The sequence below is a fragment of the Nipponia nippon genome, unplaced genomic scaffold (genome assembly GCF_047370975.1).
Source record: "Nipponia nippon isolate SJK-2023a ecotype South Korea unplaced genomic scaffold, ASM4737097v1 scaffold_8, whole genome shotgun sequence".
Taxonomy (NCBI): Eukaryota; Metazoa; Chordata; class Aves; order Pelecaniformes; family Threskiornithidae; genus Nipponia; species Nipponia nippon.
The window spans coordinates 1656696-1728043 of NW_028262402.1; the positions used below are offsets into that span (position 1 = coordinate 1656696).

At 38.3% G+C, this 71348-nt stretch overlaps 1 protein-coding gene and 1 long non-coding RNA gene across 12 annotated transcripts; one reads left to right on the forward strand and one right to left on the reverse strand.

The window, feature by feature from the left end:
• Window positions 1–1263: 1263 nt before the first annotated feature.
• LOC148050427 (uncharacterized) lies at window positions 1264–6230 on the reverse strand. 3 transcript variants are annotated; one of them, XR_015701136.1, is made up of 5 exons: window positions 6128–6230; window positions 4071–4232; window positions 3194–3270; window positions 2501–2608; window positions 1264–1575 (listed from the first exon to the last, which is right to left on the reverse strand). It is a non-coding gene; the product is annotated as an uncharacterized LOC148050427 (long non-coding RNA). The 3 variants fall into 3 exon arrangements; XR_015701134.1 differs by lacking the exon at window positions 6128–6230 and adding an exon at window positions 5796–5901; XR_015701135.1 differs by lacking the exon at window positions 6128–6230 and adding an exon at window positions 4453–5156.
• On the forward strand, window positions 6181–59849 carry PTBP3 (polypyrimidine tract binding protein 3). Of its 9 annotated transcripts, none has more exons than XR_015701129.1 (17): window positions 6284–6423; window positions 15020–15053; window positions 27456–27532; window positions 31520–31689; window positions 32557–32703; window positions 37500–37658; window positions 40472–40582; window positions 43601–43775; window positions 46995–47072; window positions 47733–47872; window positions 50510–50543; window positions 51180–51272; window positions 51808–52024; window positions 53069–53146; window positions 58184–58300; window positions 58519–58626; window positions 58890–59849. XR_015701129.1 is itself a non-coding variant. In XM_087742729.1 (16 exons), the coding sequence occupies exons 3-16, from the start codon at window positions 27508–27510 to the stop codon at window positions 58930–58932; spliced, it is 1587 nt and encodes a 528-aa protein (XP_087598855.1). In that variant the 5' UTR covers window positions 6181–6304; window positions 15020–15053; window positions 27456–27507; the 3' UTR covers window positions 58933–59849. The 9 variants fall into 9 exon arrangements, 7 of the variants coding, with proteins under 7 accessions (XP_087598855.1, XP_087598858.1, XP_087598859.1 ...); XR_015701130.1 differs by having other exon boundaries at window positions 59193–59849; XM_087742729.1 differs by lacking the exon at window positions 58519–58626 and having other exon boundaries at window positions 6181–6304.
• The last annotated feature ends 11499 nt before the right edge of the window (window positions 59850–71348 follow it).

A 71348-nucleotide genomic window follows, 5' to 3' on the forward strand; every position in this document is an offset into this window, starting at 1 on the left:
CATATATTTTAACTCATTCTCACATTTACCAGCTGAACAGAAATTTGTCAAGTTTATCTCTCAGGAAAAAAAGAAAATAAATAGCTGCTCTTGAACTGTGGCCACACAGTGATTTCAGTCTGGCATTAGTGTTTTGATAAACACAGCTTTTAGTAGCCTAGCAAAACAATTTCTCCCTTTTCTTCGCTGTCAGTAAAATTCTGCTAAGATTCTGCACCCACTTTCTGCAATGCATCAGACTCCTTTGTGAAGGACACAGAATGGTAAATCGCAATATCTAACAGTCACTTTGAGTGGTTCACTCAAAGGAATTGGTTTGCTCAGAGGAAGCATCTTGTTCAGTTTCTCTCCAGAAGCAACCAGTAGAGTCAAAGATGCAACTTGTATTGCTGAGCCATGGTGCAGTGGGCAGTCTCGTGGAGAGGCTACACCCTACCAGGAGCTGCCAGCTGTATCAGTGCATGGTAAGTCAGATAAGGCTTGGCCCATGGAAGTCCATGGCTGCTCTCTCCAGAAGTCTGCTATGCCCCACTACTGGAAATGGCTATCCCCACTTTGGCCAACTGGTCTGACCGCGACAAAAAGGTGGAGGAGGAAGTTACTTTTTTTAACCCAGCTTGTGGAATGACCTTACAAGTAGTTGGGTCGGAACAGCTGAGGAGCTGGCAAGTTGCAGTGAATTGTCAGGTTTAGTTAGGACTGTTATTTCTTGAGATACAGTTGGTAGTGAAGGCCTTGTGTTGTCAAGTAAGAGCAAAGCTGAATCTCCTGGTCAACGATTCTGCTGATAAGAAATCTCTTTTGATTTTTTCCAGGGAAGTAAACAAAGAAGTTCCTACTACAAGTTGTATTGTATGGTATTCCCAGAAACACAGCATATCCCACTACGTACACGTAACATTTTACAAAGAACTGATAGGCTTTAATGGAAGAATTACATGAAAGACAACAATGTATCAAATTATTCTGAGTAAACAGGAGCTAAAAGAAATGGAGAACAGGATATTTTCCCATTAAATAAATAGCAGTTTAGAAGACCTTTTAATTGCCAGCTAGTAATTAATGTAAAAAAAAAATCTTAAAATCATATGGTAATGAGTTTGTTCCAATGAGTTAGCACTCATACAGCAATTACTTGATATATCTGAATATCAAAAACAAGAAGCAAATGTAACAAAGATGTCTACACTATTGATTTACTATGATGACCATATAGTTTGGAAGACAATAATGAAAGCTGACAATTTGCAGTGATCATATGTATTGTTTAAAATGACTTAACAGTAATGTTGGGAAAAATATGGAAAGTCATATTTTTTCACTGGTTAACCTGGTAAGAAAAGTGCAAAGTTGGTGCTAAATTGCTCACTGAAAAGACTGAACGTATTCTTTCTCAAATTCATTTCCCAGAGTTTCATAATAAGTACAATTCCTGTCTTATGGATGTGTAAACTAAAACTCAGAATGGTAGGTAGTCATGCCAGATCAGATCCAGTGAAGAAACGGAGAGGTCTGTAACTGCGGGTTCCACGTCTCCCTTTGGTATTGAATCAGCACATGCAGAAAGTTGTGCTCCTGGTGACAGCACATGGGAACAGTATGACTTGGAGATTACATACTGATTTTGTGGCAAGCATTAAAAACTGACTGAATCACAAAAGAGAAAGTGTGTTCAATGTTGGGAATCTATAAAAAGTTTTCTTCTGTGATAAACAGATCAGATGATAAATTCCAAAATGGATTTGTGCAGTAAGTTTGACAGAACAAAATTACAAAACAGAAAAACAGGCCAGTTTTGTTTTTTTTTTTTCACAGTGTAAGAAAGTATTAGTAATATGGACAATAGGAATATCAATAAGATATGAATGAGAAAAATACGGTCGGTGTTAGTTTCTTTAAACCTCATATGAATAACCTCAAAGATAAGTCATTTTCAATAAAACGCTGTGCTGCTGAAAACAGATAAAAATAGTTTGTTTAGAATAGATCACATTGACTGATTGTGTCTGTCTAATCATATTTGTATGCTGAGTAGGCTAATTATTGTGCACCCAGGCCCTGATGCTATAATTGGATCTGTGCATACAGACCTCTGTTCTTGCTTGAGGTTCCATTTAATTAAATTACACCATATACCTCTTTAAAGCAAACAAGACCATCGTTCAGTTTATGTGTCCGTATAAAAGAGGCAGCTGAAACACAACACATCCATTCAACACAATCACTCACACCTAGTTTATAGACAGCACAACTCCACTGACTTCCCTAAAGTTGCAAGAAACATGAATTTGACATGGATCAGGAAGAATGCAATTGAAAGAAACTGGAAAAGGAGAAAAGAGAACAGACGCAACCAACCAGGGAAGCAAGCAGAAAAGAATGAGTAAAATAAGCGGACCAATTAAGAAAAACACAAAACACTAAAAGTGTCACAGGGAAAGTATAAATATAACTCCCAAAGCCCAAGTTTGCTTCCTATAAGTGTTTTCCCTCACATTACCTTTCTCTCTCTCCCCCCATCCCCTTTGCTCCTTCACTCCCAGGGAATTTTCAAACTTTTCTTCCTTCTTGTTCTTCCCTGGATGTGTTAACAACCAGCTTGCATGACCTATCACAAAAGATTTTTTTTTTCTATCATAACAATCTTTCAAAATTTCTATTGGTTTTGTGAATTTGTTAACTTAAAAGCATTCTTCAACAGCAGCACAGTCTAGATCATTGGCAAAACACACTTATTTCTGTTTTTATAGTATACAGACCAATTACAGGAGAACCCTCATAGTATTTTTAAATTACATTGTATATTTAACTGGTAACAAGAAACAGGTGTGCCAAGGGATGAAACTGTAAGGCATTTTTCACAATCTGACCTCTAAAGAAAAGATATTTCAAAGGATTCAAAATTTCATAATTTTATATTTATATAAAAATATATATAATTACTAACATATATATTTAATATATTGAAAATATTGAATATATTACTATATTCTCATGTGTGTATGTATATTCTAATATTAGAATATATGTATTAGCATATATATTAGAATATATATTATATATTCATTATACATGTATTCATTCATACATATTTTTTTCCCCTCCTTTTCTCATCATAACTGATATCATAACATATCATCGATTTTGAGTCTGGCGTTATGACTAAAATTCATTTTTTCAAATGAATACTCACCAAAGTACTTCTAATCTTACCCTCAGCTGTCAATATGCTGGGTGGGGTTTTTTTGATCATCGTGATTCGTCTTGCTCCTGTATTTCATGGGGGAACAGAAAAGCAAACCTTTAAACACTCCTATATTCTTAACAAAATCTACTGTTTTCAAGAACTTACTCTTGGAGATCGACCAATGAAATCAAACAACACACTCATATCCTCACTTCTTTCGCAAGTGATGATAACCTTTAAACCAAAACCTGGTCTAAGGTGGAAACCATATGAAACCACAACTTTCTCACAATTTCCACTTGAGACTGCAACTTTTCCCTGATCAGAGAATTCAGGTTGAGTTTAAAGGACATATGAGGTTGTGCTATCAAACCACAAAAACTTGGAGGTACAGAGGGGAAATGAAATTTCCCTCTCTCTACAAGATGCTTTTCTTGCCTCCTGCCCTAACAGTCCCAAACTAGAAACACAGCATACAAACGCTCTTTTTGCCTTGCATTAGGGGACCAAACTGGTTGACAAATTACCTAGTTTAAAAAAAAGTATTTTTTTAAGGTCAGGTTAATTCCCCAATATAGTGTATGGGCTGGCCACACTAGCAGCTGTGATAGCAAAGACAGACTGGTATGCTACCATGTTTGGCGGGAAAACTGAGAAAAAGGATGAGACACACCAGCCTCTTGCCACTATGGACTTCATAACCTTCAGCTGAAAAAGTTTCATTCTATTTTTAGATAAGAGGACTCTCAACCTACAGCATTTGATCAAAACTGGTCCCCCATTTCGGTGTGTATGTTCCACAAACTCCAAAGTACTCATTTTCATAGGCACTCCTTGATGCAGGCAGGGATTGGGCTAAGTACTTGGTGAACTTGCTACCTACCATCTTCTTCTTGTCATTCCACTTGCTCTCCCTATAGCAGGACTCAAAAGATGTCCCATTACATTCAATGCAAATACCCTCCAGCAGGCGACAGGACACAGATGATCAGTAACATCTGCCAGGAAGTGCTTGCAGTTCACTCTCCAAATAAATTCTCATTACCTGAAGGGAGAGAGGATTGGGAATTGTAATCATCAAAAGCCTGTGTGCCAGACTAAGTCTTGCACTGACTGAACTCCAGAAGATGCAAATATATAAGAAACCCCATTGTTCCCTGTAAAGGATGCTGTCATGCACTGTGATTGTGTTCAGCACTGAATAAATACAAATGCAAGTGTCTTCCCACTTTGTGTCAAAGGATTCACACTGGAAGGACACCAACCTGCAAATGGCTTGTGAAAGCATATGGATCTCCCTCTCTTCAAATATTATCTTGTCTTCACTACCTTTTAGCTTTTACTTTCAGGTGATTTTGTGCATCAAATAATCAACTGTCAATCAATCAAATAAGCAACTGTCACAATCTGCCACGCTTAAAATGAAGACACCTCTTCCTGTCCCAGGCAGCGGTTTAGTGGAGAGACTAATGGGGCCTCTCTCTATCCACTGTCCCCCTCCAACCCTCATATGTACACACTTCCCATCATTACCACACTTGCAACTTCCACATCATGGGAAGTACCGACATCTCACGCAGAATTTTCAACCCATTTGCACTGAAGCTGCCTGTTCTTCCTGTTCTCAGGTGACTTGTGTCAAGAGTGATACAAGAAACCTCCATACCTCGTATTTTTACAGAGACACAATACAAAAAGAGCTTTATCCCAAAGACTGTGACAGGTCTCTTACTCTAGTACACTCTAGACACTCTAGTCTATCAGAGTCACAGGACATTGATAATGCCAAGAATTGCCTTGTGCCTCTCACCCATTTGATTGAGGCTACACATTTCTTCAATGCCATAGCCCAGAAAAGGAATTAGTTCATGCAAGTCCTTAAAGTCTGAACTACACATGTCACGAACCACAGGAACGCGTTTCCCTCCAGTCTCGTGACATGCAGATGCCTCATCTGGCTGCTGCCTGGTGCCTGCACAGTACATCCCACCCCTCGGGCGCCTACCTCTCAGAAAGGGGATGCAGAAGCAACTCATTTGACCCTGCACAGCCACCTCAGATCCATCTAAGTTACCAGACAGGGCTGTGCGTTACTCAACAGCTCCCCACCCTGCTCCCCAGGCCTCACGCACGTGTCTAGGCCTCTGCCCGCTGTCCCACCTGTGGCCCAGTGAATTTACAACCCACGTAACCAGCTCCAACAGGAACGAGAGCTGACCGCCTTTAAAAGACGCGGCGGCCAGCTCTGAAGCTGGAGAAGGCCTGCCACGCCACGGGGCACGACCCACCAGCCCCAGCTCGGGGCTGGCCCACCCGAAATCCCGCGTCCCCGCCAGCGGCCTCTGGCGGCCCCTCGGCCTCCAGCGAACGCCTCTGCGATCCCCGAGCTCCCCCAGACCCCCGGCGGGGCCGCGACCCGCAGGGCAAGAGGCCACCGGGGTACCCGAGGGCCGGCGGGGGGCCGGGGCCGGCGGAGGGGGCCGCACCGCGCCTGCGCCGCGGGGGTGGGAGGAGGCGGGGACACACACCCACACCCACGCACACACACACCACACACCCACCCCCACACCCCCACAGCCCCACCCCCCCCACTCACACACACACTCACACACACACGCGCGCGCGCGCGCTCCCGACCGCGAGCGCGCGCCAGCCGACCAGGGGCCGAGGGCGGCCGAGGTGGCCGCGTGCCCGCCGCCGCGCAGGCGCACTCGCCCTCCCGCCGCCGGGCGCCGCCCGTCGGGGCGGAGGGGCGGGGCGGGGGCGGCGGCCCCGCCCGCGGCCTCTCCCTGTCACCCGCACTCCACGCCGGCCTCCCCGCCCCCGCCCCCGGCCCCGGCCCCGGCCCCGGCCCCGGCCCCGGCCGCGGATGGGTTAGTACCGGCCGCCGCTGCCCTGCCCCCGGGCCCGGGGCCGCACTGAGGACCCTGAGGGCTTCACCTGGCGCCGCCTGAGGCGGGGCGGGGCGCGGCCTCCGCAGGCTGGGGGTCGGCCCGGCCCGGCGCGGCTCCTTCCCTTCCTCCTCGGAGCGGCGGGCCGCCGCGCCGGGGGTGGGGAGAGGGGGGGCCGGGGGAGGTACCCCCCGCCCCCGGCGGAGGGAGCGGAGCGAGGGGAAAGGTGGGTGTCGAGAGGGGCCGGGTTTCGGAGGGGCCGGGCCCGGGGTGGGGATATTACCGCCGGCCGCTCCGCCAGGTGCCTGCGGCAGGAGGAAGCCCGCAGCCGTCGCTGGCCTGGAGGTGAGGGGCCGGGCGCTTTCGCGGGAACTTTGTGGTATCGGGGCCTGAGGGTCTCTGCTCTTCGCTCTCTTTTCCTTTCTTTTTTCTTCCTTTTTCTTTCTTTTTTCCCCAGCGGGGTTGGGGGCGCGTTTTTTTCCACGCCCGTGGCGGCGGCTGGCTTTTCCCGGCGGCGAGGGCAGCCGTCCGGCGCGGCGGTGGAAGCGGAGCGCGGCTGCGGGCTCCGGGCTGCGGGCGGGGATGCGGCGGGCGCTGCCCGCGGGGCCGGGGCCGCCCTCCCGCGGCGCCCCGGGCCGGAGGGGCCCTCGCCTCTCGGATGCCGCTCGTCGGCCGGTTTTTAATCTTGTTACAGAGTTTTACCCCTTTTAACGTGTTAAAAAGCTCTCTGGCGCGCTGCTTTCTTAAGGGTGAGTGAGGGTCGCGACGAGCTTTTGGGGACGGCAGTTTCATGTGGCAACTTCAGTTTTGTACCTCGAGTCTGGCGGGTCGGTGTGGCAGAAAAAGCGGGGGGTGCTGCTCTCTGCCGTGTCGCTGGTACCCGATAGAAGTGCATGTGTGGAAGTGAACTGATTGACATCTATTCTGCAAGGTTAATCAATAATCGGAATGATTATTCGTGTAGTCTTAAATGCATTTTTATAGACCGCACTGAAGGCCTTAAGTGCACGGTAAGTTGTTACAGTGGTAAAACTTATACAGTATGTGGTCCTCAGAAGATAAAATTATTTCTAGCAAGTTTGAAGTATTGCGCTCCCGTTGCTGGGGTAGCGTGGTGTACACTGACTTCTGTCATATGTCTTGATAAAGTTTCTTAACTTGAAACTAAGTAATAAAACCAAGTTGATTAAGTGCACTGCCAACTTCCCTCTCGACTTTTTAAGTGCAAATGTGATTACCGATGTTTTCTCCTTTGCCTATTGGTATTTCAAAATCCGAAGCCTGGGAAGTTTGGCCATGGCGGGAAATTCAACTGTCCCAGGAAACTAACTATGCCTAATGTCAGTAAAGTACTTTGCTGTTTCTTTAATTTTTTTCATCATAACAGTACACATACATGAAAATGGAAATGGTCACTAAAGACAGTGCTTCTAATTTCATGCAAAAACATAGATATTATTAACTTAAAGTGCATCCTGTACTCAGTGACCTGTAAAATCTGAGTTGTTCTTGAAATCTTGCAACTGTGATACAGAAGTTAGGAAGCCCTTTTTTTTTTTTTCTTTCTGATGACTCAGAGCAGTGCAGCCCAAACTTTTCTGACATCTTTTAACACCGTTGCAGAGGAAGCCTTGATAGGGAGGCAGGTTGACAAGAACACTCTTGTATAAAAGCTGATTAATCAAAAAGCAAATAGTGTTAGGAAGTATCTTTTTGGAGAACTTAATTCAAAAATGTAATGATAATTTTGCTATGATCAGCATTTTTCACATTCGCTTTGAAACTAATTTTTGGAAAATTTCAAAAGAAAATTAAGGAAGTTCTCACTGGAGTGAGAATCTCCTCTTTTTTAATCTAATCAACTAGTATGATGACTTCCTTTTGCAAACTGTTTTTTAATTTTCATAAAGGTTTTGTTATTTCAGTTGAGAGAGGAGGGAAAAGGGGCATGCGTCGGTTGGTGTACTGCCCTGAAATGCTAATATTAAAGACAACTTAAGGTTGACATTCATTCTGTTTTGTGTAGAAATAGTATAAGCAAAATGTATGCAGTTCTTAAACTGTACAAGTCTAACATCACAAGGTAGAACCTTCCTAATAAAATTGCTTGTCAGAGAGTAAGGCAAAGACTGAGGACATCAAAGGTGAATCAATTGAGTGTTTTTTAAGAAATTTTCTTAAGTAGAGCTTTTTAGGTGTTTCAGTAATGATACAGGTGGTTGATGATAACTGCAAGTTTGAGTATGCTCTGAGTTGTTAGATGCTGCCTGTGACACTTCAGGAAGGCCTGTTTTTTGGGGGTGTGGTTTTTGGTTTTTTGTTTTTTTTTTTTTGTTAGAAGATGCTAAGTACTTTCTGAGAATTGGACTTGATTGGAGGATTTCCAAACTGTTAGTTGAAGATGCAAGCTATTAGGACCATGGTTGGTTAAAACTACCCTAGCATTAAGAATTTAAAAGTAAAACAAGTTAAAACTTTTCATAAACCAGCTTGTGAATTTTTTTTTTTGTTAAATGCTCTTCAAAATAGAAAGAGTAAAAGAAGTAAAATTGTACTTCATTGGCACTAACATGGAAATCAAATACAAGGATTAATTTATTTCTATGGGATACTGAGGCTAATTGAGATCCAAAACTTACATTTAGTGAGGGTAAGAATACATAAAGGTAAACACAGAGAAACCATTTTTATTTGGATCAGGAGGATTCTCTAGAAAGCAGTAAAAATTTCACTGTTTTGTGGCAAAGAAGTTGGCTCTTTAATTAAGGTTATTGCATTTGGAGGAAAATGTGACTCAAGCTAAACTGATCAAACTCAAAGAAATTAGTAATGGTATGAACTATAATTTTTTGTTGACTATTGAAGGCAACCCAGATATGTATATATATGTATATTTTTCTTTAACTGAGGTTAGTGACTTCCTTGTGGGTTAGTAAGAGGAAAAAATTGGGAACAACAGTAAACACAGCAGCTGAATTTATATTTGCAAATTAAGTTCAGCCACTCCAGTACCAGATTAAATCTTCAGGTTTAACGAGGCTTCTGAATTCTGCAAGATGATGTTCAATCTCTTAAAGAGACATCAACCACTTGCACATTATTATCTTTAGGTTTCTGGCTCACAAGCCTTTTTTGGATTTATATTCTACATAGAGTAGAACTACATAGCTTATGTTTTCCTGCATGTAAGTTCCTTCATCAGTATCTGTTTCTAACCCACTTTGAGTCATGTGCTTGTGAAAAAAATATCTAATGCAGGCCTAGTATGAATGAAATTATCTCTCCTTATGAGCTTGCTGTTCACTGAACAAACTTTACTATGTATGTCTGATATAATCAGAAATGAGAATCATATGACACAATCAGAAAAAAAATCAATCTCATAGTTTTCTTACCAGTTGTGAAATGACTACTTATTTGATTTGGTCTATAGTCAATAAAATTAATCTGCTTAGGTACCCCGTGGGGCAGCGGGGGGACATCAGCAGTTAAGTATGCTGCATCCCACCAGGGAGTATTTATCAAGTTCTCTGCTGAACTAATCCTGTGCTAGCTGAAGCATTTCTGGAGGTATTAAGTGATAAGCACAAGTATGTTTAGGTCGACTTTCTTTTAGAGGATATCCTGATTAAACATAGTATTGTGTCAAAACATGAGGATGAGAGTTAGTTATGTACTAAAAGTATGCCTAGAGCTGCTGTTTCAAGGTACAGTTCTTAATTCTTTTGCACTCATTAACTGTTGCATGGAATTACACTCTTGCTTTTAATTTTTCTGCTTTTGACCATTGTATATCATTTACACTTTTAATTTCATTTTGTGCTGCATAATCTTTATGGAAGACTAACTTGGAGAGACTTCCCTCCCCCCCCCATTTCAACACGTGAAAATAGACCCTGTCTTTTCAGGTCTGTGGATGTGACTTTTACATTGGAGTAAGAGGCAGCATTTTTGACACTGTCTTGCAGAGTGGGTAGGTGAAAAGGGGAAAAGTATTTTGACTGTTACTGTTGATAGCACTCTTCCCTGCCTTGCTGTTTCCTTATTAGCTAAAGTTGTTCAAACTCAGGACTGTGCCAGAAGTGCAGCACCATCCTTGGCAGCACGTTTCTGCACCTCCCTCGTGGTGTAGCAATTGTTGTGTGTGAACCACATATTAAATTATTCTGGTACCATGCTGCCTTGCAGTTGTTAGTCACTGGCGGGGCGGGGGGCATGAAAACACAAGGGTGGGGAATGGCATGACTGCCTCTGCTCACGGCAGCCTTAGATCAGCTTAAACTGATGAGGAAGCCGCACCCTGAATTTCCTGTGAAAGCCAATGGAATGAATGCTCACATGATTCAATAATCTAGCCATTATCTTTGCAATTAACTTTCTTAATCACACTGTACTACAAGTAATTTAACTTACTGCCATTCTTATTCATTAAAAGACATGGTATATTATAGTGGTGTTTAAAGTCAAGGAGAAGACAGATTGTTCTTGCTCAATACCAGAAGCAAAGGAATCAAAATAATGTTTGCATACTTACACTCTGCACAAGTGTATGGTGGGGTCAGTACTCCCTACTAGGATCTTACCATTTAAACAAAACATTACTGTCTCTTGGGAGGTGGGTTGCATTAATCACGGGAATAAGGATGATCCAAAACCAGTTTGAGTATAGGCAGAAATCAAATCTTACCATGTCTTCTGGTCTGGGATCAGACCTTGTGGAGAAATCAGAGACTGGTAACCCTTTTTCTTGTCTTTAGGTGGCATGGTAGCTACATGTGCAGTGGCACGTGAGAAGGACGTGAAATAACTTCCATTTGTAATGAAGAGCAGGCCACTGCAGATCTGTTCTACTGCACCTTGCAGTGATTTGGTTAAGAGTATTGCTCCAACTTTTGATTCTTGCTTACTAGGTAATTCCTAGACTGCAATATTCTGGAAAAGGCCGTAGACATTTTTAAAGGGAGGATTTGAAACGCATTTATGCGCTTGTCCAGAGTGACAGCATTTGAGCGTGTAAACTACGCTTCAACCTTTTATGAGATAGAGTCCCATATCTTAAAGATCTTTTCCAACCTAAATTATTCTATGATTCTGTATGCCTTCAGCCTTTTAACCGTAACATTTTCTAGACTAGAAACACAATATTGTTTGGCAGTCAGCATGAAATGCATGTTGCCACAGTGATCCCAGAGACCACTGCAAATTAAATGAATATAGCATCTGATTATTTTACTGACTTGTAATATTGCCAGGTGACTTAGTTTAATTGACAAATTACACATAATCCCCCGTGGTTTTGTTAGGATTTCTTTTCCTACCTAGCTCTACTCAGCTTGATTAGGATTTTCTTTGCGGTTCCATTTCTGTGGGTTTTTTGGTTGTTCATGTTCTCATTTTACTATCGACTATAGTGTATTCATTTTCTTATTCTTTTTTTTCCTTGTCAGTTCACCTGTTTCTATTTTCTAGTCTCTGATTTCTCTTTCTTGCTCCATGTATACAGACAAGCTATTTGTTCTGATCTTGTGTTACCAGAAAAATTACTCTAGCTTCACATCTGTTCATTCCTTCCCCCTTGTTTCAGTTACCTGTCCTTTCCCAAAACACAGTCAGTTTGAAATCCGTAATGATTTTTTGTAAAGTTATGCAGTGCACAGTATAGGACCTTGGATGTGGTGGAAGCTGTAGTGCAAAACTTAGTTTCTGTGGAGGAAACTTGTTGAACTCAAAAGTAGGTGATCCTTTGGTTTCTGTCAGTGCTAGCAAAGTTGTTTCTGTGTAATAAAACTTGGCAGAGGTATAGAGAAGCTTGCTTTTCTTATAAACCTGGTCAGTTTCAGAAGGTGAGTACAAACTGCAGACATCCACAGTCTCTTCAGCTGTTTGGGTTTTTTAATTTATATATTGGCTTCCCCCCCCCCCCGCCCCTTGGTCTTTCTCCTCCAGACAACCAAGTATTTATAGGGATGGAGTACAACAGTATGAGTGAAGGTATGGGTGGTATGGATGGTATGGCAAAACTACATATATTGTCCAGTCTTATAGGTCAACTTAATGCATGAGCTAAAGTAAGTATTCAAGTGAAAGGTCAATGAGTATAGGCATCACTTCCTGATAAACAAAAATTAGTGTCTATAATTCTATGCAGTTCTAGATCCCCCCCCCCCCCCCCCCCCCCCCAATTAAAAGCAGCTATCTGATGCTTCAGAAAGCGAGTTGTCTTAGTTGTCATGAGTTTGGAAGTGTTATGTAAGTCTGTCACTGAAGAAGACTGTGTTTATATAGTATTTCCTTTTATTCTGTACACCCCTGCTTTATCCACTAATACATGATTTTCAGTTTATTGAACTAGAGCTTATGTATGTGCAGTGGCTTTGTTTTAACATAGAAAAAATGTACAGAAGTAAATTTAAGTGCTTTACAAATGTAAAAGTAACTTAAAAATATCTCTTCATTGCTAAGTCTTATCTGCAGGATCCCATAACATACTTTCTATAGGGAAATTGGTTTGCTAATGGCACTGCTAATGGCAATTTTTGTCTTACCATCGTGTAAAATAAGTCTCAAGTGTATGTGTTTATATTTATATGTATATACACTAGCAGGACTTCTATGTAAATGCAAAGATCACTCAGTGTATGCTGTGTTCCCTATTGCCTCTGCTCTCTGTTGCTTGTTTTTGCTGTGTAATAGTTGCTTTCTGTAGGCCTGAGGACTGGAGAGTCATAACATAAATACTGTCCTTGATGTAGAATCATCAAGGAACAAGATTATGATTCACTGGGAATCTTTTATTTTTGTGAACTTTATTTTGGAGCCATAGGGTTAATCTCTTTTGTGTACAAAATCAACATTTTTAGTGCACGCTTGCAACAAGCGTAGCCTAGCGTGTTGTGAACAATGTTCTCTTGGAGGAGAGAGACCCCTTTATCATGGTACTAGTTGCTGTTTCAGTGTGTACCTTAAAAGATAGGGAGAGGGACTCGTAAAACATGACAAGAAAAAAGCCAGGTCTCGTCAGGATCCAGAGTTCTCAGAACATGCAATCCAAAGCCTAGATTAAAACTGTGTTCTAAGCTAATGAGCGTGAATAACTTGATGTTTAACCAAAGCAGTCTAATTTAAAACTGTCAACTGCCCAAAGGTGGTGACTTGTTTAGTTATCAGTATTTTATAAAACACAGAGAGTATTAACAGGATGCATGGATTTAAATACTAATAACATTCAGGAATTGTATTTGCTTCATAGGTTTTCTTCTCAGAATCATGTTTCTCCCATAGTTTGTTGTATGTTTGTAAGAAGAAGGGTAGGGTTAAAACTAAAGAAGTCATACTTAACAGTAAAATTATTTTAGTGTTACTATTAAATTGCTTCACAGTATACTTTGATCAGGGAAAATGATCATTTCGTCAACCAACTTGTACGTTCTATTGAGAAATGAAGAAATGAAGACTGTTAGAGAATGTATTATTGTGAAGTAAAACTGAAGGGAAACGTTCATTTTGTGTGACTGGTGATATGTAGGAGAGGGAAAAAGAGACAAGAGCTCTTGTCCATATATACTGAAAAGATGGAGCATTCATTTAAAGAAAAGACCTAGGCTTTCTGGATACAGAGGAGAATGTAAACAAAAATAGAGGTATATTAATTCTGTGCTGTCTCCTGAGTCTCCAGACAGCCTGAGATTATGACTTTTCCCTGGTTTATATGATCAGTGTATTAATACCAAAGCTTTAATCTAAAGGATGATTCTTACAGTGGCTAGTTTATTACTAATTGTTCCAACAGATGAAGCAGAGTTGGGCTGTGAAACAGAGACCATTGCATGAGAAAGTGTCATGCAGTGAGAAACCCACAAGAAGCATTGCTAAGGAAGTGGGGAGGAAACAAAACACAGATGAGACAAAAAGGACAAGAACTGTGGATATCATAAGTGTGACCATGTTTTTCCTGCATACAACACTACTCTCCTAGAAAATATTAAGTAGTAATTGAAAATTCAGCTTGTGAATAGAAGTATTATACTCTCTTGTTGATCTTGATGCAAATCTTTCATCTATTAGGACAAGAGCTTTTTCAAGTAATACTTAATTTATGTGATGCACATCATCATGCAGACTTTTATTACTTTCCAACCACTTGACTTCAAGTGTGCAATTCTTGGATCTTTTAGTCCTAGACTTATGTGGTTGGTTGAGAACATGAATCTTCCTTTTAAACAAAAAAAATATTCTGGCTTTTGTTGTTGTGGAGAAAAGCTTTAAATGTGAAGCCGAAAATTAAGTACTCAAAAGGCAAACGATCCAAAACATGTGTCTTTGGAGTGTCATGGTTAAGTTGAGAAGGGGAATTTTTTTTTTAGGCAATTTGTAAGGCTCAAAATTTGTAAGTTAGAAAAAGTAGTTTCATGCTCTTAAATTGAAATTAATTTGACAAATCTTTTGGGTAGCTTCCTATGAATCCATGGTGGGTTTTGGATGCATGGGGAGCAAGAATTTTTTTTCCTCAAATACAGCTTTCTTAAACTAAGTTATGTATATTTAGTTCTGCAGAACAATAGAAATCAAAGTAACAAAAGTAGATGTCTTTCATGCTACAAGGTAGAGCTGCTGATAACCACTGTATCCTGGAATCCTGTTTATGCATTCTTCTGTTTTCAGAAGGAACTGGGGTTAAAAATGAAGGGTAAAAAGGGTGTGTTTCATATAGAAATTTTGCACAAATTTTGTTCATTGCTCTTGTGATCCTGCCATTTTCTTTTTTTTTCTTCATGCTGTGCATTGTTAAACTGTTTCCTTTGCAAGAGGAAAAAAAATCCACGACTCATCACATTTTTACTTTTATAACAATGTTTTTCTTTCTTTATTTAACCTGTTTACCATTACCTTTGCAATAATTTACTAACATCTTCCATTTTCTCTCTTAATTTTTTTCATACAGTGTTGTTACGGATCTTTTAGCAGCCAGTTTAAAGGTAGGAATCTGTTTATAGCCTTATATACACTTGTTACTTCCTTTATTATGCTGATACCATATTGACAGTCATAAGCCTCATGTTTTTGTTTTGTTTCTATTAGCTGTATTTCTTTCTCAGTTTTAACTTTTAATAATAATAAATTATAAACCAGATTGTCCAGTAATGGCACTTTTGTACTTTATAAGGCTATGTAAATTTTCTTCTGTCCAAATTCAAAAGAGACAGCTTACTGGTGGTTTATTTAGGTTACTGGATGTTTACATCATCTAAACATCTTCTGACTTGTGGTGGTGGTTTGAATCCAGCTGGCAACTAAGCAGCACACAGCCACTTGCTAACCCCCCACCCCCCAGCGGGATGGAGGAGAGGATTGGAAGAGTAAAAGTCAGAACACTTATGGGTTGAGATAAGAACAGTTTAATAATTGAAATATATTAATAATAATTAATTGTAATGAAAAGGAGAATAACAAAAAGAGAGAGAAATAAAACCCAAGAAAGACAAGTGATGCAAAAGAAAAACAATTGCTCGCCGCCAACAACTGATGCCCAGCCTGTCCTTGAGCCCTGCCCCGGCCAGCTTTCCCCCACTTCATATACTGAGCATGGCATCATATGGTATTAGCAACAACTAAAACATCAGTGTGTTATCAACATTATTCTCATCCTAAATCCAAAACACAGCACTATACCAGCTACTGGGAAGGAAATTAACTCTATCCCAGCTGAAACCAGGACAGTTGTGCATAGTAAAGTGTAAAATGGTGCAAAACTATAAACAATATGACATCGTACAGATACATTTGTGACTTCAAATGAAAAATCTTAAGCTTAAGGCAAAGTATGTTCTCTCTGTACAGGGCTTCATTCTGTATAGTGTTTATTTACAGACATGCTCACACATTCAATTGCTTATTAAGAATTAGGATGAAGATTTTAGTAAGGATTGTGTTGAATGTCCTATTGATTGTTTGAAAGGGGAATCTATTTGAAAGGAATATATTGAAGTAACTCTCTCTTGAAACAAAAAGCCTGTGTTAACTTGTAAGGAAAACTTAATTTTGGCCTTCACTTATTTAAGGGTTAAACTAACCAGGAGGCATAGATATTAATCTTTATTCCTACTAAAGTTTGTATTTAAACTGTCAGAAAACAGTATTATTGGAAATCTTAAATCAGTGATGACACTACAAAGAAAAGCTGTAATGTTGTTTTTGATTCACACTTTCAAAGGAACCTCTGCTTCTGTGTCATGATGCCTGCTTGGTCTCTGGAGCTTTCAAAGTTATATATAGATTCTTGTCCTTTAGGATGAGTTTAAAGCCTTCATACTAAGTGGAAGTATTTCATTCTTTAAGAATGAAAATGCATGTTTTATGCTCATTTAACAATTTAACTTGTCATGCTAATTTTACAGCTCTTGATAATCACATGCTCAGGGTTGCTTTTGTTGTTTGTAGTTTATTTTACTACTCTGCTGTCTTTGCTCCACTCCAGCCTCTCCCAGTGACCCAATTTAGTTGAGCAGTCTGGACATCATATGTTAGAGGGAAGAACCTAGAAGAGGAGAAAAGCCTCTGTGATAGTGAATCTTCAGAAAGGCATGATTGGTATAGGAAGTCTGTAATTTCTCTCATAAGCTTACTTCCTGGCATCTTCAAATTGCATATTGATGGGACATACACAATTTCAAGAGGAAAATATTATTTTCTTAGGTTCTTGCCCAGTGTCTAGCATAAATGCAAAGTATATAACATTACAGGGTTCTGACCTATGGAGTCCGGTAGTGTCTGTTTTGGACTTACTTCATCAAACTGCAATTTTGATACACTGGATAATGGTGTATCTCATTTTAAATTCTGAAGTAGTCATTCTTAAATGTGACAGCTGGAAGTGTAATGATGACTGTACATCTGGATGCAGACTTAGCATTACTGATTTTTTTTTTTCTCTCTAGTAATAAAAGAAATATAGTCATAAAAGTCTGAAGTGTCATGTTCGGTTTAAGTGAAGAGCAAACTGTTGGACTGATACCTACATTTGGCTCATGCCAGGTTCAGCTGTGAACTCCTGTGATACACTAGGTGGTAATGCAGTTCTACATAATGTCCTCATTTGAGTGTAAACTTCTTTGCAGAAATGGTGTAATTTGTAATTTTTACTTCTGCTCACTCATATTTGTGCAAAGTTAATGAAGCAATAGTTGGATCTTATATTTTACTATGCTTATTCACAGACCCTAATATGTTTAGGGAGAGGCAAATTACTTTGATATTGGTTACGCTTGTTTAGCAATTTTCCTAGTGTACAAACCAGAAATCTTTTTGTTTTGCTGCAATGACAAAGATGTTCTTCTCTGTAAATGGGAATGCACCTCAATAAATTTGAGAAATTAGCTTTTAAATGAGTGTTGTTTTAGTTGCTTTAAGTATGAATAGGCTATATTAGTACACTGGAAGAGGAAACAACAGAGACATACAAGACGTAAGTTGTTATTCTGACCTTCAGATTAATTATTTTCAACTGAAAAAAAATATATCTAAAACTGAATCTATTCAGTTTTATTGAAATGCCCTCAACTCATCATGTTGCAAGTTTTACCTGCCCTGATGGACAGTCGTGCTTACCCAGTGGGATCAGATGGGGAAACAGGGACATCCAGGCCTCATAGAAGAGCTGATAAAATGGCCCCATAATCATGATTTCGGGGCCTAATCCGAGGTGTTACCCCATGCTCAAGAAACTGGAATATGACAAGGTTTATGTCCTCTGCACAGATGGTTCTCGTCACATTATTGACAGTTGAGGAAGATGGAAAGGTGCTCTTTGGAGTCCCATTCAGCAGGGGATAGAAATGCATGAAGGTGAAGGGCAATCACATCAGTTCTTGGAAGTCCAAGCCACCAGACTGGCCACTGATGTAATGTTACAGAGGAAGTGGCTGAGGTTATGACTGCATACTGATGCTTGGATGATTGCCGTTGCCCTTTGGCTCTGGCTCACACATTGGAAGCAAGAATTGGCAAAGATGAGGAAAGCTAATTTGAATGGCTAACTCGTGGGGAAAAAGCACATGGGATTTGGAAAAACTCAGTGCACAGGTACAGCATGACAATGCCTATATTTCAAAGGTAAGAGCCTGCTGGAAAGCAAATTGACAACCGTCAAGAGGACCAAGCAGCACAGGTCGCCATAATCAACAAAGACCTGGGCTGGGAGTATAAATGGAAACTGTTTGTGTCTTGATGGTCTCACAGAACAGCATCTCCAAAACTAAGTGGGGTTAAAGACACAAACCACAAAACTGTTAGGGCGCCTAGACATTCACCAGGAGGTAGAAGTCAAAGTGCTGCATCAGCATGGGAATCTACTTGAGACTGTTCACAGCGTAGCCACTGCAGCTGAAACGTATGGTTAAGATATGTTCTCCGGTTGGAGTCCAAATGCTAATGCTTTGTTCTACCTCCTTGCTCTCCCCATTGTCATACTGTTGGGAGCACTTGTAATCTTACCCATGGCTGTTAGTCTTGTGTATAAAGATCTGGAAATGGTTGCAGAAGGCATTAATTTAAGATGTGAGTAACTTCCTACTGCTTATTGTGAGGCGAATGAGTGCTACTGAGGTGTCGAGCAGTGGTGGAATGTGCCTTGGCTCATTGAGCTCCCATCACCCAGGCGTTAGGGTGATGTTGCGGGCCCGTAGGTCTAACCTGCTGGTACACACTGCTCCTTTCAGCAAGGAAGGGGGAAGTAGCAAAAAGCACTTTTCTGTAGTGTTGTGTAGATCATCATGCTTCATAGTGTTCTTTGCATTAATAATCACTCTTTCACAGAGGGAATAAAAAAACAGTCATTGCTTACTAATTAATGCATTTAATCTGTCCTGACCTAAACCATGACACCATAGAACTTTGAAATCTGTGTTTTATGAAACTGAAACTGTTACCAGTTTGCTCTGAGCCCATGTGATACCCTCTGCCTTTTTAAGGGTTCTTTCGTGGTAAATATTTTGAAGATTGTGTTAGTATTCTGGGGAGGGGAGAAGTGTGGTTTTCCCACATATCATACCATGAAAACAACTCAGCATTTGCTAAAATGGTCACTTCCGATACTTGCAGGCTTCAAATTGCATTTTATGAAAGTAATGAGATAAATATACATTTATTGTGTAAGTAAACAAAACCTTGTCTGTAAATGTTTTCTGACCTTGTGTGTATCAGTGTGTTTGTGTGGTTCTGGGAGAATATTTTGAGAAAGTATTGTTGTATACTTGTTTGCTTCTTAAAGTCTTTCCTGGGCATCACCTGTTGGAAGCGTTAGATTTTTTTTTTTTTTGGACTGACCTAATTATGCATTCTCATATTTTCAATTTACATAGGAACTGGAATGCTAATAAAGTGACGAAATACTTTAATTTTTTAACACTTAGTTAAACAGAGCAACTTTCAAAGCTATTGAATATACATGAACCAAACTGAGTTAGCATTAGAAGATCTTTTTTCAAGGACAATTTGATCTTGTTTGTTTGATTGATTCTTTTGATAGAGACAGTCCACTTCTGGCATTACTCACTAGCTTTGCCTAAAGTGACATATGAATGCATAAAAGTAGATGAAGCAAGCAAAGAGTATAGGCATATTGGAAGTTGAGCCTGGCACAAATAAGTTATGCTAAGGTTGTAAATGTTGGGAAGTGTTAATATGAAAGGCTGAGCTGTCAAGTAAACTTGTGTATGCAAGCAAAGTCTTATGAATTCAGAATGCAGTCTAGATACACTGCTTCAAGAGACAGGCTTGATACGAAAGTAAAGCTATAGTAATTAGATTTTGTGTGCGAGTTATTAAAATCTCCCAAACATGACACGGTATTCGTGAGGCTCACTACCAAGTTTCTATCTGTGACAGTATTTCCTTCTGATTATCTTTCTGTAAAAGTCGTAGTAAAAAAAGGACACAGAAGTTTTTATGCTACTGAGAGAAGGCAGACTATGAGAGGCTGAAGCTTGGTATTAACTTTTCTGGTTACATCCCCATAAAACTACAATGTCTCGTCTCCAACTAAATTTTATAGTTGGATGGTGCTAGTTTTCCTGTGAATAAAAATGCAGAGTCTATCTCTTTAAAGAATGGTTAGAAGTAGGCAAATAAATGATGCAAGTATTTCAGCTGTTAAACTCTTTGGAAGAAAGCTCTTTTTGGAAGAAATCAATTACAGATTGACTGTAAATATCTCTTGCTTGGAGAAAAATAGACATTAGTAATTCATTTTTAACAAGTAACTCTACTTGCTGTCTCCGCTATGGAATGTATTATGTATATTGTGACCTCTTTGTTGTTAAATCTAAAAATGCAGACAAAACTTCCTCCCCTTTGCATTGCTGCTTACTCTTGCCTTCGCATCATGTCACTAATGAGGCTATGTTTTCATGAAGGACATTTAGAACTTTTAATGATGCTTAAAAAAGTGAAGTCTTGTTTGAGTCTCTTCTCTGTTACTCTGACCTCCAGATCCAGCTCATCTGAGGAGACTAGGCTGTTTGGTTTGTGGTTTTTGTTTGTTTTTAAAGTATCTTTTGGAGGGGAATTTGTCTTTTGTTTGGATAGCAAATTAAATTTGCTTCCCTTTTAGCAAGATGAAGTGGAACAGAGGGATAGGAAATGATGTAGTGAGCCACTTTGTGGCAATAAACCATTAATTCAGCTGGGATGTACTGTGAAACTATGCTATCAGATATGCAGACAAGATCATGGATTATTTTTTCATCAAATTAGTTTGTCCATTTGGTTCACAGTGGGAAAGTAGGATGGAAGTGTGTGGGAAGAGGACCCTAAGCTGGTATTTCTGTTCAAGATTTGCATCAGAAAATTCAGCTCCAGTGTTAGTATGAATAAATTTCTGTTATTTCTGAATTATAATCTGAATTAATTCTTAGGTTTCTGTTTGATTATCTGTCTCTGTTACATCCATCAGATCAAGTGTTTTATGAGTCTTACTTATAGGGGATAGTAACATTGTTAGATATAGATTTCTTCTTGGTACATTTAAGTAGTATTTTCAATATCTTTTAAAGACTAGATTCTGCAATTAGATGAGTCAGACTACTAGTATGCTTTCTCTCACTCTCCATCTGAAAAATTGAAAGCAACAGTTCACCTTCTTAGGAAAATATTTTACCAAGTAGCCAAATTGTATGTCTCAATATTGGTGAGGACATACACAAACTGTCTCTAGAAAAGAGAAAAAACACACAGTATTATAGTTACATTATATTAAAAAAATCCTAAAATTTAAGAAGTGCTTTTTGTTGCATAGTCCTAGACAAAGGCTTGTGGTAAGTCAAGCAGAGAAAGCTACTCTTGCCTTCCTCCTGACCTTGTTGCTTGATGAAAACTCAGGGTATTTATACCTGGCATATATTTAATTGACATTTTATTTTAGGCAGAAGGGAAGAATAAAATTCTTAGAATGTGTGAAAAAATGGAGAAAAAATGCTCAGGTCATATTTAGGGCACGGGGCTGAGGTCCTTTCCAAATTTCCATTTTCACTTTTTCTGTTACTGTTGTTGGCAAGTACCGTTAATAACAGAAAAAAATATTGAGTTAAATATAACCTGAATCAAAACACGTAGTGGCAACCACCACTGTAAGTTTACTTTATTTTCACCCCACAATTGTATCCAAACAGAAATTCATCCTCTGTTTTTAAGGTGCTGCTTTTAAACACCAAGTAGACAATTACACGGCCACTATCCTCACCTAAATATCCTGTGTAGAGTACCAGTGTAGTCTACTAATTAATAAAGGATGAGGTCGCCTTGTGCCAATGGACAAAACCTAGCTTTAAGCATGACTTGTCTTTCTAGCTGTGCTTCTAATCTTACTTGTCTCAACACATGATATCAAATGCAAGTAGCAGTACTAATTTGGAGATGTTTATTGTATAGCACTGTCCCTTACCTAAGCTGGTGAAGGGTCTAGAGAACAAGTCTTATGAGGAGCGGCTGAGGGAGCTGGGGTTGTTTAGTCTGGAGAAGAGGAGGCTGAGGGGAGACCTTATTGCTCTCTACAACTACCTGAAAGGAGGCTGTAGCCAGGTGGGGGTCGGTCTCTTCTCCCAAGTAACAAGACAAGAGGAAAGAGGAAATGGCCTCAAGTTGCACTAGGGGAGGTTTAAGTTGGATATTAGGAAAGATTTCTTCACCAAAAGGGTAGTGAGGCACTGGAACAGGCTGTCCAAGAGAGTGGTTGAGTCCCCATCCCTGGAGGTATTTAAAAGACACGTAGATGTGGCGCTTAGGGACATGGTTTAGTGGTGGACTTGGCAGTGCTATGTTAACGGTTGGACTTGATGGTCTTAAAGGTCTCTTCCAACCTAAGCGATTCTATGATTCTATGAATAATCCCAAACAAATGCAAAAATGTTGTCGTAAAATAAGAGAGGTGGAAAGTCTTATGGTTTAAGAAAAAGCAGTCTTAACATGTTAGCAGATCATTAGTATGTTTGAAATGTTGGGATGAGTAAGGGAACAGAGGGCTGTTATCTGTCCTTGTGTTGACCATTTCTACTTACCTAAATCTCCCACAGGTCTGAAAGAAGGAATATTCACCTGCTAATTGGTACAGTCCTTCTGACACTCAAACAGAACTATGGTGCTGCTTTCTGTGAGTGTAGCTTTGTGCTGGAAGAAGTGCTTATCAGTGAAAAGTTAGGCAACCATGCTTGCTTGTGCTGCCTGCCTCTTCACCTTTGCCTGTGAGGCCTCACAGTGAACTGGCGGAGTCAGCTCACTTGGTGAAGTAACTGTCTCTCAGACAGTTGTGCTCTGAAAATGGAAGCAGTAGTGATGGCATAGGGGCAGTGTAAGCTGCTGAAAGAATTGCTTGTCAAGTGTGTACAAACTGCAGGCACAGAAGGATGTCAAGGTAGCTTTGTGGGCAGGATTTAGCTGCTCTGACTGCTTCTGCGCTGGACTTAAACAGTGAATAAGAAGTAGCCAACTGAAAACTTGTATACAGAGAGAGACGAGGGGTATGGTAGGACTCTCTCGCCTCTGTAGAAAGATTCAGTAAGAATTTTGTAGCACACTACCTAGGCCACACAAACTTGTTGTGTGGACTTTCTCAGCACTCAAGGCCTTGCCAACCTTTTTACCAGAGCAGTCTGTAGTAGATCTTTTTCGCCACATTAAATGCTTCATGTTACAAAATATTTCAAAAATATCTCTCTCAGCTCTATCTGGGAAAGAAGGAGATTGAACAAATGGGCTTCACTACCTTGAATTCTGTCATTTCTTTGTGGATTCTGTATGAATAGTGGTGGGAAGACACTGATGAAGTAAATGTCATCTCCTTTACTAATCCAGAATATCCTCAACATATGCACACTGTACTTCAACTTTCAGGAGAACTGTCATAGTGTCAATTTATCTTTGCATTCTTCTAGAACATTTTTGCAATGGGTTTGTTTTTGCTTTCAATCAATGACTGAGAAGGCTTATCAGTTATACTGCTGCAGAAATGACGAGATGCTGAAAAGCATCTTTATAGTGTTCTTGTACTTCAGAAATAGCTTGGTCATCCACCTGCAAAATCAGTGGAGTTCCTAGCAGTTCTCGTATACCACATCCTTCCAGGGGTCATGTTATAATAAATAAATATACTGTAACTATATGAGCAGGTACGTAACTTAGTATTGGTATCAGAAGTTATAAATTGGGATAGTGTTCAGTGGAGCATTCAAATAGTAACAAAAAGTATAATCAAAATCTTGTGGTTATAAGAAACTAAGTTTTTTAAAAAGGGCTCTAGACTTAGCATGACTGTAGCAGGCCAATTATTATATGATGTCTTTATTTAATGTTTTATTGCATTTTTTTAGTATAAACACAGTTAAAAGTACATTCATTTAATCCTACTTGTATCAAGTTGAAGATAAGAAGACAGTTATACGTTTGTAATGATGATGGTTCCCTGTATTGTAAGAAGCTCAAAGCCTTGCTAGTCTTTTATGAGACCAAGTAAAAGAGTTAACTAGGTGATGAGCTTGGGGTTTAAAAGAGCTTTCATTGCGTTTTGGCTGCTATATTACTAGGTTAATGGTCGTCAGCAGAAAAGCAAAATCTAGGGAGCTATCTTAGGAGATGGTGATTAAGTGATCTATCAGTGTAGGTACAGGCACGTGTAATGGCTGAAGGTTGTAATTTTGTAGTATCATTTTTCCCCTGTTGAAGCTGGTTTAGTCCCCCATCCCAGAGCAGTTCATTTTGTGCTGGAGTGAGCTATGGCTTCAGTTGTATGGATACAGGGCAGTTCTGCAGAGAGTGGTAATACAGATGGCTGCAGCCATCTGAGTTGTGTTTCTCTGTGCATGTATCTTTTTAACCTGGGATTGCTTCATTGGTTTACAGCACAATCCCACAAGCAATATTATTACTGGATGAAACTGTAGTGACAGGGTGGCCTAGAAAGCATGAATACTTCCTCAGAAGGTTACATACATTTTCTTTTGGAATGTGCTAGAACTTGTTCTGAGAAAGCTGAATTATCTTTCAGATTATGGTTGATGTATAGACTCTCTGTATTATCTCTGATAGTTAGTTCTGGTCTTTGCGATTTGCTTTTAAGATCTATCTGCTCATCATGGTGTTCTGTTGTAAATCCTCACAGTTAGTTAATATTTTCTGTGGTATCCTCTAAGAATTTTGCCTGGAAATCAGTATCACATTTATCAGTTGCATTTTCATGTGCCAAACGTAGAAAGTATCTAATGCTGTAAGTTATTGATGCAGGCAATAGAATTTAAGTTGAAAACAAATAATTTTTGTTGTAAACTATGAATTCCGTGAAATATGTATGGCTAACAGTTCATAATTTACAGATTGTTCTCATTTGTAGACTAATATGTAGACAACTTATACTAATTTGTGAAAATCTTGCCATTACACATTTTCCTAACTTCTGCAAAAACGGTAAGTGTGTAGCTTATCAAAACAGTAGATTCTGGTTTCTGCACTAAGATGCTTATTTGAATCCTGAGTTGAATCAACTAAGACACTTTCAAAAACAGAAGTTGGAAAATTTTTTTTTTCTGAAGTCTGTTGTGGGTTTTTTATATCAGTGCATATAAAATTAAATATGAAATTGTGAGAATACATGTTAAGTCCTTGACAATAACTTATCTGTCAAAATAATAACAGATGTATTTGGGGCCAGGGTTTATAATGAAACCACAAAAGAGCTACAGGTTGCTCAAAAAAGGCACCTGCTGCCAGAGGCGGACATGCTAAAACAACAAGTTTTTTCACAGCCTTCTTGAAAAATGCAGAGATTTCTTCTGTTGAATAAACATTAAATTAAAAAGCAAGCTAAAAGCCCCCACAACTGGAGTTACAGCAGTAGTGTTTTGTTTTGGTTTTTTTTTTTTTTAGCCCTCCTGTAAATCAAAAGAAGGGCTGGCTTAATAAAAGACCATCCTTAATAATTTCTACCACTTACTACCTGCACATATTGCTGTTTTTGTTTAATTAGCAGGATACACATTTTACAATGAAAATATGGTGTTCAATACCTGGATGCTGGCATACTCAATGTACTTCTGATATCCAAAATCAGTATTAATTTTTAGTTATTAATTGCATTCCAGTGTCCATCCACATAGAATGTGATATGTATCAGACATCTAGTAACCATTTCATTGACAAACTTTAGTGAGATTAATTTAAAACATAACCATCCAAAAAAGCGTAACTTGGGCTGTGTATGGTGTACTCTACTGCTCAGCTGAATAGGCTGCTCTTTACATTAGCCTATATTTTTATTGCAAATGGATTTAATTGGTGGCAACTGAAAACAATTAGAATTGGAATTTCTTTAAAATGCGGGGGGGTTTTTATTTCTTTTAATGTCAAAATGATTTTGCAGAGTGTTTGTCACAATTAGATGTTGCATTTAAATATACTGTTAAGATGCAGTTTCATGGTTAACCATAATAAGTCTGTAGTGCTGCCAGAGGGGAATGAATACAGTCATGTTGTCCTCCGTCCCACACTAACACCTGTGCTCCTTCATGAGCACCTCAATTTGGCTGAAAAGGTTTTCAACATCCTAACCTGGTCACCGCCTTCTGTTGTGAATGACCTTCCCAACACTGGGGGAGCAGCAGGAACACATGGTTAGTTGCAGGGATGAAAAGAACCAAATTGCTCCTTTGAGCACAGACAGTCTATAAACCAGTCCTCTACGAGCAGCACTTCCACAGCCAATACAAGCCAGCATGATGGCTTACTGCTGCCAAAAGGATGCTTTCTTAGTCCCGTCTCCTCTTCAAGTATTCCTACCCCTTTCTTCGCACTGGATCCTGGCACTTTTCAACCCCTCTTTCATCTGATAAAAACTAACCTAACTCAGCATATAGTGCTGGCAGGTTGGAGAATTGAGTTGTCTCATGGAAAATCTCTTAGGCACCAGAACTGATGAAGATAAACAGCTCATGACTGTGAGCAGATGGGAATACTGGGGCGAGGGCAATGGGAACCTCCCTTCCACCTAAGTGGTGAGGACCTGCTTGGATCGCCTTATTCCATCTTGTAGAACCACTCCCTTAGTCTCAGCTTTTTCATGGAAGTTGTGTGCTTTTATGGAAGAGTGTGGTGAAAGTGTCGGGAACCTTAACTGCTTTTCAGAGGTGTTGTGGTACCTTGTTTCTTGTTGGAATTTTGAAGCTGGTGCTTGGCTGGCATACTAGAGCAGTCTTAAAGGGTAAATGAACTTAACTGGCAGCTACGTGCTGATTTTTGAATGAAGAACCTGTAGTGCTCAAACCCTTCTCTGTTAGTAGTTAGAGCCTCAAATTGTCGGTATTCTTAAAGCATACAATTTGATTTTCAGTATTTTTTTTTCTAAATACATATGATCCACCATCAAATTAATACGACAAAGATTAGGTTTAAAAGAAAGTGCCATAGGTATATTTAAATGTGTCTTGAATTAGTTTTGCTCAATGTCCACTGTGTCCATTCACAAATGCTGACCTTATCTGTGTGGCTGTGTGTTTACTCATATCTGGAAGCAATGGTGTATTGCAGACCCAGAGCTTGCAGCCATCTCATTTCTTTTCATAAGCATTTGTTATTCTTGATCTTTTTAAATGTAAACTTTAGTAGGATAAATAATAAAAGAAGTAAGAAGTGTAACACAGCTGAACTTGCTAGCATCTTGAGACAGAAGGAAAAGTTGTGTGGTTGGCATTTTTTTTTCCTGAAAAATAAGTTCACAGCAATAGTGGATAATGTGTATAGAAAGGGGGTGTTCTTGGGAAGAATAAATTACAGGAGTTGCACTTTTATATCAAGTTCTTTCTCTGTAACAGCTTTTACTAGTAATATTGTCTTTTATTTTTTAGCGTGGACCTGACAAGCTTCTTTGTACTGGTGTCAGTAACAAGGCTTTTTACCATGGACAATTCTGCTCCAGCTGCAGGTATATATAAAAAAAGATATTTTTTTTTTATCACAGTTCTTCAATAGTGCGTGTTTTCTCTGTAAATGTATTTTTTTTTTGTATTCGTTATTGTCACCATGAGCAGCCTCACCAAGGCTGAACTGTAATCTGACTCCGACAGTAGAGCCACTGGAGTCTATCCAATTCAATAACAGTACTGAGGAGCTCCAAAACTGATCAGCTGAAATGGGGGGGGGCGGGGCGAAATTATTTTCTATAATCATGATCAAGCAGGTAGCCTTCTGTACAGATTCTCGAAGTGCCTACTCAATCTTCCTCTAGTTGTGCATTTGAAAGGAATTTTTGAAGTATTTCAAGGCTGTCAGGATTACAAAGACAGAAGATGAATATCCTATATCAGTGTCAGTTTGGTGGAACATAGGGCATGATCTGTGGATTCGTGATAAACAGTTAAGCTGATTCCTTGGGTGTTCTTGTTCCTGCTTTCTACCCTGCGTCCAGAACTTCCTGAGCAGCAGTACAGTCAGTCCTGTGATTTGTTTCCAGATGTTTTCCTGCCAGTTCTTGTCTGCAGACAGTCTCTACGGGTTGAGATGGATGGTAGTGTTTTTGCAAGGGAAGCAGTAGGAAAAATGATTTTTTTTTTTTCCTCAATCAGATGTTTTCTTGATGTGGTACAGATCTGCACAGATTGTTCTTCACCAGAGTGATTTTTTTGGGAGGTGGTGGGAAATAGGATAGACAGGTGCAGGGTAAGGAAACTGGGTCTATTTAAGCAATGTGATGACTCAGTGTGAAACCACAGCTACATGTTTCTTCAAACATGTTAAACTAGTACTACCATCCAAAGAAATTTATGCTCTGCTCCACTCCATGTGTTGAGAAAGATGCAGTAAGTGTATTTGGTTACCTGTGGTTTTAGATCAGACAAAAAGTTGAAAGTGAGAGAAAGCTGGGACTGCCTCCTTTAGATGTACTTTCAGCTTAGGTGGGCTTGAAATATTAATGGCCCATGGCTGTATAAGTTAACTTTAAGTAAAGTAAATTAACTAACTCATGACATAAACAGTTGCCTGTCAGCAGTGGTTTCCAAATAGTTGATTTTACAATGGGGCAAGGGACACAGCATATGACCTCTTGATAAGCATCTAAGCCCTACTTGCTATTTCCAATAGGGAAGAAGGGGAAGGAAGAGTCTGAGGAGCTAACTTGAAGATTTTTCTTTTTGATGTCTTTGACTTGCACATGTCAGATTGTTCATACTTCTGCTAATCGATTCAGTGTGACGTCCAGAGGCTTCTGCTTGGCTTGAAACAGCGTTAACTTATAACTCAGCAATTTAATAGCTGAAATATATTTCAGGCCTGTGTAGATGATATTTTTGTGAGAAGAAACCAGCTGGCAAGGAATATAAATTTGTATTGAGTTCAAGTGGCTTTTATTAATTACCAGTGCAGCCACTGATCCTTCATAGTGACATCCAGGGTGTCTAAATGATATTAAACTTTAAAATGAGATAGATGTGTTTGTCTCCTAATAAATCCCAAACCCCTCTTAATTCTCATTGATAGCTCTGTACTTCATTTTGGATTTATATAACCTCTACTGAGGTGCATCTCTTTACCTAATACAACTGCTTCACCTGCAGCATTTTTTTGGTCTGGTGGGTTACATATCTAAAATATGTTTTGCGATTCTTGATCTGAGGCTAGTCACTTGGGAAATATATTTGCACCAGTCATGAATCATGATTGTAGTGAACTTCTCTTTTTAGCACCAGGCCCCAGATTTCACTTTGTTCATAAGGCTTCTTGTATCTTTGTCTGAAAGCATTTTTTGCTTTCACCTCATTGAGTGTAAAATTCAGAAGAGATGTTGAGCATGCTTTAAAGAATTGTTGAATCAATTCTGAAATTTGGATGCCAGAAAAAACACATGATTATCGCTCTGCATCAAACAACAGCTGGAGAAAGAAGGCATGGTTCAAAAAATGCTGATGTCTTTATGCTTGGGATGGAATGAGTGCTAGCTTTTATTGCTGATTTAGTGACTTAGCTAAAGTTCCACAAAACTTAATATAATTACAACAGGAAAAGAAGCACTTTAATAGCATTGTTCGGTCAGGTGTTGGTCACTGTTCAGAAGCCAGATCAACTAGAGCTAACATGCTTGCTAATGGGTAGATAGTGAAATAGAGGAAGCACACTGTATGTACACAGGGTGAAACTGTTCTGGTAAGCACTGTCCTTTTTGGCTGAATGCCTGACCTGAAAACCCCTGTAACAGTCAGTGAAGATGCAGAGAGAAAATCCTGTGCTTGCCACTTAGCTCCATCTTGTTACCTCTGATAATGAGTCAGAATCCAGAAAATTTACTTATGCAAGCATGAGTTTCTCATCTTAAACTAAAGGCAAAATTACTGTTAGGTTTCATTTCCTGATTTCTTTAGTCAACCAGTCCTTGATTTAGTAAAGTCAAGGATATCTTGTCCATTTTGAACCTGAAAAGTAGATTTAACAAAATAGGATGGGTTCTTAGCCTTTAATAGTAACGTATCCTGTTGTGGTTTGGTACTGATATACATTTAATATGTTTCTGTTTGTCTTAGTCTCATCCCCAACAAGTGTGTCACATATTCACATTTTTCAGAATGCACACAGAGCACATGATGCCATTTAAAATTTCTTGATGGAAAAATCAATGCATAACAGACTTTTCTGTTTTGCAGGTGGGGGAATTAGTTAACTTGGCTTATGAGTGTGCCATGGTTGGGGCTTAGATCATCTAACTTGGGAGTTTTACAGACTTCCACTAGTAAAAAAAACCCTCTATAAAGATACTTATACAGAGTGACTTGTCTGAACCACTTCTCAGCCTTAGACTGTACTCAAAACATACAGCAAAATCTGAAGTTACTTACTAAGCCCATACAGATTTTTTTTTCCTAATCTTTTGTGATTCTCCTTGGAAGGCTAAATGCAACACAGGAGATGTTAAGGCTCTCTCTCTTGCTGGAATAAAACTGTTTGTGGCACATAAGTAAAAAAAGAATGCTGTTTCTTCCTTTAACTTAAGTGGTATGCAGTTAGACTTAATACAATTTCCATCAAATATGCTGTCTTTCCTCTCAGTTTAGGATATTTTTTTCGCCAAATCTCATCAGCATCTGTAGGTTGCTTTAGGAGAATCTCTGGCTGGGATCTGTAGTTTGGCTAATGAATTTAATTTTTACTACTTCACAATATTATTCCATTGTGATAGCTTCTAGAACAATATGCCTGTTCCAGATGTGGTGTTCTGCTTAAAAATGCTCTCAAGGACTCAGTCATCTCCTTCAAATATAACCATCGATCACTTACCTTTTACAGGATCCAAAGAGGCATACGTTAAAAAAAAGGCAGTTTGCCAAAGTGGAAGACTTTAGAATCTGTATGGATTTCAAGCCTCACTGCTGTCTATCCTTTTCAAAGACTTTTTAAAACTTGCAACCATGTGGGACAGCAGGCTTTCTTTACTAAAATAAAAAAAATTATTTGAGGTAGCAACTGAATCTAATTAAGAAACATACCATGCAGGAAGATAAGTTAGTAATAAAAAAAAAAAGACTGTATTACCTCCTAATTACTACTTTCCCCTCTCTGTGTAATTAACATTTTGTAAATATGTTACATGGGTATTTGGGAAGTTGTTATTGGCCTCTCTATCTGCAAGACTTAAAAAAAAAAAAAAAAAAAAAAAACAACAAAACAAAAAAACCCCCACAAAACCAAACCCAAAGCAAAACAAACACACCACACATTCCGCATGCAGTGGAGATTTGGAGCTGAAGGCGTCTTTTTAAACTGTCCTTTGGTTACATATGAACTATACTTTCTTAGATAAGAGCTAGAGATAAGTCAATGTCAGTGCTGAGATAGCAGTTTATCACTTCTAGGTTTTGGTATCTATACTGTGCAGTAAGTTTGTCTTGTTTGCTTGTCCATCCACCTCCCTAAAATATTTTAGATAATGGGAATGACAAGAAGAAATTTAAAGGAGACAAATCACCATGCTCCCCTTCACGTGTCCTTCATCTTCGTAAAATTCCAAGTGATGTTACTGAAGCAGAAGTCATTTCATTAGGCCTCCCTTTCGGCAAAGTAACCAACCTCTTGATCCTAAAAGGAAAAAGTCAGGTATGTCATTTTCAGTGTTTCAATTATAAGAGCAAGGCTGAAGATGTGGTTCATGTTATGACCCTGTTGCTATTGCATTTGGCTGAAATGATTGCAATGATTTTTAAATATGTCATTGTTTAGCTCAAGATTTTCATATTTTCAAATGTGAAATGTATATTAAAAAACTTTAAAAATATTTTGGATTAAATAATGATCTAGTAACTTCTTAATAACATTGCTAAACATTATATCCACCTTATGTAAGAATATATTGATGATAAAGAACTATATTGTCACTATTGATGTCGACATATGTCTTGAAATAACCTGCCTGATTAAATAATTAACATGCATGCTCATTTTCACGTGAAACAAATTGCTTAGGTTTTTTTTAATCCTTTTGGATGTGACAGGGTAGTTCACATCATGAATAAACACTGAAATCCTAAAAATAGTAGCCATTCATTAAAAAATTGTCTAGAGCACCAAGCTGGGTTAACATAATGCACAAACTGATAGATGTTTAGTGTCCTGTTCCTACTCTTTCAATCATTATGTGTATCTGCTACCTAGGTACTAGTGCTTGGATTCAGGAATCTAATAAATTCATTAGCAGTGTGGTATTTTTAGCAGCATTGTTTCCCATATGTCATACTTATTCCACCTCTTCTTTAATGACTTATTGTACTTACAATGTGCAACCTTTTAAGAAAACCCACAAATCAAATTAAATATCCCCATAAATGCGCACACACAAATGCATTTTAATGCTGAGCAAATCAGTACTGTACTTTCATATGATCTTTTTCTAGTGAGAGTGGAATTGATGCTTTGTTCTCTCCTGCAAACAAAACAACACTGAAAACTGCTATGTATTGGTTGCAGGCATTTTTGGAAATGGCTTCTGAAGAAGCTGCTGTTACTATGGTGAACTACTATACTCCTGCTACACCTCACCTCCGTAGTCAACCTGTTTATATTCAGTATTCTAATCACAGAGAACTTAAGACTGACAATCTACCTAATCAGGCTGTAAGTATAATATTTCTATTTAACAAGATAGAATTGCACATGAGTTGTGTACTGCTTTTGGCTAGGATAAGAGTTCATTTTCTTTATAGTAGCTTGTGACACTTACATAGCGTCAAGGCCTTTTCTGCTTCTCACACTGCCCTGCCTGTGTGAGTGCACAAGAAGTTGGGAGGGGACACAGCTGGGACAGCTGACCCCAACTGACCAAAGGGCTATTCCATACCATAGGACGTCATGCTCAGCAATAAAAGCTGGGGGAAGGTGGGACATTCAGAGTGATGGTGTTTTGTCTTCCCAAGTAACTATTACACGTGATGAAGCCCTGCTTTCCTGGAGATGGCTGAACACCTGCCTGCTGATGGGAAGTAGTAGAAGAATTCTTTATTTTGCCTTGCTTGCATGTGCAGCTTTTGCTTCACCTACTATACTGTCTGTATCTCAACCCATGAGTTTTCTCACTTTTACCCTTCTGATTCTCTCCCCATTCTGCTCCGGGGAAGCGACCGAGCAGCTGTGTGGCACTTAGCTGCCTACCAGGGTTAAACCACAACATTAGCAAATAAACAGACTATTCTCTGCTACACCAATAATCAAATTCTGATAGATATTATTTCTGCCTGTTGTTATCTAAGCAGTAACTTCTTTCAGACAGGGACTTCTCAATATCTGTAAAATTACTGTGGAGGAGCTCAAGCTCAAGAATGGTTCATCCTGACGAGCAGGAAATCAAGTGAAGGTGGCGGGAGGACTGCTTGGATGACCAAGGAGCTCCTGACTGAACTCAAACATAAAAAAGAGGCATAGAGCAGGTAGAATCACAGACAGGAATATAGAGCATTATCTGAACGTGCAGGGATGTGGTTAGGAAAGTCAAAGACAACATGGAGTTGGCTCTGGCGAGGGATGTGAACAGCAACAAGAATGGCTCCTCAAAGTGTATTAGCAGCAAAAGGAAGATTTAGGGAATATGTGGGCCTGCTGCTGAATGGGGCAGGGGCCCTCATGACAAAGGACATGGAAAAGGCTGAAGTACTGGATGCCTACTCCTCAGTCTTTAGTGGTTAAGACTTGCCCTTGGGAATACCAAGCAACTGAGAACAGTGGGAAAGTCCTGATGAAGGAAATAGAGAATAATCTCATTAGGGAAAATGTAACCAAACTGGATAAACAAAAGTCTGTGGCCCTAATGAGATGCACTTGTGAGTGCTGAGGGAGGTGGCTGATGACATTGCAAGGCTGCTCTTACCATCATGGAAAGGTCATGGCAATTGGAGGAGGTTCCTGAGGACGAGAAGAAAGCAAATCTCTCTCCTCTCTTAAAAAAGGACAAGAAGGAGGATCCAGGGAACCACTGGCTGATCAGCCTTACCTTGGTCCCTGGGAAGGTAATGGAGCAACTGATCCTGGAAACCATTTCCAAACATTCTAAGGACAAGGCGGCAGTTGGGAAAAGCCAGCATGGGTTTTTGAAAAGGAAGTAATGCCTGACCAATATGATAGCCTTGTATGGTGAGAAGACTGGTTTGGTGGATCAGAGGAGAGCAGTGGATGTTGTTTATCTTGACTTTGGTAAGACTTTCAACATTGTTTCCTATAACATCCCAATAGACACACTGATTAAATACAGTCTAGATAAGTAGACCGTGAAGTGATCTGAAAGGCTAAAATGGTTGTGACCAGTGGCATGAAGTCCAGCTGGGGGCCAGTCGCTAGTGGAGTACCCTAGGGGTTGATACTGTGTCCAACACTGTTTAATGTCTTCATTAATGTCCTGGAAGATGGGATGGGGAGCATCCTCGGCAAGTCTGCTGACAACATGGGGCTGGGAGTAGAGTCCCATGGGAAGCTGACACACCACATGGTTGTGCTGCCATTCAGAAGGACCTTGAAAATCTGGAGAAATGGACTGACGAGAGGAACCTCATTAAGTTCAACAAAAGGAAATGCCAACTCCTGCACCTGAGGAGGAGTAACCCTAGGGACCATTGTACACTAGAGCCAAGCAGCTGGAAAGCAGCTTGGCAGAGAAGGACCTGGGTGTCCTGGTGGATAACACACATGCCCTACGCCTCCTGGGATGCAGAAGGCAGAGTTGCTGGCAGATTGAGAGAGATGACCTTCCCCTCTACTCAGCATCGATGAGACACATCTGGAATGCTGTGTCCAGTCCTGGGCTCCTCAGTACAGGAGAGACATGGACATAGTGGAGCAAATCCAGGAAAAGGCCATGAAGAAGGTTAAGGAACTGGAGCATCTATCATAGAAGGAGAGCCAGAGAGAGCTGGGGCTGTTCAGCCTGAAGAAGAGAAGGCTTAGGGGTACCTTAGCAATGTCTGCAAATATGTGATGAGGGAGGAGTAAAGACGGTGGAGACAGACACTTTTCAGTGGTGCCCAGTGACAGGACAGTAGGCAATGGGCATAAGTTTAAATACTGAAAAATCCACTTAAACACCCATCTCTTTACTGTGAGAATGGTCAAACATTGGAATGGGTTTCTCTGAGAGGTTGTGGAGTCTCCATCCTCAGATACATTAAAAACCTGACTGGAAACAGTCCTAAGCACCCTGCTGTAGGTGACCCTGCTATTACATTCTACACTAGAAGTACTTGCTTACAATATGTTTTGAAATAACTTTTGCCATTCCTTAGTTTTAACGTTAGGTAACAGCTCTCAATAGCTTCAGAATATGAAGAAAATATCATGTTTTCTCTGAAAAATTAGTCCTGATTTTTTTCCCGCTGTTACTGTGTCCATAATACAGTAGCAGGAGTACCACAAAAACATACTACTTCAACTTTATATGTTTGTGTTTTCTTAAAGTTAATTGCTAATCATGGGTCTGTAGATGCTATATGAAGAACACATGGAAGAGCAAACCCAGCTGATGCATGATGAACCACTTTCTGCCCAAAAAGCAGCTCTTTTGAAGCTTTTTACTTTATTAGATACAGATGTTATTGTGAGGAGTCATGTAACCTGCTTTTGTAAGATTTGTGTTGTTGGCATGGTTCCAAGGACTTGCCAAACTGAGGAATAGCAAATCATCATCTTTAAGTTGTTCAAGTTTATTCTTAATAGTGTTGTCTTTTTTAATGTTGACTGTTTATTCTAAAAAGAAGCCTAGATCCAATAAAATGGATATTTTTCACTGATAAAACATCAGTTTTATGTGTAACTTCATGCCAAACACCAGAATTATTTTCTTCCTTGTATTTTTGAAGTACTAAAAATTGATTTCTTAAGAATATGAATTGAACATTGCAGATGACTGATTTAAATCCTAATCTCTAAACAAGGAAATACTCTTTGCACAACAAGATCAAAGTATGCAAACCATCATATTGGATTTTTGGATTCCTGGATGAATTGCAAATGACCTGCCATTTAGATACATAAATTATATAACACGATGTGTGTATCACGATTTTGTTTTCTATAAGAATGTTGCAAGTAGTGATTGGGGCAAAAATCAGTGCTCATTTATAATTTGTGCTGGCACAGAAGTCACTGAAATCCTGGAAGCTTGTCAATCTGATAGTGTTATTTGTGTCTTTCCTCATCCAAGATTGCTGGATTGGTTTGTTATCTGCAAAAACAAATAAATAAAATGTTTTTTTTAAGGTTGTGGTATATGTAACAACCTCAGGAAAACTATATTCATATTTGCAAATAAGACTCCTTGTATCCGTTTCTCAGAGTATTTTCAACTCGGTGTGTGACACTTGCTTTCTCCTTCTATAAAAACAACATTGTCTCCTTTAAAAGTACTTCTTTGCACTGTTACGTTTGAATTTTATTTAAATTTTAGAGACCCTAGCAGAGCAGCTGAACACTATGTTATCGACCTAGCATCTAGGCTCAGGCCTGAAGTACAGATTATTTTGCAGGGTTACATATTTCTGAAACTGGGTAGCATCTTTACTGTGTGCTATGTTTAGTCCATCTTCTGAGGAAATAGTGTTACTGAGAGATGACTTCAAGTCACAACCCTACATTTGGAAAATAACATCTCTCCACAGTGCCCTCAGAGATAGTCTGAAGACCTTTTTGAGAAAAGACCCATCAAAAACAAGCGTAGAGACTTCTGAAGTCCAGTGAGGCAGTTTGAGGAGTGAGATTTAAAGATGCTTTTTGTGGTTGATGGCTTGGCTCAGAAAAAAAGAGCAGGGTATCCACCTCTAAGCTTATCCCCAGCAAAACTTAGTTCCTGAAGAGAATGAAATCCTAATAAAGCAGAGCAAATAGGTTTTGGTACTGTCGTGGTATAACCCCAGCAGGCAAGTAAGCACCACGCAGCGGCTCGCTCACTCCCCCCTGGTGGGATGGGAGAGAGAATCAGAAGCGTAAAAGTGAGAAAACTGTCAGGCTGTGTGGTGCTTAGTAGCCAGCTGGGGTTAAACCATGACAGGTACGCTGACTGATTGTTAGTCTATTACAATATTGCCATCATATTGATTTGCTGGAAAATCTCTAGAATGACAGAAGCTTACTGAATCAAAGCAAAATTGCTATAAGGCATTACAAAGTAGTAAGAGTTTAACTAAAAAAGAAAGTCATAATTCTGTGAAAGTATGATCTGACTTCTTTCAGGGGAGGGGGGAGGGAAGGAAGAGGTATGATTTAGCTATTAACGTGGGATTTGAATCCATAATTGGATAAAGGGAATATGTTTTTTTAAAAGTTGCATTTTAAATGCATTTTACATGCTTTTCTTTGTAAGAGAACTTTGTTTCCATATAAATAATTTGTATGTGTGTAAGTTAATTATGGTCTCTCCTGTGTCATGATTTCAGAGAGCCCGAGCTGCATTGCAAGCTGCGAATGCTATGCAGTCTGGAAGCCTGGCTGTTACAAGTGCTCTTGAAGGTGGATTCCTTCCAGGTCAAGGTTCTGTTCTTCGAATCATTGTTGAAAATCTTTTCTACCCTGTCACTTTAGAAGTGCTGTATCAGGTAATGAGGATTGCTAAAAAAAAAATAGTTAAATCTGTTCCCATGTTGCCATTGTAAATCCATTAACTTTTTTTTTTTTTTAAGTATCTGTGGATCCTTAATCATTTGAATGAGGACTGTCACTCTAAAATGAATTGTTGCAATTTAGGCATCTGGGCTTGAATCAGTTTTGCACAAAAGAATCAAAGCAGACAGAGCTTCTGTACTCAGCTTTTCATGTTGTCTTTCATTTCTTTCTTCATTTCTGTGGAAGCAGCAACAAACTTGAGGTGTTATTTCTAATTTATGCCCACATGATGAGCTAGTGAAATACTGATCGTTATGAACTTGTGGACCAATATTTTAGCGCTCTTTGTACTGAGTAACTTTTGTAGTTTGGATTATATTTTGGGGGTTTATATTCACTTTTATAATTTGATCCAAGTGATGTAATATACAAGCATAGTTGCTTGGATAAATGTTTTTGATTGTTCATCAATTGTTAGAATGCCATTTACTTTAACTGCCTCTGAAAGCCTGGAATAGTAGTGGGCTACAGCTATGAAAGAGGTTACCATAACTCCTGCTAGGTGTTGTGCTATGCTGTTGAGAACTATAAGTTTAAAAACAATAACTTTACAAGACTATTTCTTTGTGCCTAAAGGATTTGTCTGTACTTTTTTCAGATATTGCAAAGGGTTTCATACTTGAAGCTTTTGTAATTACTAGTAAATTTGTGCAATAAAAAACATGCCCCAAATATGAGTTTCTTGAATTAACGTCATTTTAAATAACTGGGATATTTTTACAAGAACCTGCAGTCCTAGAAGAAGATTTTTGCTGCTCTACTAGCATCTATAACAAGAGTTGATTGTTATCAACACTTCATTTTTCCTTTTACCTCTCAATATTTCCTTGTTCTGTGGATCTCCACACCATGATACTGATTAACTAGTATACTAGCACTTTGATGTAGCAATTTGCCTGATCTAAACTTTTGTTTTTATCTATGAGTATTGTTCACTCATTATTGAGCTTGTGCAAATACTGTGTCAACTGTTTAGGGTTACTAGTGCACTCAGAATAACCTGAGAACAAACTTCTGTGGTTATAGGAGCTGTACGAGTTTAATAGTGCAACAGCAATTCCTGGATCTAATCTTGTGTGGGTTTTTTGTTTGGTGGTTGGTTTTTTACTAAGCAGGCAGTGGAAGAGGAGGTTCATGTTAATTTAATTTGATTAATGTTTACTTCAGTGCAACAGATCTATATTTTCGGTCTTTGAATTGCCCAATGACCCTAACTCAACTTTTGCAATAGGTCTAGAAAATTAAGCAATATTTGAAAAGGGAGCTTATTTGAAATTCTTAACAGGGACAATCTCCTCTAATTAATGTAGCACTTTGTGCCTGATAGCTACAATGTAACATTACTTTGTAAGTGTGGTAAGGTTAATGGAAATGAAAATTTTCACTGAGAAGTATAGCATCATATGGAACACTAGTAGACAAGCTGTCATCCAAAACTGATTATATTTTGTAGGTTAAAACTGCTTGTCAAGAAACGAACCTTTTCTTTTTTACCACAACTCACCTTAAAATAGTCACTGTAAGAAACAGAGTATTAATTGTTATCTTTGCAGAAACAAAATTGATATATACAGTGGATTTTATGTTTAAAACCAAACAGAAATACATTGAATTTCATTATCTTAAAAAAGGTCTATTTGGTCTTGTGGACAAACATGGAAAAGCATATGTTCAGAAGTTGTATTCAGGCCTTTCTTAAGGGGAAGTGCTTTGTGAACAGGAATTCAATGGCTAATTTTAAATTGCTGTGAAAAAGGTTTCTGTTCTGTCTTCTACCACAAAACGATGACTGCAGCATAAAAACGTTGTTTCTGAGAGACTGAAAAACTAGGCACAAAGGGTTAGGACAGTATGTCTTCTATCCATGATTCTAGGCCTGATAGGTTTGCAAGAGATGCTTGTCCTTATCCCTGGCCTTTCCATTCCAGATTTAATACTTGTCTGGGGGGGGTTCTGCTTTCCTGACTTTGCATCGATTCTAACAGTTTGCTCTAAAACTGTTAGTACTTCCCAAACTCACTTTTCCTCTTCCACTCTTAATTTGGACATAGTTTTGCTGCACTTGCATAATAGCTATACTTTCGTGCTCATTCTTTGTGGCTTTGCTTTTGTATAGACACCTTCATGTAGTGCACTCTCTCATTTTGAGTGTATATATATTTAATTGCTTGCATTTGCAATAAATCAAATGCTATTCAATTGTGAATTAGAGGGGTAGGTCCCAAACTAGGTCTTTGTCTTACTGCTTTCCTTCTTTGTCTTCTAGTTTGCACAGTGGGTCTACGTAATTAATTTGTAGGCACATAAACTATTTAAGATGTATTTTTGGTCACCAAATTTGCAGAATATGTTTGAAGTACAGAATGTAAAGGTGGATACCTTGAAAGGCAGTTTGCAGTTCCCATCTCAACTGACTTGTGAAAGTCCATTTCTCAAACCTCAACTTTGATTGTCCACAATTTCTCTGCAGACATTGGACAAATGCCTCTTGGGTTGGCCTTCCCTCCTCTTAGTTGAACAGCCATTGCTAAATCTTTAAGGAAATTTTATCCTTCTTCCCCATCTTTTGTACCCTCTCTTTAGATTTTTTTTTTAACCTGAAACAAAATTCTGAGTTCACTCAATTTCTGTTCAGCTCTCACAAAAGAAATAATTTTTAGAAATTTATATGAAGTATTAAAATGCTAGTTTTTAGTGTGCATGTATTATTCATTGTTTCTGAAAGTCCATGTTTTTTCTTACTCAGATTTTCTCTAAATTTGGATGTGTCTTGAAGATTATCACCTTCACTAGGAACAATCAATTCCAAGCTTTGGTCCAGTATGCTGATCCGGTTAATGCATATTCTGCCAAAATGGTAAGTGTAGTGTATTCAGCTTGATTTTTTTTTTGTTTGTTTTTTTTTGCCTGTTTGTTTTTCCCCAGATGAATGGGGAACATTAGGGATAGCTTGATCATTAACTTTATGACTTCATCAACTCTTGTTGCACATGAATAACTTTGACATCCCTCATTAGTTAAGAAGATAACACTCTTATGGTCAACTGAAACCATAAATGTATAGCGCACACACCCCAAGACCTGCATGAGTCTACCAAAACAAAAATGGGACCTGTCAGTAGTGATAACTGATGGTAACTGTAGTTGACCAAAAAGTCTTTTGCCTTTCAAAATAAATGGACTATTTTCAGTGAGATTCAATACTAATAATAGTGTAGTTCAATGCCCAGAGATTAGAGGAATGTTACATGTTTTACTTGTTTGAATTTCAGTAAGAAATTTACAGTAATCAATGTTTTCACCTTGAACTTCTTAATTTCAAACCAGCTGTACCCTGATTTTTAAAATGCACGTTCTCAGTAATGAAGAAAAGCTCACCTACTTTATGTACATTTTCTGTGGTGAGTTAACCTTGGCTGGCTGCCAGACACCTACTGCTCTCACTTCCCTTCCTCAACAGGACAGAGGGAGAAAACAAGATGAAAACCTCGTGGGTCAAGATAAGGACGGAATTGCTCACCAATTACCATCACAGGCACAAGAGACTCAACTTAGGGAAGATTGATTTAATTTATTGCCAATTAAAAATAAAGTAGGACAGTGAGGAATGAAACCAAAAGTAGAAACACCTTCCCCACACTCTTACTCCTTCCCAGGCTCAACCTCACTCTCAATCCTTCAACCTCCTCCCGCCGAGCGCCGCAGGGAAATGGGGAATGAGGCTTTCAGTCAGTGCATAACACTTTCTTTGCTGCTCCTTCCTCCTCACACTGTTCTCCTGCTCCAGTGTGGGTCCTTCCCATGGGATACAGTCCTTCACAAGACACTCCAATGTGGGTCCTTCCCACGGGCTGCAGGTGGATATCTGCTCCACTGTGGACCTCCATGGGCTGCAGGGGGACAACCTGCATCACCATGACCTTCTCCAGGGGAATCTCTGCTCTGGTGCCTGGACCACCTCCTCCTCCCCATCCTTCTCTGACCTTGGTGTCTGCAGGGTTGTTTCTCTCACATTTTTCTCACTCCTCTCTCTCCCAGCTGTTGCACAGTGTTTCCTACCCTTTCTTAAACATGTTATCACAGAGGGGCTACCAGTGTTCTGACTGGCTCTGCTTTGGGCAGCAGCGGATCTGTTTTGGAGCTGGCTGGAACTCACTCTCTCCAGCACGGGGCAGCCCCTGGTCTCTTCCCACAGAAGGACAGCAGCCACCCCACTACCAAAACTTTCACACGTAAAGCCAATACATTTCTTTTTTCAAAACAGCTTTTCAAATTAGTTTCCATATAATAGCTAAATATTTTAATTTCTAGAAAATATTGTTAATTTCCTCATGGGGAAGTAGTTTCATAATTAAATATTAAGAGCTGAGACCTCAAAGATTTTTGCAGAAGGGACAGCAGTGTTACAAATCATCACATTATAATACTTGAGCTGTGAAGTAAAAAATAAAGACAGAAAACAAAATACTTCACTTACCTGAAACTAATCATGAGATGCTTTGTATTTCTCTTTAATCTATGTGGTCACCTCAATATTAGTAAATAAATAAAATAAATTTGAAAGTTCCCATGGAAGGTATATAGAAGAATAGATTCTGCGAAGTATTAAGTGGTATTTAGCATTTGTTTTTTTCAAAAAATTACCAAAAGACTAGAGTGAATGGAACTTTTATCCTACTTTTGTTATTGAAGTTGACTTTATTCTCAGCTTCAAAATTAAAGGCACAGAACATTTATCTATTGCTATTTGCACTTTAGTCCAGTAGGTAAATTCACTATGTGGTTTAGAGATTAAGTATATATTTGAAATTAGTAAAGGTAGTTGGGATTATAGCCTGTTTGTTAGCAATAGCATCATTTCTTAAAGAACAGTATTAATAATAAATAATACCCTATTAAAGATTTCACAGAAATTATAATTTCAGTCTAGATTATATCAAATAATTATAACAAACCAGTATCTTTTGAGTGGTTTTTCCTCCTTCATCCATCATGATTCTTTTTTGACTGTTATAGGCCAAAAATACTAATTCAGTGATCTTTCTGAGCGTAGCCACTTTTCGAAAGACAGATTTTATAGAGTCATTTAGGTTGGAAAAGACCCTTAAGATCATCGAGTCCAACTGTAAACCTAGCACTGCCAAGTCCACCACTAAACCATGTCCCTAAGCACCACATCTACGTGTCTTTTAAATACCTCCAGAGATGGGTACTCAGCGACTTCCCTGGGCAGCCTGTTCCAGTGCCTCACTACCCTTTTGGTGAAGAAATTTTTCCTAATATCCAATCTAACCCCACCCCCGGTGCAACTTGAGGCCGTTCCCTCTCATCCTGTCACTTGTTACTTGGGAGAAGAGACCGACCCCCACCTGGCTACAGCCTCCTTTCAGGTAGCTGTAGAGAGCAATAAGGTCTCCCCTCAGCCTCCTCTTCTCCAGACTAAACAACCCCAGCTCCCTCAGCCATTTCCTCATAGGGCTTGTTCTCTAGATCCTTCACCAGCCTAGGTAAGGGACAGTTCCATACAATAAACATCTCCAAATTAGTACTGCTACTTGCATTTGATACCCTGTGTTGAGACAAGTAAGATTAGAAGCACAGCTAGAAAAACAAGTCATGCTTAAAGCTAGGTTTTGTCCATTGGCACAAGGCGACTTCATCCTTACTAATTAGTGGACTACACTGGTACTCTACACAGGATATTTAGGTGAGGATAGTGGCCATGTAATTGTCTACTTGGTGTTTAAAAGCAGCACCTTAAAAACAGAGGATGAATTTCTGTTTGGATACAATTGTGCGGTGAAAATAAAATAAACTTACAGTGGTGGCTGCCACTATGTGTTTTGCCTCTGAAAATGTGATTATTTTTCTTCAGGGTCTGGATGGCCAAAGTATCTACACTTTGTGCTGCACTCTGCATATTGATTTTTCCAAGTTAACTAACCTTAACGTAAAGTACAACAATGACAAAAGCAGAGATTTCACTCGCCTTGACCTTCCTTTTGGTGAGGGCCAGCCACCCCTGGAGCCATCCATAGCAGCTACCTTTGGTAAGAAACCTTCACTTTTAGTGATAAATACACAATAAGATCATTATGCTTTTTACGTTGCATTTATGCTCTGGCTTCATAACAGGTTCACAGAAGCGCACATTGTGTACATTTCTGTTTGTTAGGTCCAGCGAAGTTTGTATGGAAAGCAGAAAGTCCTACTCATGATAAATTAATATCTGAAACTATAACATGAGGAATGCTCTTGGGCAAATTCAAAGTGTTGTCAAAAACTACATTTGTAAAATGCTGTGAAATGGTATCATTGGTACAGTTAGAATAATAAATGTTGCATGTCAGAACGGTCAATGGCAGTCATCCACAATTGACACTGATTGCCTAAAACTGCTTGAAAATAAGTGTTTTAAGGGTGTTAGCTCTTTTTTATTGGTATTTTAGGATAACTGCCTGCTGTAGCAAACAAAACCATAAGAAACTTAGAAATGCTACACTTATTTATGTATGTTTTGTAGTCACCTTCTGAAAGATAAAATTTTAGAAACTTTCTTGAATTTTAGAAGTCACTTCCATGGCATAGAGGAGACAGCATCTGTTTGAAGACACACTGGAGAAGCCTTTTTGGCATAAATAGCTCATGCATGCTCATTTAATCATTTGGTAATAATGCAAATCATCAAACAGATAAATCTGATGACCAGGCAGAAGTGCTCACAATGCAATTTGAGTGATTTTAGCTATTTTTCTTCCTCTCTAATGACAACCATTAGCAATAATACACAGCTAAGGACTGTCAGCTGTTGCATAGGTATCTAAGTACTGTCCAGTTGGTTAGAACAGCAGCAAGGGCTGGGAAAGAATTCCCTTTTTTCCTTTAGTTTTCTGTGATAGCTAGGGCAGATACTGGGTTTGGTTTGTTTTTTTTGGATAGTTGGCTTTATTAGCTTAGATTAGAGTAAGAAAATGAGTTGCACTCACTGCTTTCTTGGTTGTTTTTGCTGGTCCCCTTAAAGGTAGACCTTGGATCTTTATGTAACGTACAACTGTCTTTATAATTTTTTTGAGGATTTGCCATACAGTGTCATGGAAACATGCTGTTACAGATCTGATATGTTCTGATAATTAGACTTACACAATTTGAAATGTCAATGAAAGGGGAAGGTGCAATTAGAGTAGATTAAGGACAAACATGCTTGTAGAGCAGAGATAAAATTGTATGCATGCTTTTGGAGGATAACACAGGAGTGCTTCTCCATGTCCTTCCACCTCACTCGTCCAAGCTTGTCATTGCTAGCAATCTCATTTTCAGTCTGAACATTTACTGTAACAGTAAGAAGAGCGGAGGTGATGGTGTAAAGAAGAGTCTGACGTCTGTATCAAAATCTGTTCGTAGTGCAGTCATAGTGAAGCAGCTCCATAGATATTTTTCTTTTAAAAAAGTAGCTGTAGACAGGGAGAAGCATGCTCTTAGCTTTCCTGTCAGAGGTGACAACATGCATATGTTGCCATAGGCATGTTTTGATAGTCCTCAGTTGCATGACATGAGGAAAAGGTGTTAGGAGTCGTGTCAGCACTTACACTTCCTATGTTATTACTAGTGGATGTAGTTTGGATGAAGAGTTATAAGATAAAGCAGGTAACTATCAGAATAATACATCCGTTTTTTCTGTAGACTTGAAGTGATCTTAATAGCAAAACTGAACTGCTCTTGAAACTTGTTTTTTTCTCTTTTTTTGTTTTCTTTTGTTTTGTTTTTAATGGAAAAGATACTGCACTATAAACAAGCAGATTTTGTGAATGTTTTGCATTTAAAGAGTTCCCTCACCCAGTGAGCATAAGCAGAGATACATGAATTAGCTTGCTTTGAAAGCTAGTTGCTAGCCATGAAGCAAATGATTTTACACATTAAAAAAATGCAACAAAGAATTCCAGATCTTTCTGCATTAGCTCTGTTTGACAATTTTAACCTGCCTGATTTTGGTATCAGTGTGCAACATGCAGGTCTCATTTGGCAGAATAAAAGTGCTTTATCTATTTCTTCATTAATGTTTCCATTACCATTCTTGGATTGTGACTAAGTGATTAATACCCATGTTGCCAGCACTTGTCAGTATAATGCACCAGTGTGTGCATTTCAAGAACAGGATGACTTGCTTTGGTGTGATAAATTTATTCAGTTGTTTGTATGAAAGACACTTTGTTGCCACAGATAAGAGGAGGTGTAATGTGATGCAATATTCATGGATACTTGATCTGTGGTGTCTGTTTCACTTGTTGTTGTTGTAATTCATAACAGATACTTCTTATGGTATTGTATCATTCCTGTCAATAACCATCTGTTAGTGAATGTAGCTATTTTAGTCAACAGTGGAGGTTTGAGCAGTAAAGCAGACATATTGCCAGGCTTGCAGGATGTATTTGCTGATTATACATGTCCCGTTTGAAAAAAAATCTAGTGTGCTAGCATATGAACGAATCCACAGCTCAAGCCTGTATCTAACATGCCTCAGAACACAGGTTTGTGTGCTGCCCTGGGTAGTGCTTAACTCCACATACAAATGTGAAAATCACTGAACTATCTTTGAGGCCGGGACTCTCCATATGTTGATATTCCAAATCTGTTTCATGCTTGTGATTGCCAGGAGAACCATAAAAAACACTGGTTATTTATGAAGTAATACAAGCCGGGAAAGTACATCTCCTTAAAAAGCAAAATACATATGGTGTATGCATCTCAATAGCTAGTAAAATTCAGAACTTCAGATTCATTGTGGTTGTTTATTGTATTATGGGCATTGTATTTAGCCCACAGTGGTTTTAGAAATATCTAGGAAATAGTTATACCTCATCACTGCAAAACGTCTTTGAGTGTATTTACTTCCAGAAAATTTCTAGAATGCATTTCCATTGTGTGAATAAAAACCGTTGAACATTGCACAACAGGTCTCTTAACGGATACTACTCCATGCTGTGCTTTCCTATTCAAACTTGTCTAAATTACATTTTGCCCCGATTTCATTTTAAAGAGGGACATTGAGGCTGATCGGAGTATTTGCCTTCAAAAGTGGCTGAAAATTGTCTTTGTAAAACATAGAATCTTGGATTTCAATGAGAGTTTTTAACCCAAATGTTTTATAAAAGATATAATCACGGACTGAAGTCAGAATAGCAACACTGGAAGCTGATTCTTATTGCTGAAGTCTCTTCTGTTTTCTAAAAATTCTGAAATCTGTTTTCATTAGATGTGTCTGCTCTCTCTAGGCACCCAAAATGTCATCTTCCCATCATATGCAGGGGCTGCAGGGTTTGCCCCAGTCATGGGCTTTGCTGAAGGTGCTGGTAAGTTTCTATTTTCTAAAAATGTGGTGTTTGCATTTGGGGCTAGTGGTCTATCTGAATACACCTGTGTTCAGAGCAAATTGTTTTCAAATATAGCAGTCAGAACACAATGTTCATTTGAGTCATTCTGATTCTCTTTCTCATATTATTCAGTAAAATTACTTTCTGTAATAAAAAATATATGCTGATGTAATTTATCATTTAATAAGCGAAGAAATTAAATGCCATGATAAAGATTACCTGCAAGAGAAGAAACTGTAAGCATCTGTGTTTCTAAGAATCATGATACTTCAGTGACATTCAAAGCTAAAGCAGGAAGTCTCCCTTTTTCTGGCTATAAAATGAGAAGTAAGTAGTCTTCTAGACTCAGCAATCTTTTTCTTTCTAGCACACAATGAACTGTGCTAAATTATTTTTCTTCTTTCTTGGGCTGCAATTTATGTCCCCTTTTGTTTGGGTCTGTTGGCGTAGCTGAATATTTCTTCATCTCAGGAGGGGAGGTGCTTCCTGCTTTATTGGTCAGATACTAGGAATAACTCAGTTCCTTAAAAGCGTTTTGTAATTGAATAGTGATGTTTTTGCGAAACATAACCTGCTTTTGTCTTCTGGAATGTCTTCTCCACTTTGAGATGTCAAGTGATGCTATTAAAACCCTTCCAGGTCTCTTGGTTCCACCTGTTCCTGGAGCACCTAGTTCTCTTGCAGTCCCCGCATCTGCAGCGCCTGGACAGATAACTGTTCCTGGTGTTTCTGGTGTTCCAGGAAATTCTGTTTTACTGGTCAGCAACCTCAACCCTGAAGTAAGTTTGATTGGTGACTGATACTGATGCGAGTATCAACTTGTACCAACTGCCAGAATCCTTCTTGCAAATTGACATTAGCTGAAGGAATAAGAGAGGAAATCTCTATGCTAATATAAAAACAGGACAGCTCTATTCTTGTTTGAGATAGTTTGCAATATTGACGAGGTTTAAAAACTCCAGTCAGCAGTCACAAGCTTCCTAACACAATTTACTTTAGGAAACCTATGTTAACAGTGTAGCTAGTAATTAGAGAAAAGTCTATGGTCAGATGTGAGAAATGTTTGAAGAGGTAAACAACAGCTATTATGACTAAACCTACTGGTATCTCAATAGGACTCCTCCGTGTGGTACTTTATCATTAGAGAAGCTAAAGAATTTTTCATTTGTTACAAAACATGAGGAGTTAGAGAAACAGGAGGGAATAGAAAAAGAGATAAAAGCATACCAAATCAAGTACCTTTCAAAACATTGATAGGAACTTTCTAGTTTTGCAACTTTTCCCAGGTTGGAGAGGAAGAACACAGGTGCACTTGGCTATTGACATCACTGTAAATCCATTTTTAAAAGTTAATAAATACACATGTTCACTTTTCATAGTACCACACAGATTTTTTTCATATGTTGGCAGTAAAATTGCCAAGGACAACTTGGGTAGTTATTTTTATAGTGGAAATGACATAGACTGTTCTATAAGCTTACTGCTGTTACTCAAATATTACACATTGATCTGTGCTTAAGTAAAAGCAATATACATCTCTTAAAAAAACCAATGAAAATCAAGCTTTACCAAGGCCATGACTTAAAACACAATTCTACTTGACTGTTGATAAGCAGTTCTACTACAGCAATGTAAAATTCTTGTTTGTTTTACACCCTTATTAGATGCACTTAACCATAAAACTGGTAATATTAGGAGTTATTGGCAAAATGGAAGTTATCTTCATATTACTGTTGTTGAAAAATCTGTTGACCAGTTCCTTTAATCTTTAAGTAATTGCTGTGTTTCCGGTTTTGTACTAATAGCTGAATTCCACAGTAAGCATCAAAAGAAAGCTGTAGATTAGGACTGTAAGACAAGTCAATTTTTCTTTGATTTGTCAATATATCTCATCAGTTAATTTCTGATGATTGCTGTGGACGTGCTTTCTGTAGCTGATTATTCAAGATGATTCTCTGAGTCTTAAGAGTGTGTTTTTTTTAAGAATAAGCATATGTGAAGCATAGGTCAAAGCTATTTTTAGGGCATTGCTGCTTTACTTAATACTAATCATATCTAAGAAATTATGTAGAACTTTGTGCACAATGCATGATACAACATAAATGCATTAAATAATTCTCAACTTCTTAAAAGGTAAAAAATAAGAATGTGCAACAACATTAATTGTTGGAAATATAAGTTGTTGTAAATACATTTTTTGGCTACTGTATAACACTTGTTCTTCATTAGTGGTTGTCTGAGCCCTGTCGCTTCTTTTCCTGTGTATAGGAAATCTGGTTGACTTTATTTCAATTTATATTTCTCCCCTGTTGCAGGGTTTCAGTGTGCATTTGAACATTCCCTCATGACTTTTAAATTAGCTGGTTTTGTCTTTCAAAAACCATTTTTTACTAGAAATTTTGCAGTCTCATTTGCTTAAGAAATGTCTTTAAATAAACTCAGTGCTGAATTAAAATATTTGGTCCAGAAGGGTAAACTCTAGAAGCATTTAAATTTTACAGTGGTAGTAATTGTTCCTTATCACTAAATGCTGATGATAAACCAGTACGGGCTTACACTTAGGCTGCAATATCTTCTGGTTTTAAATAATTTAGGTATGTTTGGTACACATTTCAAACATTGTGAACTGAGAAGGAATAGGGCTAGAAAGTGTGAGTAGTGCTTCTGATACCCAGGTATTTTTAGTATTCATTACTGGCAAAACCTTTGCCTCAGCTGAATAAAATCTGGCTGCATTAGGGTGTAAATCTTTGGTGCCTGGGGAGCTTGGTACACAAGGATTTAATTAAAAATCACTGAAGAAATATTATTTCTTTCAATATTTAGCTTTATGTTCACAGCTTCTAATCAAACACAATTCAAATACCACTTTCTATGTGTTTCATATATAAACAGTTAAATGTTATGTGTATCACTTTAGCACGTAATGGTCAGGTACAGAGATGAAGATGAAACTGAAAACAAAGCAAACACATTTTGCAGCAACTGTTTTTAGTTTTGTAGGTGTTGTTGGCTGTTTAGAAAATACAAAGGAGTTCTTGAGTTCTATTTCTAGTTTAGCAAATGGCTTTCATTTTTCAGGGAATGAACTCCTAGCTTGGAAAGAATAAGTTCAAATAATTAAGCCACTTAATATATCAGTAACTTCTTCAGCATGACAGACTGAGTCTTGAGTGATGAAAATGCATGAGCTGAAGTGTTAGCTTGTTCAAATATTTTTATACGTGCATAGCAAATATATATTAACAAGAATGCTATACACTGTAGCTATTGCAGGGAATGGCTTTTGGAGAGACAGGTTTATGTGTTAGTGTGCAGTATCTCTTCCGTTCTTTTTGTTTACCATGCACTTATGCAATAGATTTCTTTATTTGCATGGCTTTAAAAATAATATACTCATTTTATCATTTAAACAGGCTATCACACCACACGGACTTTTCATCCTGTTTGGTAAGATATGTTAAATATACCTTGAGAAACTACGGGGCTAGCATTCTTTTTATTTATCTGACATATGCTGGTTAATGCAAGCTCCATTGTTCTGTCCTTGTCCAGAAAATGCACTGGAGAATGTGCTGGTTTTAAAATTACAATAATTTGAGTCAGTGGTTGTGGGCCATAGGTACCAAAAAGGCAAAATGGTTACAGTGTCAGAAGAATTTCAGTGTGTGGTCCAATTTGTCTACTACAAAGAATGGGAAAGCAAAGTAAAATAAAAAACAAAGATTGCATCAGAGGAAATGGAGTACAGAATTGGCACGTACGTTAGCTGCAGAGGGCAATGTTTGTTGGCAGAGTAATATTTTAATATGCCTCTGTTAAGAGGACTTTAACACTGTTGCACTATTTAAAAGCTGAACATAAACATGCAGTTTTATGACTGGGATCCTGGGGTTTTTCCCCCATTTCTAAGCCTCAGAAAATAATAAACACACTTTAAAGCTCCCCTTCATACTAATATTCTAACCCACCTGTTTAATGAGGTGATTATTTTTTGTAACACTAGTGTTAGTCAAAAGAAACAGACTTGCCCTTGTGCTGTTTGTAGTAATGCTCTGGACAAATTTCCTTTCTGGATTTCCACAGGTGTGTATGGTGATGTGCATCGTGTGAAGATCATGTTTAAGAAAAAGGAAAATGCTTTGGTTCAGATGGCAGATGCAACCCAGGCTCAATTAGGTACTGATTTTTAAGGCACAGTTATGCTTCAAACTGGCGTGAGTGTGATACAGATGATAAATTCGCCTTTTGTCAGTGACAAGCATAAACAAATTAAATCCATCATTTTGATGCTTTACTGCATACAAACATTTCCTTGTATATGTTGATAATGATCTCTTTGCTTTCATGTAAACAAATTATTTTCCTGTAGTAGTTTAAAAAAAAATTCTGTGAATCTCAATCTAGTAAATGTTAGAATTAAAACATCATACAATTTTCCTGTAGTTTATCGTACATCTAGCTATTTAAGAATAATGAACTGCTCTTTATTGAAATGCTGTTTTGCATTTTTGTTGCATTTAGACTGGAGGTTATATTAAACCCTTACACTTGTTTTAAATATAATGTTATGACGTAGCCCACCTGGTAGACACGAAGTTGCAGTTTAAATTTAAAATGTGAAATCTGACACTAAATAGAAGACAGTATTCAAAGAATCCATTTTTTCTTCCCCTCCCTTCATTCCTGTCTCAATTATGTTTCCACTGGTTAGCTATCAGCAACTTGAATGGACAGAGGCTTTATGGAAGGGTCCTCCGTGCTACTCTTTCAAAACATCAGACAGTTCAACTTCCTCGTGAGGGACAAGAGGGCCAAGGTCTGACAAAGGACTATAGCAATAGCCCTTTACATCGCTTTAAGAAGCCTGGCTCTAAGAATTTCCAAAATATCTTTCCTCCATCTGCCACCCTGCATCTCTCCAACATCCCGTGAGTATCTGCATGTGTGATTTAGGAAAGATGAGTTTTTTTAGGGTATGTTCTTAAGTTACAAAGTCTGACATGAGCTTTAAATTTCCTTGGCCTTCTACATTTTCCGGCGAATTTGGGTCATTCTTCTGTGTAATTAAAAATAAGTGAACTCTTTAACTGTCACTTTTTTATTGTTAGCAAAGAGGATAACTGACTGAATGCTCTTCTTTATGAGTTTTAATACAGTTTACATTTTCTTGAGAATATGTTTTTGGTTTTCATGTATTAAGTCCTGTGTTATAAATTTTTGCAAAGACTAAAGACTGGTTTTTGAGATAATGTACTGGAGTTACGTTACATCAAATTCATCATTGGCATCATTATTTAATGTAGATACAGTTTTTAATCATTCTAACACTTTTTAAAGAACAGTTTCTACAGAATTCGGACCTCTTACATAGAAGGGAAGCTGTTTCAAAAAAAAATGTATTAAGAATTGTGTTCTTTCAAACTGAAACAACCTTTTTTCCTATCTAGAATGTTGTCAATGATGTGTGGAGTGACAGCCAAACATAAGTTTTTACAGGCTTCTTTTGTTCAGCAGCTGTGCAGGGAGGGAAAAGGGAAAACTATGGAATTTTGTCCAAATAAGGGGGGGGGGGGGGGGGGGAAGAGACACTTAGAAAATATTTTTTTGAGTAAAATAGAAAACTTTCAAAATTGAAAATATGTGAAGCACACTAGCAGTAATTACAAGATTAAAGGTATTTTCAAAGGTACTGGTTAAGATCTTAAGTGATTTTTATGCAATCTAAATTTAACTGGGGGAGGATGAAAAGCAGTAGAGTGTATTTGAAATATTTTTGTAGCACACTGTGGGGCTAAATCTTAGTGTGAAAGCAAAGATGTTTGGGCTAAAGTGTTGACATGGCTTGAGTTGGTGGAGATAGTTTTTGCTGTTCAAATTTAATTTAGAAGGCAGAATTGAGATTTTGATACTATTACTGAACTCTGTGCTCTTTTACAAGTTGAGGGGCGTTTGTTTGCTTTTTTTTTAAATAGGCCTTCTGTTAGTGTTGATGATCTGAAGAAACTTTTTGCAAGTACTGGATCTACTGTGAAAGCCTTCAGATTCTTCCAGTAAGTTCTCTTGTAAAAATGCTGAGCAAGCTTTCATCCTGGAAGACAACTAATTGCTTTTTTGGGGGGGAAATTCCCTGTGTATATAACTATAGGCAAAATTCCATGTGGGTATATCTATAGGCAAAAGCTGTACAGCTGTGACAATTTTTATGATAATTCTAATCTTAAAATTTTAAATGGGATACTCTGTTAGCATAATTAAATGAAAATTATTCAGCCTTTTGACAAATTCCATATGTATTCAAAGTAACATAAGTTTAAGGAAAGTAAATATTCGCTTCTTTAAAAAGAAATCCAAGCTATGTATATGTAAAATGTCATGTAAAAGATGACAGTGAATCTGCGCTAACATTCATTAAGGTTGCTTGGCAGCATTATTTTAGCCTGATCATAACTGCTAGAATAATCCCATATATATGGACAATACAAGTGTTTCTTAGAGGTCTTCAAGCCTTATTTCAACCCTGGTTTTTGAAGTGCAGTATAGTGGAAGAATGGCATGGCTGTAGGCCATTGATCTGCGAAATTTGTTTAGTTTTATTATCTCCTTATTTTAGCAGGTGCATAACTAATTCTGATTCTTTCGCTGTACAAGCATTCAGTGTGTGTGATGTGGCTGAAAAAATACTTGCGTCACTTTTCTGTGTTGGCTAGTGCAATGAAAATTTGGTTATGATTAATAATGTTTTTTACTGTACTTCAGGACAGATTGCAAAATGGCTCTTATCCAGCTGGGCTCTGTGGAAGAAGGGGTTCACGCTCTCATTATGCTTCACAATCATGACCTTGGAGAAAACCATCACCTCCGAGTTTCCTTCTCAAAATCTACAATCTGACTTTTCTGTGAACTTACCTTTTAAGACTGCATCACAGTTTTAGTAAAATCTTCAAATACAGACAGAAACAGCTGTGACCAGCTCTGTCTCTTAAAAGAAAAAGCTCATTCATACACAAAGAATTAAGTGATGATCATTTCTGATCTTTAGCTGCCAGTATGCGATCAAAGTTTAATATTCATCCATAGAAAGAGTCTTATGTGAAATTCCTTTAGCAACAATATTTATCATGAAATTTCCTACTTTAAAATTATATTTTGAGAACGTCCTTTTAGCTTTTGTTTGAAATCAGCCTTACAAAACATTTTAGAGTGCTTTTACAATATACCAAACAAAAAGTATTTCTAACAAAATGGTAAATCTACTCTACACAGATTAAACACTAATTTGAATGTGAAATAGTGCTTGCATTTTTTGAAGAAAAGCAAGCATTGACTGTGAGTGTCCTCTAAATAGTATTTATGTTTCCAGGGTGTGTGTTCATACTTTGGCAAATCTTTACAAAAAACCAAAAAGTCTGTGCTGTTCATATGGGTTAAATTATTAGAGAAAAGGCAGTGCCTTCTCTCTGTGGAGTAAAAGATATTTGACAAGTTTCTTCAAGATGTGGTATCATCAGAGACATAGCTTGAATTAACCATGGGATGGAGGTTTGATGTCTTATTTTTACTATGAAGTGACGTTGTGTAGTAGTACTTTGGAGAAAATAAGACAAGAAAATAGTCCTGATTTAAAAGAATTTTTTACATTTCTTTAAAGAATAAAATGTTTACAATCTTATGGAAAATATTCAGGTCTATGATGGTTTGACAAATTTTTAAGAAGTTATTTTTGTTAAGGTCATCTTTGGGGGATAAAAAATTAAACAGCAAAAGTTTTTTGTACTACTATAATGTCTAATACTTAAATTACTGTGTATTTACTTAATTTCTTATTATGTGCCTTACTATGTGCTGATGATAAAATAGCTTAGAGTTTTATCTGAAGTACCTTGAAAAATATACTGTGGATTTTGTGAAAATTCTCTCTGTTTGGTCTTTTTGGAAATGTTTTCCTTGATACTTCAAAATATTTTTTTTTTTTCATTAAGTATACTCTGAATTCTAGTGTCTTGTGGTTTGGTATAGAGATTGGATAGAGGTGGGAATGAGCTTTAACTCATTGCATAATCATGTAGGGATTCTTCGAATTTACCTGGTTGCAGTTGTCTGATACCAGTACTTGGCTGAAAAAAATTTAACATCCAGAAAGATGCCCTAAAAAAAACCCTATATAGAAAGACCAAACAGCAAATTCACTCCAGTTTCTGGACTTCATCAAACTTTTTGAGAGACATCGGCTGTATCAGAATATTCTCTTTCAGGTTCCTGCATTTTCTCTCAGTAGTAAACTTCAAGTAATAAAGAGCTAGCATTCTTTCCTTTGTAAGTATGAAAAACTGTTTGATACTGAATGTCCATTTCTCTTTGGAGAAGAGGTGCAGTTAGTTTTTGTGTTGGAAGTATATATGAACTTTAGTGACTTCTGACTGTATTTTAAAAAGTTAAATTACATTTTAAGAGATTTTCTTTCTAGTATTTCCTTAACCACCTTTTAAAGAGGTATTCCTCTCAAACATAGCATTTGTTTACTTCTAACTATTGCAGAATTTGCTTCTGCTGTAATGCTTTGCCACACATTCATTTTGTTTTTTCATTGATTTGTATGAATAGTATGACTTTTTTCTATCTTTCTAGAAGAAAGGGCATGTTTTTACCATGATCTGAGTATTCTGGAGTAAGCTTCTTCAAGTTTTCTCTCTGAATTATTTTTGCAAAATCAGCAAGATACTAGCTTGCCTACTTTTAATGTATGTAAATTAATTAGAGGTGCAGCAGCCAATCGTAGTAAAGATGGTGCCAGACCTCTGTACTGCAACAAAAGTGTGCTATTTGACAGTAGATAAAATGCTGACTAAATACATATGTAGCTATAATAAGTGCTGTACACACAAATAAATAAATATTCAGAATGTACTATTTACTGGAAAGCTAAATTGGCTTAGGAATAATAGACAATGTTATCTTTGGGATTTGAGATAGTCTTTCCATTTTCCCCTTTCTGAAATAGCTAATTCAGTTTGGTGAAGTTTGAAACCAAATTTTTTTTTTAATTCATGCAAATAAGTAATTGTGTGGTGCCAGAGCACCACATTAAAAAGTTACACATTTATGATTTTAGCAAAGTGCAGTTGTAAGCAGGCTTGTTCATTTGCATAGGCGCTTTTTCACAAAGACACTTAATTCTAATTCATGTCTATGTTTTACCTTGTTAGCGGTCACATTGATACCAGTTGAAGAGAATCTTGCTGGACTGGGAATGTTCCTTGTTTACTGCATGTAAAGTGGTTTGATAATACTAGGCCATTATCCATAAAGTGCTTTGTCACTTTTCTTAAGAATTACAGCTACAGAGGAGAGAAATCATGTTAGTTCTGAATGTAACTCTAAAGCAGGAAAAAAGGAACCTTAAATTTGAGAGCTAATATTGGCACACATAATATCAGGAACAGTATATGTATACTGTCTGTGGAATATGTTATATGTGTATACAAACATGTGAATCACATGCATTTTCATTTATTGACTCTGATAGCAGAAGATGGGAAAACTTAATCAAACATAAAAGGATGAGGGCCTCTGACATTCTCCCAAAAAAAGAAAGGAATAATTTCTCAGTTTTAACTTAATGTTAGAGTATAGCTAATGCCAGCTCTGGACTCTTCGCAGTTCGAAATGTAAAAGTCTACAGTTTAAGTTAGGAGAGATTTACAATTTTTTAATTTGAGAAAAATCTGGGTGGTTCATATTTATGATGTTTGCTTTTTGGTTTTGTGCTACATTTATCATGTATCTTTTTTAACTCTCCTTTGTTGTTGTTCTGTTTCTGCAGCTGAATTATTCCTGTCAATTTACTTTTAGGTTTGTGTATATCTTAAAGATGCTGCCTCTTAGGGAGATCTGCTTTTACAAGAAGTGCAGAGAAGCTTCAAAACTAACAGTACATCTTAATGTTTGCTTAGCAGAATGAAGGCAATAGTTAAGGCTAGTTTATCTCATTCAGTATTCTGCCTTGAATAATTAAAAGCAAAAACGTAACCCCTTGTTTATCATAAGGCATTGTTAGTGAAGGATCAGGACAAAAGGAGTAATTCTTATACTTTGTGCTTGACTCATTAGTGCCTGGCTGCAAAAGCACAGTTGCATCTCAGTTCTTGATTCTCTAAAGCGTATATGAGCAGACCCCTTGACATCTGTGAAAAGAGAAGGATTTGGGAAAGAATGGGATTATTCTACAAATTCTTACAATGATGTACGTTGGAAAGGAACCTCTGGAGGCCTTAATCCTACCTCTCACTCAGATTAGGGCCAACTTTGAGCAGTTGCTCAGAGAATTGTCCAGTTAAGTTTTCAGTATTTCCAAGAATGGAGATTTCACAAATTGTGTGTTCTTCCCACTGCTCCAATGTTTGACTGCCCTCATTGTGAATTTTTTCCCTAATATGTAATTTGGCTTTAAACATACTGCATCCTGTATCTGTTGCCTTTTGTCCTGCTAAGTGTGCAACCCTCAGGAAGATTCTGGCTCCATCTTCTCTATACTGTGGCCTTAAATTGTTAAAGATAGGTTCATAATTTCTTTAATATAGGTTCTTAATTTCTATTTAAATAATTTGTGAAGTACCTGGTAATGTGCATAGTGTAACCCGGAACTTGTACTCGAAAACACTAGTGGTTATATTCTGACTACAGGTACTGGAAATGGTTGAGGGCAGAGTTCTCTGCCTATGTGTATGTCAAGTCCACAAATCAGCTCTGGGTTACCTCCAGCTCCATTTTTTTTTTTTTGGTGGATGCATGCTTGGTTCAAAGTGTAGTAAGGCCTTTTTAACAATCCAGGAGCAGTTTAGTGCCTTTTCAAATGACCTGTGATCTGTTGCATAATGATGAAACTTTTGCTTCTTTGAATTTCTTCGGATGTCTTTGAACAGAAGAACAAATTTCTGAAACTTTGATTAATAATTTTACTTGGTTGCCTTGTCTGCTGGTCCTGTCAGTTGCACTTTTTTTGTGCACCGACAGGTTGAGGTCCTTTTTATGCCTAAGATATTCCACATATCTGAGGAGATTTGCCTATATATGACATTTTTTGATTACAGATGGCAAACCGGTGTTTGTATGCTGAGAAAACTATTTGCTTTTGCTGATAAAACTGCCAGTGTGGTTTGTGGGATCAAATACCTTGCCCTCCTCCGATTCATGTTAGCAGGAGAGTGGTAAGTTCTTTTTTTATAAGGGATGTGGACCTATTACTTGTCATTGTATACTGTTAGCACATATTGCTGTTTTTCAAATGAGAGGTCAACTGCTTACTAACAGCAGTGTGTTGTTAACTAGACCAGAACTACCAGACTTCAAGTTGTTACCATTGTGCTGAAAGGGCACTGGTCAGATTGCACAGAATTTTTTCTTTAAATTAACTTTTATCTTCTAGCTGTCTTCTGAAGATTTGTTTGCTATAGACAAGACTGTTTGCCTGCTCTTTTCACAGCAAATCCTAACAGTTGTGAATTATTTCAAAAAAGAATGGAAAATTTCTGAGGTATTTAACTTCGGGGTTTTATTGCAGGGGGGATAGGGGACGGGAACAAAATTGGACCAAAGTTTATGTGCCTTCAGTAATTCTACATGTAGGGTTTTTTCATATCTATTGTTGTCTTAAGTGTAATAAATAGCTTTTTTTTTTCCCCCCCTGGAAACTATATTTATATTGTTAAAAATGAATGTTGTCAATTGGCTATAAAAGAAGTGAATTACAGCTGTTTCAATAGAGATTTAATTATCCCTCTGCCTTTACCATTGCAGGTTTTTTTCTTTTGTACTGCAATATGCAGGAATCCAAGCATAACCCACATATTTCCCACTTCGAATAGTAATAACATGTTGTGCCTGGAGCAGTCCCAAAGAAATGAAATGCTTATGTAGTTGAGGGTCCTTGATAGATGAAGAAAGCCTTTACCTTAACAGGCTAATGTCATCACTGTAAGCAGTTTTTCAGTTCTTGGAAACTGTGCATTATTTATGACTGGGAAGCTACCACCTATGTGCTTAGTTCATTTTAAGCACTTTCTAATTCTTTTTGAATATGTTATCCGCTTTCTGCAAAAGGTCACCCTAGAACTGCAGCAGCACAAGACAAAGGTTGCTAACTGAGCAGATTCCTGCATCAGAACATCGCCTCACTCTCCGACCAAAGACTGACTGTTCTGGTTTTACTGAGACATTTTGTGGAAAACCTGTGTTTTCTCTCACGTTCCTTTCTGATGGGAAGACCCAATGCAAAGTGGCCTTTACTTGAGACTGCTACTGGTGGATGAAACACAGTGGAAGATGAGATCGTAATGTGAACCAAATGGTGTGAGATAAGGCGGCAAAAGGTTAATGGACGACTTTTAGTACTGTATTAAAGACACACAAAGCATGGCTAAGAACTGCTGACATTCCCTCATTTTACATAATCTGTTCATAAAAGTTACCTTTCAGTTTATAAAACTGTTTATCTAACACAAGAAAATGCTGTAAATATTTGTAACATCATGTTTTTTTTGTTTTGTTTTTTTTTTTTAAACTTGGCAAAAAGTGTTTTGGGGAACAAATGAAAGTGTAACGTTTTTATATTAAAAAAAATATTGTCTTGTATATTTTAATAAGCAACAGCTTTCATTTGTAAAGCATCTTGTGGCATTGCATAAAAAGGATTCCATGTCTGTTGAGATGACTTAAAACTGAAAAGAAGGTGTAGTATTAAAGAAATGTATTTTCTGACTGTGTAGTGCATGGTTAATTTGATTTTGTTTATGCTGCAATATATTCTGTTTCTTTTAGGTTAGTGTGTTTGCCGATTACTTGGTATCTATACCTAACTCTTTTCCTAACTCTAGTTGTTGTAGCATGCCTTTTAATAAATGTCATTACAGCTGTACTCTCTTACATTTTTCTGTGTTCTTGTCTATTGCTTTGGGGTTTTTCTTGTTTTACAATTGTGCAGCTAATGATGTCTTATTTTCTGTTTTTTTTCTTTAGCATACATGGCTATCTAAGCAAAAGCTTTATATCAAAAGTATTTTAACAGGACTAATGCACACCTTCAACGGTAGTTGAAGTTCAGCAGCACCTGAACTTTCCCCTGAGCAGGGTAGAAATTTTCATTTGCAGTAGGATGGAAATCTATTCTACAACCCTGAGCCAATACAGCAGTTGAGGACTGCTTCATTCTTTGAGGCAGGGATGAAAAGTCTTCAAGTCTGGGGGCCTCATCAGTGAGAATTCTTTTGTTTTCTCTTTTACCGAGCTATACTCTTTTCTAGCCTTAGGATCCAAGTTTGTATTTACATTTTTTTAAATCTTTGTGCAAATGATAGTAGCTGAAAAAGATGGTCTGCTTTCAGCTTCCTGTTTCTCAGCTTCTTTGTTGATTGCTTTTCTTTCATACTCTTCTGCTTGTCCTTCTGTGTGTTATACAACACTAATTTAGATCCTTTTATTCTTGCATCCAAAATTCAGGATTGATGGTAAACAGGCAGTAGTCTAAAGCAATAGATATAAGTATGTGGGTGATGTGGGGACTGCAGTGCCTCTTCCTGACCTCAAATTTCCAGCCAATCTGGCAAGGATTTAATTGTCTGCCACTGAGTCCAAGCCGAGCAGATCTTGAATAATCTGAAGTCTCATACATGTACGTAATGACTGCCTGTGTCTCAAGGCTAGGACTAGAGCACTGAGCAGATCTAGCGTAGACTATGCTGTCACCAATCTCTGAATGTAGATGCTTTTGTAAGGAAAAAAATCTAATTCATTTTAGACTGGATTGCAGCTTTCAGCAAAATGCTTATTCTCTGAAGGCTAGATTTGTAGTCCCCAAGTGTAACTCTGGATTTTGTCCTTGATACTTAAATATTTGATGAGCATTCTGGAGAAAATGCTAGCTGTTGGTGGCCAGAATCTGGCTTCTTTTTTTTGGCCAAGTCTGCCCGAGGAAGTGTGGTAGGAGAGTGGAATTCCTACCTGTCGTCTTCTCCCCTTCCTCCATCTCAAATTCTTGTCTGCTGTTGTTGTACCCTTGTAATATAATCACAAGTAATTATTTTTCCCAAAGTGGTTAATAAGTGTCCATCTTCGGAAACAAAAAATCACTTCTAAATAGCATGGGTATAAAATTTTTGATACCAGAATTTGTTCTGTGACTTGCAAGCTGAAACAGAATCATAGAATCATAGAATCATCAAGGTTGGAAAAGACCCTTAAGATCATCGAGTCCAACCGTTAACCTAGCACTGCCAAATCCACCACTAAACCATGTTCTCAAGCACCACATCTACCTGTCCTTTAAATACCTCCAGGGAGGGAGACTCAACCACTTCCCTGGGCAGGCTGTGCCAGTGCCTGACTGCCCTCTCAGTGAAGAAGTTTTTCCTAATGTCTAACCTAAACCTCCCCTGGTGCAGCTTGAGGCAGTTTCCTCTCATCCTATCACTCGTTACTAGGGAGAAGAGACCGACCCCCCACCTCGCTACAACCTCCTTTCAGGTAGTTGTAGAGAGCAATAAGGTCTCCCCTCAGCCTCCTCTTCTCCAGACTAAACAACCCCAGTTCCCTCAGCTGCTCCTCATAAGCCATGTGCTCTAGACCCTTCACCAACTTCGTTGCCCTTCTCCGGACACGCTCCAGCACCTCGATGTCCTTCATGTAGTGAGGGGCCCAAAACTGAACACAGTACTTGAGGTGCGGTCTCACCAGTGCCGAGTACAGGGGCACTATCACCTCCCTGGTCCTGCTGGCCCCACTATTCCTGATACAAGCCAGGATGCCATTGGCCTTCTTGGCCACCTGAGCACACTGCTGGCTCACGTTCAGGTGGCTGTCAACCAACACCCCCAGGTCCTTTTCTGCCAGGCAGCTCTCCAGCCACTCCTCCCCAAGCCTGTAGCGTTGCATGGGGTTGTTGTGACCCAAGTGCAGGACCCGGCACTTAGCCTTGTTGAATCTCATGCAGTTGGCCCCAGCCCATCGATCCAGCCTGTCCAGGTCCCTCTGTAGGGCCTTCCTGCCCTCCAGCAGATCGACACTTCCACTGAACTTGTTGCCATCCGCAAACTTACTGAGGGTGCACTCAATCCCCTCATCCAGATCATCAATGAAGATGTTGAACAGGACCAGCCCCAACACTGAGCCCTGGGGAACACCACTCGTGACCGGCCGCCAACTGGATTTGACTCCATTCACCACCACTCTCTGGGCTCAGCCGTCCAGCCAGTTTTTAACCCAGCGCAGAGTGCACTTATCCAAGCCGTGAGCAGCCAGCTTCTCCAGGAGAATGCTGTGGGAGACAGTGTCAAAGCCCTTACTAAAGTCCAAGTAGACAACATCCACAGCCTTCCCCTCATCCACTAAGCGGGTCACCTTGTCATAGAAGGAGACCAGGTTAGTCAAGCAGGACCTCCCTTTCATAAACCTGTGCTGGCTGGGCCTGATTCCCCAGTTGTCCCACACGTGCTGCATAATGGCACTCAAGATGATTTGTTCCATGACCTTCCCTGGCACCGAGGTCAGGCTGACAGGCCTGTAGTTCCCCAGATCCTCCTTCTGACCCTTCTTGTAGAGGGGCGTCACATTTGCTAGCTAGAAAGGACAGTAACTGGTGAATTTGCCAACAGATAACATCTCATATGATTTGGATCAGTCCCAAAAGATTACTCTACAGCCCCAGGGCTCACCCATTTACAGATTTGGAAACAAGATAATGTACGTTTAAAAATAAAATAAAAATCCTGTCTTGCATTTTCTTAAGTGCACTTGGATATTTGGCCTTGAGTTCTTCAGAATGTAGCAAGAGAGTACAAGGATATCTAAATAAAAGATATGAAATTGGAAGTCATGTGGTAAAATATGTAGGTGAGAGGAAGCATGGGAGGCAGAGGCAGAGGTGAAAAGAGACCTCAGAGAAGTGAATCCACCCAGAGACCATTTCCAGACTGACGCCTTTGCTGTCGACCATAAATGCCTTACAATTACTCTCATTGTCTATGAGGGCAAATCTCTTTAGGGTATCGTAGGGTAGCAACATGAGTTCCCTGACTCCAAAAGAGCTGTTACAAGCAGAGTAATATTTTAGTCTCAGGTCACTCCCACTACTTAATATTTGCTGCTTACTCTAAGTCAGTTTACCAGGGTAACGCTTTTAGGTCCTTTTTTTTATTTCTAATCTGCTTCAAGTACAGCTAGGCAGTGTCCATCTGAGAGAATCTTAGCTTCTAATGCAAGCATGAAAAATTATTTGGTTGAAAAGCAAAGGCATACTTCCTGCAGTACCTGCATTAAATGTACTGTGTAAAGTGTTTCTCCAGCTATGGTTTAACTGGCTCTCTTGTGTGTGCATATTACTTGTATGATGAAGGGTCTATAATAGTTTTTATTGAGGGTTTTGTGTGGGGTTGGTTTTTTTTTTCCCTCCAGAGCCCATCTCGGTCTGAAAAGCCACATTATTCCATGCTTGGAAACTTTTTAAGAGAGGACTGACTGAAGGATATTGCATAATGCTGCAGGCTTGCAGCTCTGTGGTTGGATGCAGTTCCTATTTCTACCCTGCTATGGTGGTACCTAGCACACACATAGAGAATGTATTTGCAAACATTGTTTGGTATGTATCACTGCCTGTAAAAATAAAAATGAAGCTTTTTAAAAAAATATGATCTTATCACAAAAAAATTATACTTAAGCCTATCTCAAAAGCTAAAGAAATTAGGGTAACTCTTTTGTTCAGTACTATGAATTCTGTTGACAATCTGGGAAGAACTGCCTGTAGCTCCATAAACTATTTTAGTCACTGCAATGTGGGTGGGTGCTTGGAGGGAGGGTTGTGGGTTCTTTTCTAATCAAAAGCTTTCAGTTAAGAATTGACAAAAAATGGAAATTATCAGGTTTAGTTCTTACCAAAGAACATGGCAATGTCACTGGCTGATTATTTACTATTTCTAACCTGTTCTTTCCTTCCCTCCACTCTTATTTCCAATTCTCTCCCATGGCCAAATTGCCCAAAAGCAGTATGAGATTTAATAGCAGCAATACAGTGCGTTCAGCAAAATGCCAATCCTGTACATGCAGAATTTGACTCATCTGCTCAACAGATTTGGAAATATCTTGTGAATTGTGTAACTAACGTTCCTCATTTTATAAAGCTGTGAAAGTAGTTTTTCTATTTACGAGCATAGTAAGTTTCTGGAAATGGTTTGCTACCTAAGTACTCTCTTCTCCCACATCTATTAACTGAAAGTTGTTTCTACACCTTCTTCATATATGAAGTTTGGTTGCGTTACATATTCTTTTCCTTTCTGTGTGTGTGTTCTCAGTGTGACTGGATAGCTTCAAATTCTCTCTTGCTGAGGCTTTAATTATCTTGTCAAAAGCATAAAGGGTTCACACTGTTCCTGTATGTGTTTCAACAAGCTTACCGTCTTTCTCAGAGCCTTCGTTGGTCTATCAGATACTGAACTGGTTGAAGATTTTGATAGGAGACTTAACCCAATTGTTGAGTGCTGTCTGTTTCAACAGTAAACAACAATGCATTACGCTATTTGAGTTCTTGGGTTTAAGCATCTCCCAAAATAAGATCTTTTAATGTTAATTCAACCACAGGGATATGGAAGTTAATACACAACACGATGCTTTTTGATGCTAAGACTTTTTATGGCATAAATGTCTTTTTCTCTCTTTCTGCTCTGGGTTGGCACTGCTGGTTACAGCCTGCCTGTCACAAGATGGCCTGAGCTAATTTCACCTTCAGGGCACACTATATACGCTTGTAAGATTCCCAAAGAACTCCCTGGAACTCTTTATGGAGCCCTTTATTCAGCACTCAGTGCAGGACTCTGACTGCTGCTTGTGTAAACTGTATTTCTTTGAGGAAGGTGTTCAATTACTGTGTATCTTTATCTTTAGCTGTCATACAAGCTGTAGTGCTTAGGTTCCACCAACTTTATATTGTAGGAAGATTACACTTTTCACTTAGTTTTTATTTTGATGCATCAGATTCTAATCAAAAATATTTTCACAGTCATTATTGCCGCTCATCAGCAGGAAAACAGATAAGAAAGAAATTACTTCTGAAGGGTCTGACACAACCGTAAGATGTTAGCAACAACATCCTGTCTTGCCTGGGATATCTCAGTCACTTACTGTCTCATGTAATCTAACAGGAAAATTGCTGATAACTTTGCAGATGAATTGCATAAAAACAATGAGCTTGATTAAGATGCTGAATGCAAGTTGAGAAATCCTGCTGACTAATCTTGTTTTTTTTTTTCCCTTTCAAAGTCTAGGATCCAATCTAAACAACTACACTGCTAAACTTAGATATATGTATCTTCTCACTTACTCTCTCCCAATGATGGGACTGTACCTTCAGCCTAACTTTAAAACACCCCCTGGTGTATTATTAAGACAGTTATAAATTGGGATATTTGATTTATGTAGCTGCATAATGTCACAGATGAAATAGTTGTACTTCAAATGGGTATGAAAAGAAATTCTGTAATTGTAATTAGACAGCGAGTTGATGTAGTACATAGCAAGAAAAAAATACCCAGCCTCGTGCAGGACTAAATAGGCAGTCATCATTTAGTTCCCACAGACTTACATTCTTTAAATCTCAAGTTCTTCTGGTGCATAGAAAGTTCTCCAAGAAGGCAAAAAGAGTATTAAGTGTGGGGGTAGCTCATTAACTACTCATTAGAGATGCATAGTAGCCATATGTTACCTACATCAAGGTTTGTTGTGAGGAGAGAGAGAGAGAGAGAGAGGGTGTTTTTATCTGTTTGTTGGTTTTCTATACACTTTTCCAGGTAAAGATTATATTTTTTATGGACATTTTTTTTGCCTACAGATTTGAAGGTTACAACCGACAGTGCATTGTAAGATAAACTTGGATTTCTTGCTCACATTAATCAATGGGTATTTTGTAGATTTAGACAAGTTTCATTTGTCTCAGTTTCCCTCTTTGTATTACTATCACAGCAGTTTTGAGAGGAATATTGCATATGACCAAAAACAATTGCAATGCCTCTTCTGCAACTCTAAAGTTTATTTTAATTACAAGGTCAGAAAAGTAGTCTAGGAAAAGTAGTTACTGATGCATCGTACGCTTATTGACTGCCTTGTCCAGGTTAATTTCGGGGGAATATTCTGCAATGCAAGTTGGCCATGCATTCCTCAGGGAGATAAGCTACAGGAAGTTTGAAATACAACCAAAATTTTGATTCTGTGTCTTAAATATTTACTATAGGTCTAAGTGTTCACTTTATGCATAATTGTCTTGAGAATCATAAGTGTAGAAGGATGACTAAGTAGAAGTGAAAGTTGAAATGTTTTGAGTAAAAAAAAAATTTGTTGTTGTTTTGAGTAAAAAGTATGCTCAGAAACCTGGATTGCCAAGGTTTGGAAAAGTTGCTGTTTGAGAAAGGCTGCACTGGACAAATCTGTAATTCAGAGATGCCTAGAAATGCACAAATAATATACATTATATTTTAATTTCATGATAACCAACAATGAAACACTCAAGTTGCTGTTAAGGAGTACTCTTTCTATACGAAGAGGAAAAAAAACCTATAAAGGCAGAGCAGGTTATCTCTAAAGTTCATGATATCCAAGGTGTAGCTATTTTTCCTTAGGCACAAGATAACTTGTTAATGCCTATAGATGTTTCTACACTTCTAATACACAGACATTTCTGAGTGTTTTTCTGCCAGCAATGCTTTGTTTTTTTCAAATATTTCACCATACACTGATCACAGTTAAGCAATAGCTTAGTTTCAAATACATTTTCCCTGTTTCCTAGCTATTGTACCATCTACAGTGACACTTCTCTGCCTAAATATTCAGACTAAAGCAGGGCTGAGTAAATTTAAAGAAAAGTTTCCTTTTGGAAAGATCTTAATTTGGAAATTTTTTAATATTTGGAAATACTTTAATCCTATAAAGTGCTTTAAAAAAATCTCTCTAAACGCCAACAAATACTTGTATCAAATACTTCTGTTTTTATGGTTTGACAAGCAGCACCCCAAAGCCAGTACATAAAAAAATGCATTTTCATGCACAGACTCTTTATCAGAGATGTACAGTAATCTCTCTAATTTTGGGTCTATATAAAATGGAAAAATTGATGAGTGTAGTTGCATGATTCTTTTCCTCCAAATTTTTAGGACCCTTTAGAATGTGTACACCTATCCCCAAAATACTTTCTTTTGCTTTTATAGAGAAGTTTCCACCATCTTTAAGCATATCTCTGATCTCTTAATTTTTATTTAGGTCCTACTGACTAACACACACCCTGTTCCTGCTGGGAAAAAGCAGGTAGTAGACAAAATCCCAGTAAAGGTCAATGATTTTGTCATTTAGCTACTGCATTTTTGTGGTGCAATAACAAATGTTCAGTACTAGACACAACTCAACCTTTAATTACTGTGGCAAGTGGTCTCTTATTGCCAATCAATTTCTGGATAGCAGCATTACTGATAGTCTTGAAGAGTCTTGTGGGAATATTGTAAAGATAAACAGGGCTGTCAGCTTTGCAATTATTATTAAAAAAAAAAAAATACTAGATGACCTTTTATTTCCCCAGAAATGTCAATCTTATGTCTTTACTACAATTTATGACAACATACGAATGTCATCACCCAGGGTCTCTTTCTCTTCTGATTGCCAGTAAATGTAGAAATAATAGAGTTATACCTAATTGAATTTTGAAAGACCAAGGAGCAGAGCTCGTGCTGTTTTTGTAACCAAACAAAAGCACTCTCTCTTTGTATGCCAAAAATGAATGCATAATGTTATGAATCTGAAATCCAACTCATCCCGCTGGCTTTGTGTTCCCAGAGTCTAAAAATACAGCAACTTGAGGTGTTTTCTAATTGAGATAACAACAGTTTCTTTAAACTGCATAAACAGCATGTGAAAGCTGAATTGCTTACAAAACAACTCAGGGAGTGAAGGTCAAAGTATTTACTGTGAAAGGTTTGGTTATTAGATTCTTCCCCTCTTCTTTCCCAATACAAAATGTTGATGCAAATATGAGATTGCCAGGTGACAAAATACAGTTGGTCTGTAGGGAAAGAAGCTGTGGGAAAAGAATCCCCAGCTGCCTGAACAGCTGGAGGAGAACTGTTTGGTTTATAGTCTCTAGTCAATATTTGGTTTTCCCTTCTCATAAGATGTGTGTATGGAATTTTTTATTTTCATAGATAACACAGTTTGACAAGTCACCGTATTTCCCATCTAACGATTATAGCACTTCTAGACTGATCTTGCCCCAAAATATAGCAAAGCTAATAGTGAGAGAAGAATACAGCCAGTGGGATTTGGTTTTCTTCCTGCACCTATCAAAGAAATTATCATTAATTGTTGCCTTAGCTGTTAGTTGTTATTAAGTTTTGTGCAGCTGCAATAGTAAGGCCAGCACCCCTGTGGATGAGCTCAGGGAGCCTGGCAGAGAAGGAAGCATTAAGGCTGTTGCCCAGTTCTTTCTCTTCTGATTTTAGCAGGATATTCTAGGATCAGAAAGGAAAATATGTCTGTTCATCTATCTGGAGTTAAGAAAATCACAACTCTACCTTTTTTTTTTTTTTTTAAATGTATAAAGGGGGTGCTGTTAGTCTTTTTTTTCTTTACCTTTCCTTTGTGTATCTCTTCCTCTCTCCTCTTAACTATTGCCTTCAATCAGCAGAGCCCTCAAAATAATGACACAGTTTCTATATAGCAACATGGAACACTCCGAAGCAATGACTAGTCAGCAGCCTTCTCACATGATATTCCCAGATCCAGCAACATTAGGACACAGCCCCATAAACTGATTGACGCTACGTCCTTGTGGTTTAAAAAAAATTGGGGCAGATTGTAGTGACATCAAAGCTTCTATCAGAGAAGTTTACATTGCATCATCTCAGACACACTTTTATGGTATTAAGCCTCAACACACCTATGTAGGAATATTATCTCAGTTTCACAACTAAGTGGGAGGAAGAAGCCAAGAGAGGCAGGAAGGGGTTATCTTACCAAAGGTCACAGTGAGTTTGTGGCAAAGCTTAGTTTTTGTGCTCCTACTCCTATGCTAAAACCCACAGATAGCAGCTCTTTTGCTCTGTAGAGCTGCTCTTCTGATTAGCAGCAACTGTCAGCAGGCTTTATCACCTACCATGCTCTTGCTACGAGATGTATATGGCATGCTCTGATGTCTGTTTCATCCAAGGCCTGTCCTCCAGGGAAATTGTATAGAAGCATTCAATATTTAAGGTTCAAATTCAGGTATCTCTCACTCTAATTCTTTTGCAGAAATCCCATTTCTTTTTTTCACCTTGACTTCATTTGTCAGGAGTTGCGACAGTGGCATATGGGCACCTGAGAGTACAGACAGAAATGCTGCAAACAACTTGAGTGGTAATATTTCCTTTGTAGCAAAATTCATTACAAGAGAATGCTTTTCTTCTGCGCAATATTTACTGAAGCATTTTCATTAGAAGCTGAAAAGGGTCAGCCAATTTTTCAGTTATTTCTGCTTCAACAATTGCTGTTGCTTTATTCTGGAAATTAAGTGGATAACCAGAAACCAGTTATTAATCTGATTCATTTTAAATAGGCAAGAGAGGCAGAATTCAGATGGAAGGAACCTTCCATCATGTTACAGTTACTCTTTTCATTGCCAGCTGGAAAGAAGTGCTTGATAGCAAGCTGTTCGAGAATGCAACTGCATTATGAATAGCTGAGTGATCTGTTAAGAAGGATGAATTACATTTATTCAGTCTGGCTGAAGATGTTTGCTGTGTTTTTAAAAATCTGTTTGCTGAAAGAGCCTTTAGTATCAAATATTTTGTCTTTATATGTCAGAATAACTACTGTAATCTATGTCAAACATCCTTACAAAAAGAATGTGATTTAGATGACATAAGTGACATTCACTGTCTACAAAGGAGACAGAACAAATACAGATGGCTGAGGAGATGTTTAGTCCTGCTTGCCTTTCTGATTTTCAATTATCTCCATTTAGATAGCTGCAAAGAAAAACTGCACAGGAAACTTCCAAGTGTCTCTGGATGAATTCAATTACTTTGACCATCACAACTGTTTTCTTATCACAAAGAAGAGAAATGGAAGCAAATACTGGTACAGATGCCTTCTGGGTAGTGAGATTTAATGCTATTAGGGACAAAGGAAACACTGTAATTACAAACTAGGTCCTTTAAGTTTGACAGTGAAAAGACTGAAAACCTTATCCTATCCAGAACAGGAAATCTATGTGGATATTATCCTGCATTTTCATTAGACAGATTTTTGTATGAAATAAGCTAAACTTGCGTAAGCTGTAAGGATCAGCATGTTGGGACACTGATCTGTCTTACCCTCCTTAATCTTTAATTGTCGTTCTAAATAAATTAGCTCAGGACTTGGGCAGGTGACCTCAGAGCAGACGTGATCTGTGACTCGCTTCAGTGGCTCATTCAGACCTGGGTCCAGATCATGAAGGCTATTGGGAGTCTGTTGTGAGCTGAAAAAAGACTTAACAATTTAACTAGAAGCTAAGTTGAACCTTAGATTACCATTTTCAGATTACAAAGAGAGCAAAGTACTGGAACAGATTGCTTGGGAATGCTGTGAATTCTACATCACTGTCACTATAAAGAGCAGGTTAGACAAGTATGTCAGGAATCATTTATGTAGAGTCGATCTTGTCGTAGAGCAGAAAAACAGAATAGATGACCTCTCAACATCCTTTTCATACTTATCTCATATGACTGTGCTTTGAATTGAGATATGCAAACAACATATATGTAATTTAAAGTAGTCTTTGTGTGTAGTTTAATTATTTGGTACTGAAGTATGTCTTAAACAGCAACTAATCGGCTGTGTAAGACATACTAGACTGGAACAAAACAAGGAGGTTTGTTCCAGTCTAGGTCCTGTATTTTCTTCAACTGATACACTTCCTTGTTACTTTCTTTAAAGAGTGTTTGTATTATATTTTTTAACTTGTTCTCTTTATAAATACAATGATGTATTTCTTCAGGCTTGCTGCCAAAAAAATTTCCGCTTGCTGTGTGAGGTGCTTATAATTATAAACAGTTGCTCCCACTACTTTGATGAAAGGAACAGTAGAAATTGCAGTGATTAGTGGGTCTGCAACTTGGCAGGCTGCTAAGGGAGAGAAACAATGTAATTTCCAAATAATTTTTAATATGTTGTGCAGAACAATTCCTTTCTGAATCATTCCTTATAGTGATAAAC

Excerpts from the sequence above, each read along its gene's own strand:
- PTBP3 (XM_087742729.1), top strand. The coding sequence starts at position 27,508 with ATGGACAATTCTGCTCCAGCTGCAG. Across the intron at positions 31,690-32,556 it reads TCCTAAAAGGAAAAAGTCAG|GCATTTTTGGAAATGGCTTC; the intron begins GTATGTCATTTT and ends TATTGGTTGCAG. Across the intron at positions 50,544-51,179 it reads CGGACTTTTCATCCTGTTTG|GTGTGTATGGTGATGTGCAT; the intron begins GTAAGATATGTT and ends GGATTTCCACAG.